The following is a 72,089-nucleotide window of genomic DNA, read 5'->3' as shown; positions in this document are numbered from 1 at the left end:
GAAAAAAAAAATATTTTTTGTCATAAAAAAATGTGAAGTTTAAATAGTAAAAAATTGTATATAAACCCAAACAAAACATGTTCTTTTATTTTTTTTTTTATCGGGAAACAAAACACGTTCTTTGGGTGTATATGTTATGGTTTTAATATTAAAACCGATTCAAAAAATTGAACCCGTTCGACTTGAGAATTTTCAAGTTTAGGTTTTGGTGTTTCATATTTGTAAAAAAATTGGATCGATCCAAACTCAATACAAAAGAAATCAGGTTAGATTCAAGTTGACCTGATAATCCAAAATATAAGCATCAAGTCTAATTTTGGGTTTCAGATTGACCTGAAATTATATTACTTTATTTATTTCAATTTATAATATTTACATTATATTAAAATAGTTTTTTTATATTAATTTTTTATTTTATTAGTAATAATGTATTGTGTCTTGAATTTGAAGTGTTTTTTAGGTATGGAAAAGCCTATAGTAATATAAAATGAAATGATATTGTATAGAAAAAAATTTATTTTATTAAGTGTATATAATGCTATACTCCCTCCTTCCGCCTTTAAGGTTACATTTACTTTTTACGGTCATTATACTTAACATTAAAAATATTCATATATTTGTATAGTTTTTTTTTTATTATTATATTTTGATATAATAATTAATATTCAAATATCAACACACAAAAAGTAAATAAGACCTTTAAAATCGGACGGGAGGTAATATATTATATATTTTGTGTAAGCATTATATTTTTTATAATATTAATAAAAAAAACAGGTCAAAAAATTATTGGATGACTATTTTATTGACAGTAAAAAGTTATATCACAATTTAATTATCTTTTATTGAAAAATAACTATCTAGCACAATAGTTTTTAATCACATAATTTCTTCTGTGGTTTTTGCATAAGATTTGTACTATTTAAAATTTTTTTTCTTTTCAATAATATTAAATTAATCAATTATTTTTTATTTTTTATTTTATACTATAAATTTATTTTAAATTAAAAATATCGTATCAACATCTATTTATATCATATTAAAAAAACTAATTAAATTCAATTTTTTACTATTAAAAAATTCAAACTCAAAGCCACAAACAAACACACCCTTAGTCTCATAAAGTATATGTCTTTGGAAATAAACCATTTTTAAAACCGGATTGGATTAAAATGTGGGGCTGCCATTATTTTATTTTATTTTGTTTATAGACAATTATATTAAAATTTTCAAACAATTTTTCTATGCAATACAAGGCTGAGGAAATAATTCCTATAAAAATATAAATTTAGCATAATTTCTTAATTAAAATTGAAAAAATATAAGCTTTAGGTACTAACTTCTTTTGTAAGAAAAAACACGATTATATACAAATAGTATTCATTTCTATTTAATATAGCAAGTGATTCAAAATATCGTAAGTAAACGAAAGTAGATAATGATATCATTTTATTTGGACACAAAAAAAAAAAAAAAAAAAAAAAAAAAAAAAAAAAAATTAAATTAAATATAAAAATGAGATAAGTAAAAAATAAGGTAGAGTATTATAAAAAATTTATTAAAAATTGATAAATAAATAGTAAAATAAATAGAAAAATAGAGAAAAATTAATCATCATTTGTTAAAATAAAATTAATAAAATTGTTGTCCATAAAGTAAAAAAAGAATATGAAAAAAAATGATATAATTATAACAAATAGTGAAAATATTAATTTTTTTTTTTAATATTACCAAACATTAATTTTCATATCTAATATAAAAGAAAAAAAAAAAAAAAGAAAAAAGCCTTAAACTAAAAACATTATGGTATGTTTTATAGATTTTGATTTTGATTTTAACTTTGAACAATAAAATTTTGAATTGAAATAGTTTTTAATGTAATATAAATATATGTTGATGTAATATTTTAAGTGTAAAATTAAATTTTAATATAATATAATAAATAAAAAATCAATGTCTCACTTGATATACTCTCCCCGTCATTTGTCATTTGCGTTCGTCTTAAAACAATAGTCTCATTTTTATTTTTGGTAACTAACTCACCATTTTTTTACAAAATTATATCTACTTTTTTCACAATAATTACATAAAATAAAGACACTTTAGTCTTTTAAAAACACTTTTACATCCACTATCAATATAATACTCCCTCCGTCCAGCTCTAAAGGTCTCATTTACGTTTTGCTTCAATGTACTTATCATTAAAAATATTTTTATATTTATATAATTTTTTGCACAAATATCATAATAATAGTATTATAAGACACTAGTAGAAGTATTTTTATCATTTCCCATTAATTTGTACTACGTATTCATATAATAATTAATATTCAAATACCAACACGCAAAAAGTAAATGAGACCTTAGAGCCGGACGGATATAGTACTATTACTTCTTAATTCCCATGCTCATCCCAAATATTCGTATTGTTTTGTGACGAAAAAAATATTTCTTTTTAAAATAATAAAATCATAAGTGTAAAATTATAATTCCTTCGTCTGCCTCTAAGGATTATATTTATATTTTGCGTCATTGTCCTTAACATTAAAAATATTCTTATATTTATATAATATTTTGTACAAATATTCTTCTATTAATATTATAAAACCCTAATAAAAGTATTTTTGTAATTTTTTCTTAATTTTTACAATATTTTGATATAATTATTAATATTCAAATATCAACCTACGAAAAGTAAATGGTACAAATAAAGACGCCCGGATTCTGTGCAACAATTCCTATATATGAATCCCCCATGGGTAACTTATTCCAAGGCCTATCTCCAAACAAATGGCTACTCCCATTTCCCGACTATTCATTCTCACGCTAATCCTCTGTTCGTCCTGTATTAATTACGTGGCCCCGGCGCCGCATCGCCACCGCCCGTTCGACGCGATCTACGCCTTTGGCGACTCCTACACCGACACCGGCAACACCCAATCGAACACCGGCCCGAGCGGCTTCATGTTCGTGTCGAACAATCCGTACGGCTCCACGTTCTTCCACCGACCCACCAACCGCTACTCCGACGGCCGCCTTGTCATTGATTTCGTCGCCGACGCCCTCTCCTTGCCCTTCCTCCCGCCGTACCTAAGCCGCCCGTCACCGGAGTCGAGCGTGAATTTTGCGGTGGCGGGCGCGACGGCGATCATCCACAGCTTTTTCGCGAAGAACAACATGACGCTTAACATTACGCCGCAGTCGATCCGGACGGAGCTCGGGTGGTTCGACCAGGTGGCGGAAGAAAGAGGGTGTCGAGACGCGGCGGCGACGGCGGCAGCGTGCCGGAAAATGTTTGAGGAGGCGCTGATTTGGGTGGGTGAGATTGGGGCTAATGATTATGCCTACAGCTTTGCCTCGGCGGTGCCGCCGGAGACTGTGCAGAAACTCGCCGTTAATAGCGTCGCTACTTTTCTTCAGGTATGCATTTATGAATGGGTTTTCGGTTTGGCGTTGGTGTCATCAATAATAAATATTTTACTAAAAATATACTCTCTTCAAGTTGAAAATTTTATATAAGTTTAATTGGACAGAAAATTTAAAAATAATACTCCCTCCGTTGTCCGCATGTGTACTTAACATCAAAAGTATTATTATATTTTGTATAATTTTCTGTATAAATTTTTTTATATTAATATTACAAGACACTGATGAAGATATTTTTACAATTTTTTTTAAATTTGTATTAAGTTTTGATATAATTATTAATATTCAAATATTAACACACTAAAAATAAATGAAACCCGCCGGAAGGAGGTAGTATTTGTTAAAGTGAATGGTTAAAAAATAATAATAATATTTCAATTTTAAAATTAGTAGATAAAAAGTAAATTAAGGCTTCGTTCTTCTTACTTTTTTTTCTTCTTACTTTTTTTCAAAAATATTAATACATTATATACATTTACTATTTTTATATTTTTTTACACGATTTTCTATCTCTCATATAATATTTTTTTTAAACTACATTATATCCGTTTACTATTTTTATATTTTTTACACCATTTTCTATCTCTCATATAATATTTTTTTTAAACATTCTCACGTAACAAATAGAACTGGTGTTATGATAAATTTATTAAATACTAATATTTTCAGCATTTTTTAATGTATGTATTTTTTATTTTGATATGTATATATTAAATTTTACATAGTATTAGACATGATATTTGTATGAAAAATATATATATTTAATATAATATTTTGAATAAAAAATTAAATTTTAAAAATTAATAAGTAATTTTATTTTTGTATAATAAACTCAACAATTCACCGGGTGTTGTTGGATTATATATTTAATATTACATTAGGAGAATGATAATTATAGGAGTTAAATAGTTACAAATATTCAATTATATATAGTTCAAAAAATATTTAAAAATTTGATGTTCAGTAATTATAATTAGTGTGTTTACTTGTGAGATTTGATTTTAGATTTTACTAACTTTTTTTTTCTCTAAAAAATCATCAAATCAAACACTTATTTCTATTTATTAGACACTAAAATTAAATTTTACATTCAAAACATCACATCAATACATATTTATATCCGATCATACAACTATTTCAATTTTTACTCTTCAAAACCAAATCTCAAAATCCAAATCATACAAGTAAAAGTTCAATAAAGCAATAAATTTTATTCAACATTATATATATATCTATATGAGTATGTGGCACATATATTATTATTATTTATTTATTTATATTATGAGAATTCGCAGCTGCTATTCCTTGACTACGTTCTGGATAAACCTCCGGCCAAACCTAATAGCCTGCAAACTAAGTTTGATAAAACAAGGACTCAAGATTCCCTAGACTAAACAATAATCTTGGCTAGATTCATACCCTTATTTTTATGTGGCAAATATTTATTTAATTATAATTTTTAATTAATTTTAACGCGAAATATAGGCTTTGTTTATCCAATATACTTTAACTCATTTGGCACTATTTATTTTTTAAAAAATATTACATCAAATACATTTTTTTTCTCACAAAACATCAAATCAAATACTAATTTTTTATTTTTTCTAAACTTTCAAAATTCCAAAACCCTCTATCTAAACAAAGATCATATTGCTTTTAAACAGGCATTATTAGAGAAGGGCGCAAAATACATCGTCGTGCAAGGCCTCCCGCCCACCGGATGCCTAACCCTATCATTATATTTAGCCCCATCTAACGATCGGGATGCAATGGGATGTGTCGCGAGCGCTAACAAACAAAGCTACACGCACAACCTCGCTCTAAAGGCCAAACTAGATGTTTTTAGAAAGCAATTTCCGCAATCCACCATAGTCTACGCGGACTACTACAATGCTTATTTGGCGGTTTTGAAGAACCCTGGCAAATATGGAATAAAAGAAATTTTCAAAGTTTGTTGCGGATACAACGGAGATCTTTATAACTTCAACTATATGTACGCTTGTGGGTCGCCTTCTGCTAGCGCATGCGCGAACCCTTCTCAATATATTAATTGGGACGGGGTTCACCTCACCGAAGCTATGTATAAGGCCGTTGCGGATGCATTTTGGAATGGAAGTTATGCTCAACCATCGATTACTCATCTCTTGAGCAAGAAACTTCAGTCGGGATAGGGCGCCATATGGCTTCGCTCCATCGATTCATTTTTTTCGACCATTATTGATTAATTGTGGGATGATTAGTCTTAACATTTATTATATACAAATAAAAATAAAATTGTGTTCGTTTACAAGTTTTGGATCAAATTTTTACTCTTTAATAAAATTTTTGCTCCTCTAAAAATATTATATCAAATATCTATCTTTTTTTATTTTTTATATTATATTAATATTTTCATGTAAAAGAACAAACAAGCTTGCAAAGGAATAAAAAATAGAGAATAGCCGTCTGTGTTTGTTATGTTTTTATTGCTCACATAGATGAAGAAAAAACACTAAAATGTCATACAAAAGACCCAAGTTTAATGGAGTTGGTTAAACACTTACCTAATTAACAAGGATTACCTACCAAGAAAAACATGTTTAAATATGAAAAATTATCAAGATATTTAAGTACAAAATATATTAAAACAATATATATGACAACAATTGTTGAGTCCGCCGAAGAAAAAGATGATGACGATGATAAATTATAATCAATGAATTAAATCACATTTGTAGACACCAAAGAAAATATTAACACTGAAATTTCAAAAAAGTATAATAATTATTTCATAAGAACACGCTGTTAATTACGAAAGAGCACAACAATAATATTTAGATAATACAAACTACGTCAAAAATGATGGTCCAAAAATGATGATTGGTGACTAAAGTTTTCTACAAATAAAAAATATAAAATATCTTAAATAATTTTTTGAATAAAATAATAAATAATTTATTTTTATAGTATTGGTAAAAATAGATAATAATTTGTTTCAAAAAAATAATAAAATGAATGATTAATCAATTATTTATTTATCTATTTTATTTAAAAAGTTTATTAAAGATATTTTACGTTTTTTATTTGTATAGAACTTGCGTAATTTAGGTAACCAAACATCAATTTTGGATAACGAAGGTATTTTGTCATGCAAAAAATAAAACATAGGATATTTTGTCAATGTTTATTAAAACACAAGATAGTGTTATATAATTTAAAAATATATATATAAGCCCAAATAAAATTAACAACTTCTAACTAACTAACTAACTTCCACACTACACTCTATTCAAATATCAATATGACAAACTAATACTCCGGTCCCAAACATGGTGAAACATTTGATTTTGGCACGGATTTTTAGGTGGGTAGTATTAAGTAGGATAATTTAGAAATTAGGTGATGTAACGGAGAGAGAAATATATATTTTATTTTTTTATTTGGATGATGTGAGGGGATAAAGGGTGGGGTAGAGATTAAGTATAATTAATTATTTCCTATTTTGGAAATGTTGCAGGGTGTTTGGGATGTACCAAAAATGAAATGTTGCAGGGTGTTTAGGACGGAAGGAATACTTGTTTACTATTTTTGTCTGTTCTAAAACAGTAGTCTCATTTCCATAAATAGTCATATGTAAAGCTATCCTTACTTTTTCATTATTATTACACAATTGTCACTACTTTTTACACTAATACAGTCACAAGGACAAAAAAGTCTTTTACCTGTACTTTTTATCTACTACCAATATACTATTAATATTTCTTAAACACACGCACTGTAGTTTTGAGACGGATGAAATATTATTTTATTTAATCAATTTCAAGACTGAACCCACAGTATGCATCCATCATCCATACACAAAACAAAACCGTCTGTTAGTTTGCTAGGGGTTTTATATAACCGTGTGAGCCGACATTCCTCAGTCCGCGTTGAATTGGAATTATCTGTCGTCGCCCATTAATTATACTCCCTCCCTCCAGCTACAAAGTATACATGTTTCTATTTTGGGACGTCGAATTACAAAGTAAACATTTCATTAAATACCTTATTTTTTTCCACAAATACCCCTACTTTACATCACATCATTACTTTTACACCAAAAAGTAAGGGCAAAAATGTCATTATACTACTTTTAACTACCCACTATAATTAAAATACTATTATTTCTTAGTAATTGTATACTTTTTTATGGACGGAGGGAGTATATCCAAATTAAAGTAGCAGCCAGCAACTGCGGATTCCCACGTCATTAACCAAAAAAAATAAAAAATAAAAAATTACCCAACAGCTAATTACATATATATATATATATATATTCAAACATATATACACAAACTTAATTTTATTCAAGTACCTTAGTACATTAATCAATATGATGTATCATCGACCAAATAATTACACAGCAAACTCAAAAAAGCTGCATATACAATTCACCCAATTTACCCAATCCGCAGCTAATAGGCGAACTATATTCAAACGAATCAATTTTCTCGGAACCATTCGTGATTTAGCGCATCTCCTGCTGTTATTCTCTCCGTCGGATTGTAACTAAAAAACTTGTATAAAAGATCCAATCCAAGCTCCGTCAGAATCGGCCCCCCAATCGGACTCCCGGCAGCAATCTTCAACTTCAAAAAACTTCTACGTGGTTTGTCAAATTTGATATATATGCCCGGTATACTGAAATTTTCCGTCCCAAGAATATTAAAGATTTCGTTCAGCTGCTTAGCTTCCGATGCACCTTTAAATATGACTTGATTCAAAAAAAGTTCGGCCATTATGCATCCCACAGACCACATGTCTATTGCGCACGTATAATTTTCTAGCCCGAGAATCATCTCCGGTGCTGTGTAGTATAAAGTCCCGACACCCAGTGAGTGCATTCCATTCTTATAATTATAGACTCGCGAAAGCCCAAAGTCGCATATTTTCAGCAAGCCTTCTTTCGACACCAGAATATTTGAAGGTTTGAGGTCCCGATGCATCATCCCATTGTCGTGAAGAAATTTCACGCCTACCAACAACTGCTGCATCAAATCTTTTACTTCGCAAGTAGATATTGGCCTTGTCATAGATGCCGTGTGCGTTTTAAGATTATTTTCTACGAACTCCATTACCATATAAAGTCCATCCTTCCCATCTCTGGCGATTCCCTTTAGTTCGACGAAAGAAGGATGACCACGAAGAAACTCAAGAATACGAATTTCTCCAATAGATGTCTTCGACAACCCTCCCAATTCGTGCTTCATCGCTACTGTTTCTCCAGTCTCAGTATCGATTGCTTTGTAGACGACGCCAAAACCCCCACGATTGATCACGCATAGTCGACGGTATCGATCGACGCTGCTATATTCAATTTCCATAAGCTGACGGTGAGACATTTCCATGGCCAAGAAATCGTTCCTGAGCCAAGAAAATTTTGTGTATTAACTATTGTGTTAGCAACTATATATAATGTTGATAATTTTAAAGTCAAATTCTAATATTAATATTATTGGAGGGAAAACTATAGGGTTAGTATATTTATGAATTCAAGTTTTATAATACAAATAATTTTAAAGATTGAAATAGATAAAATTATTATATTCAATTCTATTTTATACTCCATGTCCACAAATTAACGTCCTATTTTTCTATTTGGAATGTCCAATAATTATTATCCTTTTTCTATTTTTATATACAGATTTTATTTTTTTATCCTTACTTTATATACTCGTTTTTTTTTTATACATAAAATAAATGACAAATTTGTCGTTTTATAACAAAAATCCTAATTGTCTAAAAATACGTATAAATATCAATTAGGATATTAGAAAATTGACTGAGGGAGTATTTAATACTGGTAGCTATTTGTTTTTCTCTTCTACTTTACTTAATAAATCTATTTTCACTGCAAAAAAATATCAATTTTATAACAAGATTTTTTCGTTCTTAAATTTATCTTTTTCCGTTACTAATGATATTAGAGACGAAATTAGAGATGAAATTACGTTAGCTACGTGAACTTTAGGAACAGAATTCTGTTACAAATATATTATTTTTTTTTACTGTTTCTACGAAATTTAACTAAGGTAAATGGTTCATCAATATAAAATCATATTTTATATCCACGATTTCTATGCATTCGTACAGAAGCTTTCTGTGAAGAAATTCGACTTCATTTTTCTTATGATGACTTTTTTTTTTTTTTTTCTAAAGGTTGGAAAGAACAGTTCAAAGTAATTCTTGGGAGCGATCAGGTCAAATTAGCGAAGCCCACTCCAAACAGGTAAGGCTAGAGTTGCCCATTCGGTCGGTTCGAACAGCCGATTTTTCGTTTTTGAACGGCGGTTACGGTTTGAATCAAAATCGTTACAAATCGAATCCAAACTTTCGTTCTGATGGTTCGATTTCGGTTTATGATTCTGTCAAACCGTGAACTGCCGGCGGTTCGACCATTATTATACTATACCTCCGTCTCGTAAAAAGAGTAATATTTGTTTTTTACACGTAGATTTTTAATATTAGTATTATACTACCTCTTCATTTACTTTTTACGTGTTTGATCTTTGAATATTAATTATTATATAAGAAAATTATACAAATATAAGATTATTTTTAATGTTAAATACAATAAAACGTAAATGTGACCCTTAGATGCGGATGAATGAAGTATTGATTTATAGTGGAAAAGACAAAAATGTTCCTATTAAATTGTGTGATATAAAGTAATGACATTTGTATAATATATTGAAAATTGTGAGCGTATTATTTACCATAGGTAGATAATATTATTATTAAATTAAGAAATAATATTTTTTTTTTGGGGGGGGGAGGGGGGGGGGGGGGGCGGATAAAAAAAAAGAAGAAAAAGAAAAAAATAAAGAAAAAGAGAAAAGAGGAGTACCTGTTGGCGGGCTCTGGCGGTTGTGGAGCGTGGATGTGATTAGGCAAAAGTGTGTGCATTTTATGAGAATAATACATTTATAGTTATGGGTGTATACATTTAGAATTTGTTTCGATTAATTTGGATTTATATGAATTTGGATTAGATTTGATTGAATTATTTGTTGATTTTAATTTGGATTTTATTAGATTTTATAAATTTGTGAATCAAATATTATTTTATTAATTTATATAATTTCTAATGAGTACACTTGTAAATACATATAAAAAAATTCAAATGTTTAACAAAAATATTAAAAATATATTAGTTCTCTGTAAAATGTATTTATTATTATTCTCATTGTTATTTTTATTTTAATAATAATAATTTGAAATTTATATTTTTTTGTTATATTATTATTTTCATCGGATTTGTCATATTATTATTCAACATAATTAATTTATATTTGGTAACCATCTATTTAATTATTATTATTATTATTATTATTATTTATATAATTGTTTACGCACAAAAAAAAATATTTCTAAATAAAATTACATTAAAATTAAAGTTTTTTAATTGAAATTAAAAAATAAAAGATTTTTAAAAAAATAAATATAAATTAATAGTATAAACTAAAATCGGTGATTTCTTAGTTTTTTATTTAAACTAATAGTTCTTTTTTTGTGTCTGAAAAAAATACTACTCCCTCCGTCCACAAACTAATGTCCAACTTTCTTATTTGAGATGTCCAATAACTATTGTCCAATTTTCTTTTTTAAACAAAAATTTTTACATTTTTACTTTCCATTCATTTATTACTTTTAATCCCTACTGTACAATTAAGAGCAAATTTATTTATTCATAACAAAAAAAAAAAAAAACAATCACCTAAAAAACCGTACAAATATACTTAGTATCTACTGATTCGATGATATCTTTAACATCTTCGACACCCCTTCACAATATAATGAGGTGATACAAAAAAACAATAAAGAAAAAAGAAAGCAAAAATATGGTGGAGAGTTGATGTTTTAGATAAAAATTTGTGGGTGTATTTCTTTAGCGTTTTAGTTTGAGATATAAAAAATTATATTGTTATAAAAAAAAATAATGTTTAGTATTGAATGTTAATTGTTTTGAGATAATATAATTTATATTATATAGATAGAAATTGCATTAGTAAAAAAATTGTTTGAGTGAACAAAAATTATATTTTTTTATATATAAAATAAATAGTAAAAATAAAGTAATAGACATGAATTTGGGGAGAAGGGTGAAATTCACATTATTATATTTTAAATTTTTATTTTTTACATTAAATTATATATATATATGCATATATATATATATTTATATATTTTGTCTTGTTTCATCCATCTTTGTCGGATGATATGTGTATATAGTTGGGCGGCGGGTACACTGAAATTCAGCACTGTGTTGAACACCACATTTTGTAATAACGAACAACACAGTGTATTACGTCAGTCAGCACCTATTTTATATTAATATAATACAAATACATCATATAATAATAAACAACTCACTGTATTACTTATGATATCACACCTCTTATATTAATATATTAAATATACAACACATGCTATAGTCATATACAACAGTTGATTTTAGCACATGAGATACTCTTACACAACAGACCAGGGCCGTCTCGGACTTTTTTTAGGTAGGCCCTACAAATAAATGATTAAAATGTATTTTTAATAATATTACTGATTGACGTTGATTGAACAAGAAGTTGAATGACCGTCAGGACAATGTCAATTTGAGAAAAAAAGATGAAAGACGGTTTGTCTAAAAGTTCGAAAAGCAAGAAGGATCAAAAGAGGGTGAAAGATATAACAGAAAAAGTGAGACAAGTTTGATCGAATTGTTGGGGGCAATACTATAGGGTGTAAGGCAAAGAAATGTACACCATTAGAAATAAATAAATTTTTTCTTATATATGATTAGAAATTAAATTTTAATTTTAAAATTAAATAGGATAATTATGAAAAAAGAAAAAAATATAAATTAAAAGTTAAAATTTAATTTTAAAATTTAATAATAATAATAGATAATATTTAAAATATAGGTCATCTATTGATTAGGAGCCTGAGCAGTTGCTTACCCTGCTCTTGTTATGAGTAGTCCCTGCAACAGACATGTAATTCTGAATAAACAGCACACACTTCTATTACACACAACATGTGTTGTGTGCATTGACGGAACCAACAGTAAAATTTTGAGGGGCAAAAATATCGATTTTTTTTTATCGATTCAATGTTGGCTTTTTTTCTTTTAATTCATAGCACACCAGGGCAAAAAAAAAAAAAATTGAAAAAATTAAAATGTTTTGAAAAAAAATTCAACAAAACTATAAAAAAATTCAATAATTTTTTATTATAAGAAACTAAAATTTAAAGGCTAAAAATATAAAACAACAATGACAAAATTTTTATACTATTTTATTACATTATAAAATAAAAAAAATATATAGAAGAGGCAAATTACTTATTAAAATATACTCCCTCCGTCCACAAAAAAAGTATACAATTACTTTTGGCGTGGTGTTTAAGAAATAATAGTATTTTAATTATAGTGGGTAGTTAAAAGTAGTGTAATGACATTTTTGCCCTTGCTTTTTGGTGTAAAAGTAACGATGTGATGTAAAGCAGGGGTATTTGTGGAAAAAAGTAAGGTATTTAATGAAATGTTTACTTTGTAATTGGACGTCCCAAAATAAAAACATGTATACTTTCTAGCTGGATGGAGGGAGTATAATTTTACTATTTTTTATACTAAAACACACATATATTTTGGAGGTTGGGGGTCAATTCCGCCCCCGATGGTGTGTAATAAGAATATGTGTGTAATAAGAACATGTGATATTTGAATGTATTATAAATGCTGATTTAAAAATTCAGTACGATGTTGAAATTTTCAAGTCAGCAGTGTAACCATTCTGGTATAGTTGGTGTATCTATCTTTTAATTAATTTGTCCTTCTCTACTAACTAACCTCTAACAGTTAAAGATTCATAAGTACCAAACTAACAAACTAATAGTTTATTTAACTAAATATATATATATATATAAATTATAATTAATTTGTTTGTTACCTTAGCTGTACCTGAAAATTAAAGAATACTTAATTTGATTGCAAACAGCAATTAGAACCATTAACACTGTATATTAGTATATATATTATGAATTTTAATTAATTTGTACTTGTGTTTGTGTCCCTGAATTTTTAGTTAGTTCCATATCTAAGTTTCTTTTTTTTTTTTTTTTTTTTTTTTTTTTTTATGACTCGAGAATCCGCAGCTGCTACCCGAAAATGCGCACTGGGTAAACCCCCGACCGAACCTAAGACTCTGCAAACCAGGCCCGACGGGAGTGTTTTGAGTGTTTCATTTTCAGGGGAGGTGTTCTATATATGATGCCAATATAAGTTTTCCAAGGACTGAGAATGAGTCTGTATGGCAGGTAGGAGCAAGAGAATCGGTGTCGATTGAGATTTATATATATATATTTCTAATTGGGTAAATTTAGCGGACAGACTTAAAATGAAAAAATAAATAAAATTGACGGACGGAGAAAGTATATACAATGTTAAATAAAAGCATACAAAAAAACTGTATTACTTTTTATATACTCCCTCCGTCCCGCTGCAAGGTTGTCATTGACTATTTGCATGTTAATTTTTGAATATTAATTATTATATCAAAATGTAGTACAAATCGAGAAGAAAAGACAATAATATGTTTATTAGTCTCTTATAATACCAATACAATGACATTTTTAGAGTAAATTATTCAAATATAAGGATATTTTTAATGTCAAGTACAATGACGCAAAAAGTAAATGACAACCTTATAGCGGGACGGAGGGAGTATAACGTTATTAAACCCAAATTAAAGTAGTAGTAGTTCCTATACAACACTTAACATCTCGAAATTGCTCCAAACTGTTAGATGATCAGAATGATCGGCTCAGCTAATCATCTAATATGGTATCAGAGTTATAAGTTTCGAGTTCAAATTTCATCGTCCCTATCCTAAATATATTCACATGCCAGTCTCGATCGCATATATCCCCTTACACATAAGAGGGACGTGTTGATTGACTTTCGTACATAGAAAAATAAATTGATAATGCGCATATCTACTAGTTTTAACTTTTAGGTAAAACGGTAATTCTGATAATCTAACACAAACCATTATATTAACTATGTACTATGTTAAACTCTGGTTAATTGAAAAGTAGTGGTTCCTATGAATGAGATTAAATTTTTGTGATGTGCAATAGAAAGTATCAAAAACTAATTTTAAACATAGATTTATGATTATTTCTTTTTTGAGTATTAGCAACTTTTTCCGGCGCCGATTTGTTTCTCCGGAAGTCTTGTGCAGTCTAATAATATCGATACAAAATTCATTCACTTTATTTTTAAAATAAATTTTTTCAATTTCAAAAAATATATAATATAACTCAATTTTTATTCTTTTATATTTTTTAATTATCTAACAAATAAAATTACTATAATTAAACTATTACACCAATAGAATCATTAACTATCGAATCAATACAATTGAAAGTTCGAAACCCTTCAAATTTATAAACCTAAACAAAAAAAATAATAATAATAATCCAAATGCAATTCTACAATTCAAATCCAATCTAAAACTAAACTAACTTCTTCAAACTTATTCAAAAAGAAACACAAGTTATGTTTTATTTAATATTATGTTAATAAGTAATTTTATATTTTAAATTTCAATCAAACAATTATTAAAATTTAATATTTTACTACTCGTTTGTCTCAATCCAATAGGCTTTTTGTAGTTTTGTATTATATTAAAAAATAATACTACTTCCACTAGGCTTTAACATCTTATTTACTTTTTACGAGTTGATATTTAAATATTAATGTGAACATGGTACAAATTAAGGAAAAATAGCAAAATACTTCTATTATTATTACTGTCTTATAATACTATTATAATGATATTTTTGTAAACAATTATACAAAATATAAAGATATTTTTAATATTAAGTACAATGACGTAGAGAGTAATATTTTATTATTTAGTAAAAAATAATTTTAAAATTTTTGTCCTTTTGTACTAAATTAAATGCAAGTGTAATAGTACGATTTGTTATTTATATAAAAATTATTAATGCACAATTATTTTTACAAAAATAAATATTTTGAATGAAATTAAAACATGATGAAAAGAATATTTAAGTTGGAATGATGAGAGTATTTAAAATCCACAATCTAAAATTAACCAATACACCTAGAAAAACCCAATAGAACACATCCATGATGGGGTGTTTTAACCGTGAGATTTGATTTTCGATTTTATTATTTTAATTTTTTTTAAAAAAATATCAAATTAATTACTTTTTTATTTATTTATTATATTACACTGAAATTAATTTTTATATTTAAAATATTACATCGATACATATTTATATTATATTTAATAATTAATTCAATTCAAAATTTTACTATTCAAAATCAAAACTCTAAACCAAACTCTTAGTTGTGTTTTTTTGTAAGATTTTTACTATTGTGAATTTTTTTTTCTTTAAAAATATCAAATCAAATAATTACATTTTAAATTTTTATATTATACTACTCCCCCGTCCCGCTGCAAAGTTGTCATTGAATTTTTGCATGTTAATATTTGAATATTAATTATTATATTAAAACGTAATACAAATCGAGAAAAAAATACAAGAATATGTTTATTAGTCTCTTATAATGTCAATACAATGATATTTTTAGAGTAAATTATTCAAAAATGCAAAAACCAAATAACAACTCTGCAGCGGGGACTGAGGGAGTATAAATTTATTTTACATTTGAAACATCGCATCAACCCCTATTTATATCACATCAAACACATATTTATATCATATCAAAAAACTATTCAAATTCAATATTTTACTATTAAAAAATAAAAACCCAAAATTGCAAATCCACAAACAAACACACCCTTACACACCGGACGTTAGCTCAAACAGATAAAGCAAATCAGCCCATAGTCCGAAAATTTCAACTGAGATGGGCTCTGCACAAAATTCCCGCGCCCTCGCCTTTGCCGCGTTAATGGAAGCCTTCAAAAAGCTTCTCTTCCCCCCGGGTTCGTGCTCCGACTCTCATCAATCCCAAGGGAGCGGCGGGCGGCTAGCGGCGATCGTTTCTTGATCGGATCAGGAATAATGCTGGGGAAAGTGAGGGCATCGTCGATGAGCTCGCTGGAACAGCTGGAGATGGAAAGGCCGCCCTCCAAGGTCGTCAAGCACGATTCCCTCTCCATCTACGGTACTCTTCCAATTCGCTTCTGCTACTTTCTTTTGCTCATTTTCTGTAAAATTTGCCGGCGTCGCGTAGTTAATTGCGACTATCGTTGCCGTTTTTGAGCTGATTTGGTATAGGATTTGGTGAATTTTAGTTCCTTCTGTTGTTACTAATTGATGTCTTACTGTTCGTGTCCTATGAATTGGTAGTAGGATGCCAATTTAGGGTTTATACGATTGGGGAAAATTTATGAGCAGATCAGAGGCCTTTCTATGGAATAATGGGAAATGAAGGATTATTCTGTTTTTCCTAGAAAGTTCAAGATGAAAAAATTCGAGGAAATGCGTCTTCCTTCTCAGGAAAAGTTCATATTGTTGCTTCCTTTAGATTTTAAACTGTTATTGATCCAAAACTGTATCTTAAGCTTATCTCAAGTCTAATTAGGGATAATCTCAGAAAGTCCTAACCTTGAGAAGATATCCTGAGATACACACACTCATATGTTAGGTTAAATTTCTATTTCATCAGTGTTGTTTTGGATTTGGAATCATCATCCTTCATCCTAAGATGAATAGAGGGTCATACAAATAGGTTTTTACACGTTTATGAATTATGATATACTGAATCAATCAAGTAATCGGACACTATTATCCTTCTATTTTATATCATGTCCATTTCCTTGTTTGTCCTTTCCTCGTGCTCCAATTGAGCTAAGTTAGTTGTTGATTAGCATCCAGATACAAAATTCTCTGCATTACAAATCACAGTTAAATTGCAGAATTCTCTATTAGGCGCGACCATCTGATGGAAATGTGTAGATAGACAATGTTATTCTGGAAAGTCTTTTAGAATTTGAGGTGAATGGATTTTAAATCCTTTTAGATTTGAAGTCCATTTCATAATATTTCAATCTTTAAATCCTCTCCATATGGCCATTATTCTAAATCTCTCTATGTGAACCATTTTCGCAAGTGTCTGCATAGTTTATTCTGATATTTTGATTGGTATGGGCGCTTTTGCAAAGTTCATCTTGGTTCTATCGGAAGTACTATTCAAATACTTCCTAAAAAATTACTTAATCCAAATCATGGATTTGAATTCAGATGTATTTTAAATCCATTCATTCTAAAAACCAGTCATGGCCTTATTGAAGGATAAGAGAGGGTAGGGTACATTGCACTGGTTAATGTTCTGAAGTAGAGTTTCCTAAGACAGACATCTGAACTAAGAATTGGGAATTGGAAAGTTAGCATGTTCGATATTTGAGTCTTCATTAGATTGCAGATTTATTGAGAATTATTGAGCTGTGTCACCTTTAATATTTCAGAAGCAAATGTATTATAGGATGTTAAAAAAATGAGAGAATATTATGAACAACATCTCAATGTTCATTACTTATTCTAATTTTATTGCACATGTTTTGGTGAAAAAGGAAAAGAATTGAATACAAATATTGTCAAATTTAAATAACTCACTATAAGAAGCTTAGCATAATAATAGTCCCTTTAGATTATCTTCCTAGATTAGGGTAATTATAATTACTAATGCCATAATTATGTTTATTTATAAGAAAGTCTAATCCTACAAAGTAAAAACGTCCTTTTTGTGTATGTATATGTAGGTATTTCACAAAGCAGACTGGCATATCTAAACAAAGAAGTTTAAACTCGTTACTGATCTAACATTTTAGATTATTAATGTTTACTCTCCTTTGTTGTTGCTATGCTTGTGTGTGTGCATGCTGGATTTTAATGTATTTTTTAGATGAAATAGTTGTTGGATATAACGTTTTTAGAGAAAAATAATAAAATTGTATATTTTTTTATAAAAAAAAATTAACTCTTAAAATTCTATGAATTTGTTGACACAAACATCAAGTCATGTTATATTTTTTCATGACAAGCATTATATTTTCTATTTTCTGTTTTTATTTCTAGTATAGAAAACTTGTGTGTGAAGAGAACAAATAGCTTTAGATTGTTTTGGATTTCAATTTTTATAGTTGGAGAAGTGGAAGACAGTGAATGGATTTGATGGTTTATGTAGGTTATGTTCATTTAGATTGTGTTTGGTCATGATTTCAAATCTATTCAACTTGCACAGAAATTAACTATTTTCTCTTAAAAAGAATACCATATCAAAATATTTTTTGAGTCACTCAAATCAACACTTCAATTTCAAATCAAAACCAAATAAACGAAAGTGTTTAAGAATTATTGGAGTTTATGTTAGTTATTGTGAATTATGAAATTGCTATTGAAACATTTATTTTGTTGTTTTTTTAATATATTGTGAGAAAAAGTAATATATTTTTATTGAAAATTATGTTTATTATGAATGATAAAAATTGAAAGTAAACGCTATTGTTTTAGGAATAATGACTTTTTTATTATTAGTAATTGAGATTGTGAAAATATTTTGGGGATTTGTAATATTGTTTGGGGAAGTATTTACATTATTTTTGTAATATTTTGTGAGAAAAAGAATAATGTATTCTCATTGTTGTAGAATCCACCCTTCTCAAACTTAAACAAGGTTCTCGTTGTAATCCAAGTTGTAACCAAGAAGATCCCGCCGCGATGGACACATGCTCCATCACCGGCTCTCCTGAGACTGTTAAGCTGAGTAATGCCAGCTGCAGCTCAGCCGAATCATGTACAACTCCTAGTCCTAGTTTTCAATCTACGGAATCTTCTGAAGAGTCGCATAGTCAGAACAAGTCCATCTTGTATTTCTTTTCAAAATACAAGAACTCAAAGGAAGCGCCGAAGATCTCAAGTGGCAGTGAAGCAATGGCTGTCGAGGTTTTAGATTATTACCCTTCTTCATGCAGCATTTCGACTGCATCCAGAGGTTGAATCCTGAATTACTTGGAAACTGTTTCGGGTATCGGGTTCATCTTCTAGGTTCAAGAAATCTATTTGAAGGAGGCTAATAGTGTTTCACTTCAACAGCCCACACTTCAGATTGCTGGGATATGTTGTAAACCACTAGTCTTGTTCGATGTGTTATTCTATATTGTTAGTTTTTCGATATTTTTCACGATTGCTGTGCTGGGGTGTTGTGTACTGCCCATACACTTTGTAATTGATCTGATTGTGCAACAGGAATAGGATTCAGAACAATGAGACATTGATCCAACAAGAACTTAGATAAGCACTAGAGAATACAATGAAGATGTAAGAAATCCAGATTCTCTGCTGAATAATTGGATATAATATATTTTGTTTGTCCTTCAAATGACTTTCTTATAGTGTTAAGTGTCAACACATGTTTGTGATTCAGTAAATTTAGACAATTGCTAAAGAGATTTCCTGTTCAATATGTAAGTAATCAATAACTCTACAATACATACAAACTTACATCAAGATTCAATAGCTTATTATCATGCTAATGTTTTAAGTGATCTGATGGCAGCAATTAATCAGCACCGTATTGATTAGTCGTAGTCAATATATGATAATAGTACACAAGTCATAACTGATCTCACCACACGCTTGCATCCTAACATAAAACAAATACCGACAACACAAGGTAATAATTCAACAATCTATCTATATTACCGCTGATTTCATCGCATGCCACATGTTAACATAGTACAATGCATGTTATGAATTGACAGCAGCACTATAATAATTCACAACATATTGTTTTAATTCCAACTGGTATTGTATGTACTATTACCATGTGTTGATTGACGGTAATAAGCACCCCAACCGTCCCTGTCATCTGACATATTTTATACACGTCAAATATATGTTGTATTACCATTCTATAAAATTCAACACATGATCTACTCTAATATCTGTAAGTAATAGCTACAATAACAAGAGGAGTGTAAATAGAAGGTTTATTTGCATAGATAATATATACATGTGATGTAATTACTCCGATCAAATAATAGAATCAAATCATCCAAACACTGAAACTTAAAGAAATGTATCACTTGGAGAAATTACATAGAATCAAACAATCAGCCGAGGCCAAAAATTGCATCATCCCAATGAATCAATGATGATCTTATAGAATTAGACCATCAGAAAAAGCTTTTATGGTTTAGAAGATACATCTAAGATTGCCTTTCAAAACTTGGTCACTTACCAAACATCCGTCTGAATATACCTTGTTTTCGCCCTCTTCTGAGTTCTTGATCTGATACATAGTTTAAGTTCGATGACATATGTCATGTTAACCATGGAAGATGTGTAATGTTGCATTGAAGTATTTGTATTCACTTAAGAATTATGAAATCTGACCTGTGAGTCTGCCTGCTCGATACAGAGCTTCTTCTGCAATGGGTCTCCACTGCTCAGCGCACGAGTAGTTAATCCCAAGTCCAACGCTGAGTCCACGCAGTAAATGAACTGTCCGAAGAACAGAGAACAGTTCTTCTGGGAATGCCTATAAATAATAACCAGAGCATTAATATAATATTCAGGCAATAATGCATAAAAAGCACAACCCAAATCATTCAGAAGCAAACCAGATGCTGTAAACATTTGTTTGTGTTCATATATATTATATGTGTGTGTACCTTGATTGCAATTTTCTCAAGTGAAGATTCCTCAGAGAAAGGTTGCAACATTTTCACACCAGGAGGTAGCTTTGTGTCGAACATTGTTTGAGCTAATTTAAGCATCTCTTTCTGTTCGTCCTTGCAGCTGATTAATGTGTCTATACCGAGCTCCCTAAATCAAAATAAGGCATCACAGATGTACCAAACATCTATAGTTCATGGATACACAAGAAATCAACTCTAATATTCATGCTTTGTTGATCAGTGGTGATTGTGATTAGATTGTGTTGGAGAATAGTAATACTAAGGTATCTTAAACAACCGAATTATGCTTTTAAGCCATTCATCCATGATTTTGAAGCTTTTAAGCGGACCAAAAGCAAAGACCTAGCTTCTATCTCTTCCTGATGAAAGATTAAACAAATTTTTGAACAAAAATCATGCATACTGTTTGGAATACATGCAATTAAAATAGAAATGCACATGAAATATTTATAATATAACAAGAATATGATTAGACCATAATCCATAATTATGTATTTGGCGAAGGCAAAAGCTACAGAACCAAAAACCCAAATTTCAAGCGTTACAGACTACAAAGTGGAAGGGCTTTATTAATGTTTGTTTGCCATTGAGGATGTCATTAGTGTATACAAAAGACTGATCTCAATTGAATCTTAGGATGAACTTTCGGCCATTTTCTATTATTCCATCGTAACATGAGATAACTGCACAAGTTTTTTGTTCCAACTATACTCCTTGAGAAAAGGGAATATTGACTACATTAATTGGCAATTCACCCACATCAAATGCAGTTCCATAACTAAGTGCTCTATTATGTTGGTGTTTTATAGCTCAATGTAAGATATTACAAGAGAACAGACGAGCAATATAAACCTGTAGCTCTCAGATGCCTTTATAGGATCATTATCTGCCATAGCAAGCACCAGATTAGCATATCCTAGCCTCAGGTTCTCAGGAAGATCCTTCACTTGTCCGTAATCAAGCAATGCCACCTAATTTAGTACAACGAGATCGTATCCTATTGAGGAACTAGCTGTAACAACTATGCTAACGACTTGGGAAGGAAATGGCACAAGACATTAGGCTGCATCTATTGGAAAAGGAATTACCTCAGAACCTTTACAGATCAAAATGTTCCCAGGATGAGGATCTGCATGAAAGAAACCGCTCTCCAGTATCATCTGCCCATATGCAAGTGTCAAACTTTTAAGGATATTCCTGTGATTAAAAAATACAGAATGAGGTAATAAATCCTTGAGAGGTGCGAACACAACTGTCCATGACAAAGTAAATAGAAATTAAAAATTTAAAAAATAAAAAGTTGAAGGATGGAACACATGAAAGAAGTCTCATTAATATTTGAACAAAAAGATGAATATTGTGAAGGAGATGACAAAAGAGCACACAAGTGTTTAAAGTTAATTAGGCGACCTTACAAACACTGTTCTGTTTTACTTCCTTAATAGTTGTACAGTGTGGATTTACGGCCCTTAGATAAGCGTCATTTCTCGATGACAAATAAGTAGATATCTGAAACATATAAAGAGGCTTTGACTTGCAATTTATTTTTCATATGAGAGAATGGGAGCCAATTTAGATTGATAAAGCAGCATACAGCAATCAATTAATAAACATTCTTTCCGTTCATTAAGATAATTTATGAAAGGAATTGGAGTTTCAAGTAAACTCAGAAATTAAATCAATAGCATATTCAATCACAAAGAGATAACTGGAAAAATAAAGAATAAACAGAACTTAAAAGGAATTTATTTATAAACCAATGTTTATGCCATGATCCATGGCATAAACATGTTTCAGAAATGAACCCAAGTACTTTGTCTCTACAGCATTCCATGATCCATCATCTCCAGTTATGTTTCAGAAGTGATATAAGACACTATGATTCATTCAATTGATGCATCCAAAACAGAATTTTAGCAACCACAATACCAAAAAGCCTTGTGAGGCACAGTGAAGTTTTAATAGTGAAGATACATGAATCCAACAAACTAGAAAATGTACAAAGGAGAAGAAAGTGATTAGATAAGAGTCTATTGGCAATGAATTGCTATCAGACATTCTTGCTAATGGCAATCAAGTTTATAAAGCACAAAGAGAGCAAATCAAGAAGATATCATACACTATGGGTTGGTTGTAGGGGCTTACTGCTTTGCAGCTGCTGCTACCTTACCACCAGGATTTATGCCTCTCTTTGCTATCTCATCTCCAAGTTTCAGAATTGGGATTCCATCCATATACTCCATTACTAAAACCCGCCTATCATTTTGCAAAATATCCAGAATTAGCATTCTCAACTATATGAAAATCAAGATTTATCTTTAGAATGTAGACATTAATGAAAGGAGATGGCAACTATTTTACCTTGTGAACATATTTCGCATCACTTTTGGTACTAAAACTGGGGATTTCTTGTTATTTTCAGATAGGAAACGGTGGATTTTCTCCATTGCATCAGCCTCTCTTAGAAAGTTAAACTCATATCCGATCTTTTAAGGAAAAACAAAGAAAACATCAATCAACATTGCAATGGAAACCACAAAAGAAACAAGGAAAAAAAATTTAAAAAGGTACAAGGGACAGAAAAGAAAATAGAAAAGATGGTAAGCTCAGAAAGCATTACTTCAACTGAGTAGAAAATAAAATGAAAAAAGATGCAAATATTTTAACAACACTTATCTATTTCTTGTCATTAACAAGCATCACCCAATTGGGAAATCAGAGAAATTAATTCAGAAAGAGACAAGGATAAGACAATCAGGATGATAAGATACCCGTTAGTACAAGGTCAATTATGTCTAACCTTCAGCCGAAACAATCAATGTGTTGTCTGTAGCATCCCATTTACATGGGGGCAACGGTCAGTGAAAAGAAGAACTCGAACCTGATCCTTGAAAAGTGGATTGAGACTAAGTGTTGGAAAGCCAAACCTTTTTCTTTTAGCGACCAAGCTTCACTTGTTCAGTCAATTTTGACAAATCTACCGTTCCACTTCTAGTCTTTATCTAGGATTCCTTGACAAATCCTATGTCTTGAATGCAAATTCTACAGTTGCATTAAGGGATATTCCATTGGATAGAAAAATGTAACTAACTAGTTGCAACTCTCTATGCAAGAAAGGAAGCTTCCGAGATATTGGTTTTAACTTTCTCACTTAAATGAAGCATTTCTTTCAAATGGGCATGGAGGTTCCGGGAGCTATGTGGAGGAAAGTTGTCGGTGACTCGGTGGAAAGTATAAATCCCTCATTTGGCCATTCAAACTAATTGACAAAAGTCCATATAGTCATAGGGCAATAATTCGTAAGTGTGAGATCACTCTCAAACAAAAACATTTCAGGTGTAGGATTGCTCTAAAGTGAAACATTTCAGGTGCTAGAGTGGTGTTGGTAAAACTCTAAGGTTTTGAGATGATCCTTGATCATTGGCTTCACAACCTTTAAAAATATGCACTTGCCTGCATGTTTTCATTGGCCAACCAAATATCAAGGTCTATACAAGATTTCGGCTTCTAGAACAATGGAATTTGGAAATTGGAAATCAAGTTGCGCCTGAATCCTTTTATTGGGAATAGAAGGTTTGGGAAGACTTCCAAATCGTGCTAAAATCAAGCATTTTTTTAGAAAATAGCGCAGACAGAATAATTTAGAATTCCGATGGTTTGTGTAGTCGGTGGTCCTTCCATTGGTTCTTAGATTCCCAACATTCTCAAGTTTGCTTTCCTGACCTGATTATCTGTGCAAAGAAAGCTCCTCATCATATCAATACCTTCTTATAGAAGCTAGCTAGAAGTGACCTTCTAGCAAGGATGTTCTATCATCTCTAGGTTGCTCGATTTCCAATAGTTTATGCCCTCTTCGCAGGCTTCTTAAAAAATCAACCTCCTGTTTGTTCTTGCACGTTTCTTAGTTAGTCTCAGATTGGAATGGGACCACTTTCTACATCTTTGGAACATTTCTTGGGTTCAGCTATCTTCCGATGAGGAATTTTTTCTTGAATGGCACGCCCTTGCCAACAAGTCCACCAACATCAAAATATGGCATAGAACTCTCAAGATCATCCTTCAGTAGATCTATAAAGGTTTCGATAGGGTCATTTAACAATGAGCACTTTTCATCGGATTGGATCCTATTTAAGACCTATCTTTTGGTCAGAGATTGGTATTGGGCACATGTTTCCAACACTGATGTTTTTCCTCTTCTTTCGTAAATAATCTCCAAGACATGTCCTGTAAGCAGGCCAAGAAGCCTAGGGTTTATCCATCATTTCTTGGATAGCCCCTCTCCGAGGGTGGTAGAAAATTAACTCAAATGGTTTGGCTTATGGACAGCCAGGGCCATCGGGTGTCAGAGCAGTTATCTGGGACCATTTTAGTCATATACGATTCATCCTATCATAACATATTGGATCAGCAGACTCAAATGATGCTGAACTCATAGTCATTGTTCAAGTCCTTGAACACATTATTCTAGTACATATTGGCCCTCTACCTCAAATTACTGTAGAATTCAATTCGAAACATGTGCTTGATTGAAGATGAATGCTGACATCAACAAGCTACACCTTAACATCTCCTAATGCCCCTAAATCACCTTCCATCACATCTCTCACAATGCAAACAGTCTTGCAGTTGCAGATTTCGTTGCAAAATATAGACAAGGTTTAGGCCTATGATTCAGCTTTACATCTATTATCTGGACCCTATGATCCTTCTGTAATCATTCTCTCTTCTACTATTTAAAAAATTCTTTCTTTCCACCAATAAATAAATAAATAAGGACAAATATAGAGGATAATGTGTTAGCTTCCTTCTGTGAATTCATGTCAAGTAGTTGGAAAGTATCTTATTAACATCCAAATTGAGAATATCCAACACACATCATGAGGAAATAAGAAAAAACAAAAATGGCAGAATTTATGACATGATGTGAAAATATAAGACAACTGACACAAAAAATCAGATAAAAATGAAACAATTCATTAATATTTTGTTTCCACTTGTTGGATTACATCACAAGGAATCATATCAGAGATCCCAGTGAAGAGGAATAGCAAACGATATTTTAATTTTGATTATTAGAACAGAAAAGGATTTGTTTTTTTTTTTTTTTGGATTACAGAACAATTCATAATATTTTGTTTCCACTTGTTGGATTACATCACAGGATCATATCACAGATCCTAGTGAAGAGGAAAAGTAAAGGATATTTTAACTTTGATTATTAGAACAGAAAGCTTTATGTGGGGTAAACATAAACATAAAAAAAAAAAAAAAAAAAAAAAAAAAAAAAGTTCGTAAGTGGAAATTTTTCAAGTAGCTATAATTGCAGATTTGAATATGAATACAAAAAGCTATAAAGCAACTAAGCAACAAACAGAACCTGTTTCTCCATTTCCTTGGTCACAGAGTATAGATCAAATTTCACATCCGTCTTTTGCATATATAAAGCAAATGCTTGCAAGTTGTGAATGTCAGTCATCATCAAATCCTGAACACCTGGATGCTGAATCTGCAATGACAATTATATTAGCCCTTAAAAATTTTGATACACATCAGGACTAGAAAATTGGCAGTCAATTACTCTTACCTTTACAACCACATCATGTTTATCACCTCTAAGTCGTGCTCGATGAACCTGATTACACACAGGCAGTCGCAGCAAAATTTTGATAATCCATCAAAGTCAAAAAGGATGCACACAACCAAAAGATCAAACATGTTCCAAGATATTGTAGTAGATCGAGATTCAGAAAGAACAAGTTATATAACCATAACTAGATAGAAGAAACTTACAATTCACATATTACACATTCCAAATCCTTATAACATCTGATTTACAAACATTAGGAACAGTAACAAAATGCAAAAGAAACTAAAGTAAAATAAAATTAAAGATAAACATAAAAGCTCATACACCTTTTTGTTCAAGTACAACAAAGCACCAAAATCATGAAAAAACAAAATGGAACTTCAGTTTTGAATTATTTCTATAGAAATAAATACAGATGGAAAAATAAGCATCCGGTGATTCTCTAATGGAGAGAAAATTTTACTTTCCCCTCAATCTCCTCAACCTCTCTGTATGAAAATCAAGTTTCTTCTATCCTAAAGATCCATAAATCAAATACCATCAAAAGCAATACCTAAGGAAGGAAATGCTTAAAAGAATTATTTGCAACCCCCTTCTCTAATAAGCTACATATTACATTACTCAATACATGCTACGTACGTAAAACTGGAGGAAAACTGGAGTAAAATCTTCTTAATAAAGGGACAAACCGATTTCTTTTTACCAGAAAGACAAAATCGTGTACCTATTACAATTTCAAGTTCTAATTTGCTCAAACAAAAGCATGAATACCTCTTAATCAGAGTACACAGGGCCGATTTCTTTTTACCAGAAAGACAAAATCGTGCACCTATTATAATTCCAAGTTCTAATTTGCTCAAACAAAATCATCAATACCTTTCAGTCAGTGTACACATGTGATAATACCTGTGCAATCGACGCAGAACCAAGAGGATTAGTATCAAATCTTTCGAATAGTTTGTCCACACTTTGACCCAGCTCCTTCTCCAGCACAACCTTGATCACATGGTACGGTGTAGCAGGAGCTTGGTCACACAATGTGACCAGCCTTCTGACCCATGCCGCTGGAGCTAAGTCCGGCTTCCCAATGATTTGAGCAACCTTTAGGAATAAAAAATTAATCGGAAGAATTGCCAATTCCGATTCACTCACAGAATATTCTCCACCATAAAAGAATAAAATAAAATAAAAAACAATACATAACATAACATGTAACAAAACAAAACCACAATCACTGGATACAATATCCGAGATATTATAAATTTCCAGCCACATTCTCCTATTAAATAACCCGCACAATCAAAAGGCAATGGCTTTAATTCTTCAACACACCCCTCGTGTGCATGTATAATTCTTTTTCATAAATCTCTACGAAACAACCACCTCCTTTAAAAGCTTAAATTGATAAGGCTGTATCATTCTGTATTCAATTATTTCGACCGCAAACAAGAGTTTCTTTTTATAAAGGCTTCTATAAGATAACTAAAAATGACCAAGTTCAGTTGCATCACTTCATATAAATTTAAATCAGACTTAAATTATTCTATATAACTTAAAAGGGAAATTTTGTTTTCATTTCAAAATGAAAACACCACTATTCAACTCATACAATTTCCAATAAAAATACACTATTTTCTATCACAAAACATCACGTCAAATATTATTTAAACTAACACTCAAGTTCAAATCAAAACCAAACAACCAATTGATTTCTGTAATCTAACTGTGATTAATAAAGTAGTTTTCAAGATTATACCGTTGAATGGAATAAAAATACATATATAATATTCATACATATGTGTTCTCTTATCAAACTTTCCAAAATTTCTACTATTTACCATTTTTTTTTCAAAAAATATCAAATCAAACTTTTACTTTTTATTTTTAATATTATACTAAAAAATAATTTTATATTCAAAATGTATTAGTATAAGTGTATAACATCCTACCACTATTCAATTCAAAACTTTTTATATTCAAATCCCAAACTAAATTACAAACCTCCAAACAAACACACTAAACCATTTTAATAGACATAAGAATGTGTTGATAAAATCAAATCATTTGACCGTGATAAATTTCTCCAATTTAGCACGTAACTAAATTTGCAAACTTAAAATAGCAATAAAAGGAAATAATTGAGGCAATCAACCAAACCCTGGAGCACGCAAAGAATCAACCTAAATTGTGCACAGAAAAGGGAATAAATTATCGAGAAAAAAAAAAAAAAAAAAAAAAAAAAGCCCTAAAATCAAAAAATTGAAAGCAGTAATGAAGTGAGTCGAGCAAAAAAACCTTGAGGAAGAAGCCCCCGAGGTCAGAACACATGGAGTATATCTTTTCTGCGGCAAGCTCGTGCTGCTTCTCCCACATTGCCTCCCTCTTCCCCGCATCTCGCTCGAAATTCACCCGGACTTGGAACACCTGACCCCATCCCATTCCCCTTAGAAGATCGAAAGCCCTAGAAAATAAAAGGAAATGGTATGGAAAGAAATTATTACTTTGTAGCCTGTGTAGATATCGGCGGCGCGAGTCCAGAATTGAAAGGAACGGTGCCAAGGACTCAAGTGAGCAGAGAGCTTGTCTTGGATGTCTCTCAAGTCGAGACTAGGCAGCATGGCGGTGGCGATTGGGATTGGAATTCCGATTCCGACTAGAAAAGAAAATTCCAAATTAAGCTTGATTTGGCTATGGAAGAAAATCAGTGTCGTGCATGGTTGTGAATTAAGAGAGGTATATTATATATATATATATATATCTCTGTTTATGTGTGTAGAGTGTAGTGTAGTGTTCGGTGGATGAGAATGGTCTGCGCATGGCTGCGACACAATCGATGTAATGAAAAGACAAAGTGCAATAAAGTAAAATCAGGGGAAGGGCGGGGCAGGGTTGGTTTGGCATCCCCATGGACTAAGGCGTTAAAATTAAACCCGACCCAAAAAATTCGATCCCTATTAACCTGAAAATTTTTAAGTTGGGGTTTGGGTAGTTTGGGTTTGCAAAAAATTTGATTGAACAAAAAAAATTTTGTGTTTGTGCTCGGGTCGTTATTTCGGATTGACCTGATAATTCAAAATATAAAAATCAGGTCTAGATTTCAAATTCCGTGTTTCGGGTGTACTTGAAATTATTTATTATTATTATTATTTTACTATATACTATTTATATTATTTTAAATATAAAATAATATAAAAAATAAAAATAAAAATGAATTTTTTTAACGATTAATTTAATTTTTTTTTAAGTTTTCAGGTCTGTTTTGTTTCGGTTCGTGTTGAATTTGTTCGGATTTCGAGTGATCTGAAATTAATTTAGGTCAATTTGAACTCGACCTGAAAGAATTTATGTCGTGTTCTAGTTTAGAGTTTCAGGTCAAATTTCAAGTTCGGATTAACAGTATTTTTGTTAATTCCATGGCTCAATCCGACATAAACACAATCCCAAAACACGAATTACCAACCTTACGGTGGACTCTCGCTATGCTGTGTATCAGTGTCGTTAAATTTGGTTAAATTTTGTTTACTTCTTGCTATTCAAGGTAATAAATAAAGGGGCGAGTTGCCACGGTTACTATGGTAATTTTCTGCAAAGGTAATTGTCCCTATGTTTGTGGATTTTTTATTTTTTATTTTTTTTTCTTTTATGTCCACTATGCATTATTTATTTTGTCTTATGTCTTGGTTTTGGAGTTGGAGATGATTTGAAGGTGTTTGAATTTTAAAATTTTAATGAATGATGTTTGATTTTAAAATAAAGAAAGAGATATTTTTTTAAAAAAAAGTTTGAGATTATGTAAATGAAGGACTTTTTAATAATAGAATATTTCTATTATTTTAAAATTTTATTTTCACTTTGATTTTAATTTTTATTGTTATATCTTTCTGTTCAGCAAAATTTTTTTTTATTTATTTATTTATTTATTTTAAATTTTGGTATTCACATGCCCTTTTGTTTTTTAAAGAAATTCATGAGCTAGTAATACACGAACAATTGCATCTACGGGTAATACCCATTTGTAATTCTATTGGTATATTTTTGTGGTATCTTATTATATATATTTTTATTTTTATTGCAAGATACGCCACTCAAACATAGAAAGAGAAAAATGGAAGATCACATAAAATTGTGTTATGCAATTTTTATAGCTGTAGTATTCTTACTTTTGTCGAGTTACTAATTATAGTCCGAAGAAAAAAATATAAATCTAGAATTGGAAATCCTCCTCCAAAGATTGATCAATATTTTTTTTTTATGACGTGGAATCCGCAGCCGTTAAAAGATTGATCAATATATATATATATATATTTTTTATGACGTGGGAATTCGCAGCCGCTACCCGAAAGTGCGCATTGGATAAATTCCCGGCCGAATCTAATACTCTGTAAACCAAACCCGACAGAAAAGTCACAGTAGAGGAACCATGTGTGACAGGTGACCTGAGGCATGGTGGGTTTGATCAATATTTGATATTGGATAAACTTGTCTATGAGAATGATATGCTAGTCATATCAGAAATTAGAATGAACCGTCACATTATGTGCACATAATGTGAAAATTTGAACAATAATTAGTAGTTTCTAGCATTCCTAAAAATTCAATGATTCGAGATGGAAATGATTTAAGGTATATATATATATACATATGTATATATTTATAAATTTTCAGAAAAATGGACTATCAAATCAAATACACTAAAAATTAAGCAATTGAAATCAATTGTAAATTCCATGGCCGTTGTTTAGTTTTTCCATTTTCGGATTCAATTCTCATTTCACTCGAAATTAATTACGACCACGATGACTCCGGCGGTAAACTGAATCTCCAACCATCTTCTCCGGTCATCCGACAATAGCTCCGGGAACTGATCAAACCAAGGAATATCGATCTTCTTTCTCTCCATCTTTTCTCCCGCAACGTCTCAGACCTTTGGTGCAAAATGGCCCCCGGTATCCACACCTCAAGGTTGGAAGTCGGATCCTCACTCTAAGTCTCGACACCTACCGGAATCTGCCATCGAAAAGGCTTTTAAACCTCACCAGTACTCACCCAAAAACCCCCGGAAAACCATCGGAATCACCCAAAAACCTCCCCCTCTCTTTTCTTTTTCCTCTCTATCTTTCTTGTGATTAACTTTCCCAAACCCCAATCTATATCTAGATGAACTTCCTACAACTACTCGAATGATGTGTTTAGTATAGAAAAATGAGGTTAGAAAGATGACAATGGTCTCATTTATCTTGTTTGCTTGAGTTAAAGAAATAAAATTTGAGAAATAAATCATTTTTATTTTTCTGTTTTTATATGTCTATTTTATATTGAGAGAAATAATATTGCAGTATATTTTCTTTTTAATTTTTTTTATTATTTAATTTTTATAATTTTTAAAAATTATATTATATCAATTTTACAAAAGTTAAATTTAATTTATTGTTAAATTATTTTATTTTTACAATTTTTAAAGAAATTGTACTAAAATATAATCTTAAAAAACATAGTATATAATTTATAATTTTTATAAAAAAAAAAGATCACTTTTTTTATTGGGTTAATTTATTCTAGGATAATTCCATAACTCATTGAAGATGATTATCCTATACCTACATAAGGAGCATGCACAACTAAAAAATATTGGAAATTTTGGGGAAAAATAATAAAATTATTTCATTTGATCATCAAAATAAAAAGACTGTATATATATATATATATATATAAACAATACAAAACAGACTCGATAGACTTACGATCTCTAATAATAAGATCAAATCTAAATATAAATCTGCTAAATCTACAACTAAATATTTAAAATAATTCAACAAAAAGCAATAAGAAATTTTGAAGAAGGATGCAACGAACAACTTGATATTTAAAACAAGGTGTAAGCAAAACAATTTATCCCCAAATTTTTAACAAACATAAAGCAAATGATGTTTGGGAAGTTCTGCAAAATAAATTTCCAGGAAGCAAAAAAATCATCTCCATCAAACTTCAATCTCTTTAGAGGGCTTTTGACAACTTGATGAAAAAAAAATCATGCAAGAAAAATCAGAAATATAACCTGCAGCAACACCAGCTTTCCTACCATATATATATATATATATACACCATTTGTTATTGTATTTTATTTCCATCAAAATTTACTACTCAAAGGGTTATTCAATACTTTGAGCAGCACAATTTGTGATTTTTACATTGGGTGTGTTTGTTGGGGGTTTGAATTTTGAGTTGGGATTTGAATAGTAAAAATTTTAGATTTGAATAGTTGTATGATGTAATATAAATAGGTGTTGATGTGATGTTTTGAATGTAAAATTGATTTTTAATAGTATAATATAAAAAATGAAGAATAAGTGTTTGATTTGATGATTTTGGAGGAAAAAAATGAGATGAATAATGAATTTAAGATCCAATTCCCCAAACAAACACACCCATTATATACTTTCCCCCCAATAATTTTGTTCAATTATTGATACAAACACTTCCCTCTTTGATGTTGTTCATGTTTTATCCTCTTCTTTTTTCTTTTTTTTTTTTTCATCCTTCAATAGGCTTTGTCTTTTCGATTAGTAAATTTACTTCTTCCCTTCTTGTATTTGCGATAATTTTAATACAAATCAAGCACCGAACTAGATTGAAGTATTGCTAGATATATATTTTCTCTGTCCATCAAAACTGTGCTTATTTTACCATTTTAGTATGTTCCTATACCATTTTCAAGTAAAAAAGTACTATTTATTTTTAAATTTTTACTCATTTTCACATTAATTTACACTTATGTCATTATTTTTTTACACTCAATCTATATTATATCTTTTTTCAATTCAACAAACCTTCCAATTATACCTTTTTTTCTCAACAAAAGTACAAAACTAACATTAAAATATTATTTTTCTTAATCTCCATGCCCCAAATTTTTTTAGCATACTTTTGGTGGACAAAGGGAGTAAACCATTTAACATTATATCTTTGTTGTTATTTCTAAATAATCTTAAGATATTTAGTTAGTGTATTATTAATTGTCAGTGGAACTCAGGTGTCTAAATTTAGTTAGTTTCAATGTTTACATTTAAAATAGATTTCTTATGCTAGAATCTTCAACCTTGACCCCTTAACACAAAATAAAATAAATTCATAGTAGCTGCAGATTTGTTGTCTTCAGATGCTTGTAGCTGTAAGAGTTTAAATTTCAGAGCGTTCGAGAGATGGCTATTGGTGCTTATGTGTCGTTAGTTTCTCTTACTCATCTCCTCGACAACATTCACTACTGTTCTCAACTTCGTCGCCTTCGTGTGGACATAAATTGGATTGTATCTCTTCAGGAAGGTGTCAATTTCTTGTTAGAATTTCTTGAAGTGTGCCACAAAAGTAAAAGCCAGAAGGCTGGAGATCTTTGGAGGAAAATATCCGAAGTTAGTTTGGAGGTCGAAGAAATTTTTGACTCACATGTTGTGAGTCAACTTCAGAAGGAATCTCAGGGAGAAAGTAGTGATATAGGCACTGGATCATTCGACGAAGATTTGGACACCATGATCCAAAAGATTGACTATATTGAGAGAGAGCTGTCGATGGTTGAAGAGGCAGTGGTAGAAAAAGAAACCAGAGCTTCTGTTCCTGCTGGTGTTTCTTCAACTGCAGCATCCTTCATTAGAAAAAGAATACTCGACGAACGTGTGACCAAGATTAAGGGTAAGCTAGCTAGATATGATAAAAATCTCCAAATCATCCCGATTGTCGGCATAGGGGTATTGGCAAGACTTTCCTCTTGCTAAAAGAGCGTATGAAGATAAATATGTCATCGAACGATTTGATGTTCACATTTTGCTTAGTGTTGATGAGATCCTCCTTGGTCTTATAAATGATGGAAAAGTTGAAAGACATGATGGAAGATCAGATGGACCTGGGAAAGTGTTGCGCAAGACGCTATACGACAGATTTCTAGACACAGATACAAGTTAGACTTTATTTTGTCAAACTGTATTTGGAGAAGAAAATTGTTCATATCAAGAATTGGAGCAAATTGGAAGAGGAATTATTGTTAGAAATTTCGGTGGACTTCTTTTACAAATAACTGTTATAGGAGGACTACTTGCAAAGCCTCGCATGAAGAAAGAATATATTGGGAATTAGCAGCTGAAAATGTGACTTCTTTTGGTAATGCAAGTGATGACGAACATTGTTTGAATATATTACCTATAAACCTCCGAAGTTTATATCTCCTTCGACTCTGCATTTTCTATGTATGGGACCTTCAAACTCAGATATTTGATTCAAATATCGTAGTTTTAGAATCTGAAACACTACAAAAAAATATCAATTTTGTAACAAGATTTTTTCGTTGTTAAATCTACTTTTTCCGTTACTAATGATATTAGAGACGGAATTTGAGATGGAATTACATTAGCTACGTGAACTTTAGGAACGGAATTCCGTTACAAATATACTATTTTTTTTTAGTGATATGAGAGATGCCACAACTTTGAGTTATTAAAGCCGAACAAGTGTCATTGCCTAACCCTCCTAATGCTCATGACGAAGAGAAAGATTTCGTTATTCTGAAGAATCTATAAAGCCTTACACTGCAAGGATTTTTGAACTCACCGAGGAGATTCTCGGTGGATTCCCTAATTTGAAGAAACTTGTAATTAATTACTATCTTCATTCACCGTCAATCTACTCATTTGCATTTGGCCGTCATTATTTTTAACATTAAAAAAATGTTCTTATATTTGTATAAATCTTTTTTTACAAATATCATTACATGAGTATTACAAGACACTAGTATTTTTATAGTTTTCCTTGATTTGATATAATAATTAATATTAAAATGTTCACATGCAAAAAGTAAATAAATAGATTGGCTGTGGACTAAGATAGTATAATAAGTGTACGAGGGGGTGAAATACTTCATTGTCTAATCTTTCCAGATTACAGAAACTTGAATCATTACCGGTCCATAATACATTGCAGAACATTGGCTTTTCGAATTCACTTAAAAGAGTTGGCTCTATTGAGATGCAGAATAGCTTGGAATGTGTAACGTGTTCAGAAGCTGACACGCCCGGCGCCTAGGCCACGCCCAGCCGTCCCCTATGCGCAATACGTCCGGGATATACCATAGAGTATGGGAGAATCATACGAAACACGTACCTGCACCAAGATATGGGTCATTAGTCAACCATACAGGACAGGGGCTCGCACACATGGGACTATGGCCGAGAACCAGGGGCAGGAATGTCAGCCCGTGACAAATGGCTCTATTGGTTCGATACTCAATCTTTAATTTCTTGCCTTGATGTTTACTGCAGAAGACTCTGAGTTGAATCCAACTGAAGGAGAATTTCTTCGACTAAAATATTTTATGATTGTTGGTAGTGATTTAGTACATTGGAGAGCTTTTAGTGTCTAACTTACCTTTGTTGGAAGACATCCCTTCAGGTGTTGGAGATATACCAACACTGTCATAAAACTCTTTTGCGAAATTGCAGTAAGTCTATTGTGGATTCGGCATACCAGATATTAGAGGAACAATGACACCGTCGAGATTTATGTCTTGATGATTCTGAAGATGAAGACAAGGTGTCTGAAGGAAGAGTTGAAGATGGAGACAACGATTTCCGGAAATTATTCGGTAATATGCATAATTAAGCTAATCAAACCAACTAATTGAATAAGGAAATACAGTTAATTGAATCATGTAACAAACAGCTAATTGTCGAACACTTTTTAACGAATTTCACTTAATATTATCCTATGCCAATTTACTTTTTAATGAAAACACTACTGTAATTAATTGATAAACTGTTGAAATGTAATAGAGATGACAATGAGTTAGGTGCCTACACACAATACCCGATTATAATACATATCATTAGATTTGAATCCAACTCGATTATATCTAGACACAACTATACCCGATCTAATTCTAGATATACCCGATAAAAGCCAATATAATCTTAATAACCTTTTAATTTTTAAAATTTCCATCTCAACTTGGATCCAAACCCAAACTCAATCCGACATGCATGAACCTAGCGGTGGAGCGCGACCTTCTTCCTCTATGGATCGAGACTGACTCGAGGTGTAACATAGTGTTGATTTCATCGTCGTCCGGCCACTGGACCCTACAGGCGTGCCTTAGCCGATTGCGATTGCAGCTTCGTGATATCACTTGGCGGATCTCCCATATCTACCGATAGGGAAACCGGGTGGCGGATATCGAATAAAGAAACCCGACCCTATTTGAATGAGTCAAAATAATAGATCTACCCGGATTCATTATGATCTTTGGAAATTAGTCTCAAACAGCGAGACATCCCTTGCTAGAAGGTTAGATCCTGAGTTCGATTCCGAGTGTGTGCATATATGTTTGAATTGGATAAAATTCTCGACGGTCCATGAGTGACTGTGAGTAAGTATTGAAAAATATATATATATATCAAACACTTCATTATTGTTTTAACTTATTTTTTATTTCAAGTAACATATTTAATTAGTATATTTAAAAATTACATTAAAAAATTATATTTTCTATTAAAAATAAAAATAAAATCCGAAAACACCACACTTAAAACAAAAAATAAATTTATTAGATGAGAATCTCCTACTTAGACCAATTCATTTTCACACAGACCTAACCAATAAAATATTTCAATCTTTAAAAACCAAAGATGCTTTTGCAGCTAGTGGCATTAAAAGATTTTATTGTATTATTTCTTCAAAAAATTGTAATTGTCATAAAATAATTCAGTTTGGATCTGTTCATCCAACGAAAACTGAACCAGAAACTGTTTCTCCAACACTGGTACAAAAATATATCCATATTAGCTGCGGATTTCAGTTTCTACAGCTGCCTGTAAGAGCTCAGATTAAAGTTAAGGTACAAAGAAATGGCTGTAGCTGCTTATGCATCATTGGTTTCTCTTACTCATGTCCTCGACAACGTTCATTACCGTGCTCAGCTTCGTCGCCTTCATGTCGACATAAAAAGGATTAAATCTCTCCAAGAAGGTGTCAATTTCTTGTTGAAAATCCTTGAAGTGAACCACAGAAGTAAAAGCCAGAAGGCTGGAGATCTTTGGAGGAAAATATCTGAAGTTAGTTTGGAGGTCGAAGAAATTTTTGACTTACATGTTGTGAGTCAACTTCAAAAGGGAGAAAGTAGTGATATGGGCGCGGGATCATTCGATAAAGATTTGGACACTATGATCGAAAGGTTGACTATATCAAGAGGAAGTTATCGATGGTTGAAGAGGTCGTGGACGAGGTTGTGGTTGAAAAACAAACTAGAGTTTCTGTTCCTGCTGATGGTTCTTCGACAGCTGCATCCTCCATTGGAAAGAATGTGATTGTTGGACTTGAAGAACACATGTTCAATATTAAGGGTGAGCTAGCTAGATATGAAGGCAATCTCCAAATCATCCCAATTGTCGGCATGGGAGGTATTGGCAAAACTACTCTTGCTAAAAAACTTTATGAAGATAAATATTCCATGGAACGCTTTGATGTGCGCCTTTGGATTACAATTTCTCAGGAGTATAGCGTCGATGAGATCCTTCTTGGTCTTATCAATGACGGAAAAGTAGAAAGACATGGTGGAAATTCAGATGGGCCTGGGGAAATATTGCGCAAGGAACTCTATGGCAGAAGATACTTAATTGTAATGGATGACATATGGACTCTTCAAGCTTGGTATGATTTAAGGAGGTTCTTTCCGGATAATGGTAATGGAAGTCGGATTCTTGTGACCACTAGGCTATCACAAGTAGCCGGTTCATTAGCCTCTCACGACCCGTATCCAATGACATTTCTTGATACAAATACAAGTTGGAGTTTATTTTGCCAAACTATATTTGGAAAAGAAAAATTTTCACATCCAGAATTGGAGCAAATCGGAAGGGTGATTGTCGAAAATTGTAGAGGGCTTCCTTTGCAAATTACTGTTATAGGAGGACTACTTGCAAAGTCTGGCATGAATAAAGAATATTGGGAATCAGTTGCGGAAAATGTAAGTTCCATTGGAAATGCAAGCAATGGCGAGCATTGTTTGAATATATTACTCTTGAGTTATAATAATCTGCCTATATATTGAGAATGATTCGGATCTAGTTCATGGCCTATTCGAAGTAGAAGGCGCTCTGAAAGATTGCAGTCCGTTTGATAATGATCGAGTTCCATTGCTTCTTCGACCCGAACCGAAGAATCCCTTAGATATGATGCAAAATGGATCTTGTTCCATCTTTGATCAGAGATTTCTCTATGAAAAATACGAATCGGAGTTTGAAGAAGGGGAGGGGGAAAGAGCCCTCGACCCGCAACAGATAGAGGAGGATTTCTTCAATCACATAGTTTGGGCTCCTAGAATATGGCGCCCTTGGGGCTTTCTATTTGATTGTATCGAAAGTCCCAATGAATTGGGATTTCCCTATTGGTCCAGGTCATTTCGGGGCAAGCGGATCATTTATGATGAAGAGGATGAGCTTCAAGAGAATGATTCGGAAGAACATGAGAGCCTCAAGCCGTGTTTTCTCTACATGAGAGCTTTTCGCGAAGATGCTGAAATTGAAGTCTCCAATCTAATCCGATCATGGGTCGACGAAGGTTTCATAATAATGAAAGAAGATAAAAGTTTGGAAGAACATGCAGAGGAATACTTGAAGGATCTTATTGATAGAAATCTACTTTTCGGGCGTGAACAAGATGAAGGTACAAGGGAAGTACAAACATGCGGAATTCATGATCTTTTGCGAGACCTATGCATTAGTGTATCTAAAAAAGACAATTTTTTGTGTTCTCCAAGAGTTCAAAACATCAATCTACAATATGAGAGAAGAGTTTGTTTCCAATGTGGAGGTCTAGTTAGAGATGAAGATCGAATAAATCTTTCTCCATTTGTTCTTAATCCTCATATTTGTCACGATTGTAAAGCGGCTTATTCATATACAAAGGGACTAAGATTTTTGAAGGTCATCGATGATGATTCACTTGTGCAACACACTAAATTACGATGTGTCTCCATTTCCATATATAAGCCTCCATAGTTTATATCTCCTTCGACGCTACATTTGCTATGGAACCTTCAGAGTCTGATATTTAAGGAGTCAAAGATGAAGATTTTACCATCTGAAATATGGGAGCTGCCGCAACTTAGAATTATTCACTTCAAGGATTTTGCATTTCCAAAGCCTCCAAATGCTCGTGTCGAAGAGAAAGATTTCTTCATTCTCAAGAATCTGCAAATCCTTAGCTGTGTAAGGAATTTTGAGCTCACTGATGAGATTCTCAGTCGAATCCCAAATTTGAAGGAACTACAAATAAAGTATGATAAGCGTATGGTAGTGTCGAATACTTTTTTGAGTAATCTTGCCGGATTACAGAAACTCGAAAGACTAGTAGTCGACAATACATTGCAGAACATTGGCTTTCCGAATTCCCTCAAATTATTGTTTCTGAAGAGATGCAGAATTCCTTGGAGTGGTATGTCAATGGTTGGTTCATTACCCAATCTTGAAATTCTTATATTGTGGGATACTTCAGAAGGCTCTGAGTGGAATTCAACCGAAGGCGAATTTCTTCGATTAAAATTTTTTATGATTGTTGGTAGTGATTTAGTACATTGGAGAGCTGATCGAAACCATTATCCTGTTCTTGAGATGCTTTTACTGTCTAACTTACCTTCATTGGAAGAAATCCCTTCAGGTGTTGGAGATATACCGACATTGCGCGAAATTCAATTAAATTGTTGCAGTAAGTCAGCTGCGGATTCGGCATACCAAATATTAGAGGAACAACAAAGCATGGGAAATGATATCCTCAAGATTGAAGTCTCTGAAGATATAGTTGAGGACACAGATGAAGATGAAGATGACGAGTCTGAAGGCGACAATGAAAATAAAGATGAAGACAAAGACAAAGATGAAGATGAAGACGAAGATGATGACTTTGAAGGTGAAGATGAAGATTAATATGAAGATAATGAGTAGGCTAGATGTTGGTTGGTATATATATCTAAGGTACTTTTGAGGACTTATTATTATATTCCCTCTGTCCCATAATAAGGTATCAATTTGAATTTTGGCGTCATTGTACTTAACATTAAAAATATCTATTATATTTGCATAATTTTTGTACAAATGTCATTATATTATATTAGCATTATAAGACACTAATATAAATATTTTTGTCGTTTTCTGTTGATTTGTAATATATTTTGATATAATAATTATTATTCAAATATCAACACGCAAAGAGTAAATGGATACCTTGTTATGGGACAGAGGGAGTAATTGTTTTGTGTCTTTTAACTTGTTAAATTGGTATCACCGGGAAAATAATAATTGTAAGTGTTGAAGGAAGATTTCCAAAAAATTATTCAGTAAAGGGTTGTGTTTTTTTATGGGATTGAGATTTTAAGTTAGGATTTACCTGTGATAGGATTTATTGATGAATTTGTAATCCTATGTTTGGTTGGTAAAACAATGTGCATTTATATTTTCCAAATCCACTTTGATTTGTAGATTAATTGAATGATTTGAATTTTTTATATTTTAAATGACATAATTATCCTTTCACAGATTTTTATTTATTGCAATAAATTAAATTTTACATCCATGTTTTTTAAAACTTTATTTATTTTTTCACCAAATTGTGTGTGTTCTAATAAAAAAATTTAATACGATTTTCAATTAATATTAAACAGTATAATATATGTAGATTTATAGAGAATATATAATATATAATTTCTATACTAAAAAATACAATAATTTAATATATTATATTATTTTTTACATTATCGATACTCTTTATCATATCTAATTAAAAAAACACTTTAAACTAAAATAAAAAATTAATACCAGTCAAATAAATTTAAATTATTAATTTATTTAAAATACTATTAATAATATAAATAAATATAAATAAAAATAATGATTATAAATAATTATATATATTTGTAAAGGTATATTCAAATAAAATATTATATTTTTATAGAACCAATAAAATAATTTAAAATATAAATATATATACATATATTATTAAAAAAATGATTTTTTTTGTTGGATAGGAATGTATAATAGTAAAATGTGAAATGAATGAGAATGAGATTTAAAAATAATAGGGGTTGTTTATTACTGAAAAATCCTTCATGGATTTTAAAATTACATTCACTTTAAATTTCATTATTTATTTTTAATCAAACATAAATTTATTGGGGATTTTAGAAACACACTATTTTTTTTTATGAGCTGAAACCCGCAGCTGCTATTCGAAAATGCGCACTGGATAAACCCCGACCGAACCTAATACCTTGTAAATTAGGCCCGACAGAGAAGTCACACTATTTTGATTTTACAAAATATGGTATTTAAATTGTTGTTCAAACAAAAAAAAAAAATATTACTTACTAAGCAGATCAGCAATATTTTTCTACAAATTTCCATTTCATTGAAACTCTCTCTTAATAAAATTCTCTATTCGTTTCTCTACTATTCTATTTTCTATACTAAATTCACCTTAAGGTTATCCAATCTCACTAATTATTCGGAATTATAGAGCGAAAAGAATTATTAATTAAAGCCAATATCAATTTTACACCACCTGAAGATAAAGGACTCGATTATGTAGAGAAAAAATAATCTTAAGATAGAAAGAGATTGCTCAAAAAATAAATATACACAATGAGCACAAGAAAATATATGAACAAAGAATCAATGACCAATGATCAGTTAAAAACCTAAATGGGATGATTCATACTTAAGCTATGTAGAGCAATCCAATAGAAAATAGGGCTAGCAACCAAACATGCGCCGTTGAGTTTTTTTGAAAATATTTTCACCACATTTTTTTCCTCAAAAAATATTATATTGTGTATATTATTAGTATAATTAATCACATAGTTTCGAATTTGTATTAATGTGCTATAAATAGAAGCTATCAATCAGATGGGAAAAAACATAAAAAATTATAACTATATGCACATGAGAAGCATTGGTTATATATTCAATTTAGTGTTTGTGAAGAAAATAATGTTAGGTACTCGAGATCTAGATTGAACAAGTTTAAATAATGTGGTAAAGTAGAAAATATATCAAGTAAGAGTTTGTTGTACTTCGATGTTCCTACCAGATGGAACTTAACATATTTGATGTTGGAAGCATCAATTGCATTTGCATTCGATGAAGTTTTTCTAGATTTGATGTCTCAGATCCAATGTATAGAATTCATCTTAAATCTAATGATAGAATACCTAGTAAGAATGATTGGATGAAGACAGAAACGATGCTAAAGTTTTTGATGATTTTCTATGAGATAACTTGTAAAATTTCTAGGTCTTTATAAATTACTTCTAACTTTTTTCTTTATGGGATTTATAAAGTACATATTTTATTGAAGATTTTTATATAATATAACAATGATGAATTAAATGAAATGACCAAAAATATTTTAAAAAATGACAAATATTGGGGAAAATCAAATAAGACGAATAAGATAATATTTCTGGTTATTGTTGTTGATTCTCGATACAAGTTGAAATTGATGAAACTTATATTGTCTAGTGTAAATGATGTTGGGTTGGCTAACTCAATTATAAAAATAGTTGAAGATGAATGAATTATATGTTACATATATTGATTACAAACAACCAATTATTATGACTAAAAGAAAAATAATGAGCAAGAAAAAATAAAAGTTGTCAAATTTGGGACTTGATGATAATTTTGCATTAAATGATGCGTTGAAAAATATGGGATCTATATACTCCCTCTATCCCATAATAAAATATCTATTTTTCCATTTTAGTCCGTCTAGTATTTATTTTTTTTTAGTAATGGTACTATCTACGTAACATTACAAATACCCTTACAACTTATAATATATTAGACACATACTAACAACGTTATTCTAGTCATTTACTTTATTCATACTACATCCAAATATAATACTAATATATCTAAAATTACGTAAAAAAAAACAAATGAATATAGAATGGAGGGAGTATAAAAAATTTTACCACAAAGATAATGGTAATGATCTTCATAAAATTTTTAAGAAAAATAATGAAAATAGAGAACTAAAATTTGATATTTTAAATTGGTGAGAAAATAATGAATATTAATTTTCTTCTGTGCTCCTATAACACTCAATTCTTTGTAGAATTTTCTTCTGTGCTCCCATAAGCTCAATTCAATTTTCTTTTGAGTATATAAACACAATCTATTTGTTTAAATTTATTATTCTTAATTAATTAATTTACTTATTTGTAGAATTTTCTCATTCGAATTTCAAGTTTTAAATTTCTTCGTTTTATTTTTCTTGGAATGTTTTGATTTGATTCTTGGAATGTTTTGATTTTATTCGAATTTTCTAATTCAAAATTTGAATTTCAGTTAATTAAGTTCGAACTAACTTAAAAAATAAATAATAAATAATAAATGAATTGGTTCGAATTTAACAAAAGACTAAATTGCAAAAAATCCACTCGTAGTTTCATGAAATTGCACAAAATCCTTCTTACTTCTAAAACTGCGTCAAACTCCCTCGTGGTTTCATAAACTTTGTGTCTAACCCTCAGCGGTCCTTATTTCATAAACTTTGCGTCTAACCCCCTCAGCGGAAACCCCTAAAATTACAAATATATTTATTTTTGTGTTAAGAGTTTATTTTTACTATTTTTTTAGGCTAAATATATAAAAAATAAATATATTTGTAATCCTTATTTCATAAACTTTGCGTCTAATCCCCTTAGCGGAAACCCCTAAAATTACAAATATATTTATTTTTGTGTTAAGAGTTTATTTTTTTTTACTATTTTTTTAGGCTAAATATATAAAAAATAAATATATTTGTAATTTTGTAATTTTAAGGGTTTAACAATTTATATTCGCTGAGGGAGTTTGACGCAATTTTAAAAGTATTGAGAATTTGGTGCAATTTCACAAAACCACCGGTGAATTTTGTGCAATTTAAACAAAATCCAAACAAGAAAATCTGGTCACCCCTGGTACTACCAACCAGCCTTTTCTCATCTTATTTCTTCTCCATTTGTTGTTCACTGTCTTCTTTTCATAATTTGGACATTTAAAATTTATTAAATTTAAAAAGTTTAATTTCAGCTGAACAAACACAAGCCCCCAAACATACACTGAAACTAACAAGTTTTACCTTAAAATACTAATAAAATCTCTAAAACACATAATAATTCATTCAATTAACTTTCATCAACCCTTAAATAGTAATCAAATGACCAAAAGAAACACAGAAGAGAAAGTAAAAGAACTCAAATCTAAATTATCAAAGGCAACAAAAAGAACATTTTTCAGGAGGGAATAAAATTAGGAATCAGACAAAAAAAGGTTTATGAGAAGCCGATGAATTCTCTCAAGTCGATATAAGAACACCTGAGCCTGGAAAAATCCGAGCGAAGTAACCCTAGCGGCAAAAGAACATTGTTTACATGGGAGTCGGAGAGTCGACATACTTCTTTCAAAGATCAATAACACGAGACAGCTTCTGAATCCGGTTCAACAAGAAATCCCCTTGCTTGATGGTTGATTGGTAAAGGGCGTTCTTGGCATCGGGACGGTTGGTTTCTAAAATTCCGGCAACTTTGTCTATCTTGCAATGTAACTTCCCCGCTGCTATGAAACGAGATAGCTCCCTATGTGCAACAGGAACATGGTATCAAGACTATCAAAGATATGGAAAGGCATGATAATAAGAACTTACAGGTCAATAAAATCCACAGAGACTCCAAATGCTTTGGCCATAGCTTCGATTGTCACGCTCTTGTAAGATTCCAAGAACTGTGAGTAAACGACAGTTCTGATCTCCCTCATGTAGTACCGGAAGTGTGGATGCAAGTAGCGATCCAACTTGATACGCTTGGTCAAGCCAGCTAGAAATAAATAAATGAATAAATAAAGTTCATAACCTTGTACATAGAATATTGAATCAATCAAACATCTATTATGAAGGAATAAAACCAAGTAATAACAAAGAAGATGCTTACCGAATGCTGTAAAAAATGATTTATACTGGCAGTCGTACAGTGAGTTCAAGAAGTCTGACAAATATGCAATTTTTCCAATGACTGTCAATATCTCTGGGGCGTCGACTACCTGCCATTTATAGTTGGTTAAGCATTGTTGCTGCTTAGACAGGGAAAACTACGGAAAAGATACAAGCAGAAAGTAGTTGAAACAATGACACTTCACACGAAGAAAGTGAGTATACCTTTTGTTTAAGGGAAACTCTATCCAAGGATATGATGCTTGTAAGGACAGTGTAAAATATGAAGGTGTTGTACGGGAAAAGTTCATAAGTTGTGAATGTAGAAATGGAATCAAGGAAAAGACTGGCTGCTTTCTTGAAGTTGCGAGTGGACATGCAATATAAACCCTCATAGACCTTCAATCGGTTCTTCCTCTCCCAATCGCCACCCTCTTCAAACAAGCTGTAATGTTCAAATCAAAGTCAATAAAATAGAACAAAGCTGGAACACAATTTATTCACATGTATGAAATATGTGAGGCTTACTTCTTGGCTTTGTCGATGCTTTTAGAGATAAGATCAAAGTCCATGTGAAAGAAACCAATTTGTAAAGTGTGGAATAGCAGATCCATCTTTTGTCCAACTGCCACAGTCTTGCTTTCTGTTAGCTTGAGTTGTTCGAGTGCCTTCTCCTGTATCCAAGAAAGGAAAATTAGTGAATGAATATAGGACAGGTTAAATAAAAAAAAAAAAAAAAAAGAAAACCTTTGTTATATCTGTACCTTGTCACCAATTCGAATATAAAATAGGGATTTAGCCAAGTGAGCTTCCCTAACTTCACTTTCACCCAGGTTTTCTTCAGCATCAGCAATCCTGTACGAAGTTCCAGAAGGAAAGAAGAAGAAAGCAAAAACTCAATTAGGATGGCATGGTAAAAGGTCTTGAAGATGCTTATCCATCTATTGTACTTGCCATGTATTGAGGATGGTATTTATATTTTTGAAATGCTCGACAAACTATTGCTAGAACAAATGAAAAAATAAATAACTGACAAGATGCTTAGATTACACAACAGGCTGCAGAAGTAACAGGAGTCGGTGAAAACCTCAACAGGCAAGCACAAAAAAAATAAAAAGAGCATCTTGATTATTACGATCTTAATTCACTTTGTTAGATGTAAATTGTAATAAACTAATATTCATTAATTACATAAAATTTTACATTTGCTACAACTGTAAGAAACATTGAAGAAACAAGAAATGTCCTAAACAGTTGGGAACTAGCCAAGTTCAATGCCTGCGAAAAAAAAAATCCAAACAGATGAAGGGTGTGTTTGTGTTCCAGAGTGTTTTGGATTAAGATATTTTTTGAATAAAAAAATGTTTAGCATGTGATGGTTTAAATTATATTTTGAAATGAAAATAATTTTTGAATGTGATATTTTAAGGGAAAAGTAAATGCTGGTCCTGGATGTGATGTTTTAGGCGGAAAAAATCATATTAATGTAAATTTCTAGTGTGAAGACAAGATCGAAGTCGCAAACAAACACATCCTACCCTTTCATGTAAGTATGTATGCCTATTGAATATAGAGTGTAGTGAATTGAAGACATTCCACCTGAAAGGCTTATATGAGATCAATGGCATCTCCATGGCACATAGAAGAAATATCAAATCACCTTCACAGTCTAGAATTTACGGCTAGCACATACTGTGGCTTTCCCACAAATCCCCAAACAACACTACCATCTCCGGTCGATTATCTTGCCCTTTAGGGCAAACCCACTTCAACCCTTGCAAACCTCGCCACCCTTGAATTTGACATTTGCTAAAATTCTCACTAAAAAGGGTTGCAATTATTTCATTAAACAAGTTTCCCTTTCATACACAACTTTTACAAGACTAGCAAAGTTCTCTAGAGTCTAGTCGCATTAAATTTGATTATTATTATTAAAATGAGATTGCACACCATTCCAAGATTACATATTTCTTCAAGTGTTAGTCGGTCAGCTGTCAAAATTTTCCAGACTCTGACATCTCAGATTCAATGACACCATATCAATAGTGATTAACATTAAACAATCAAAGTCAACCTCCAATAGGTAAACAGTCTCTCGGTAAGCACTTACAATCTCCCATTCAAATGCACAATGTTAACAAACTAGGTTTCAAGTTGACAAATACAGAGACAATGATATACACTACTTTCAAAGACTTGTTAACATTAATCACAAGTTTGTATCGATGTTGCATGTTTATAGAGCCCTTTCAGTGCATTCACACGTTTTTGCAAGATAAGTTGTTCATTGAAACCAAACCTACAGAACCCCAAGATCACTAGGGTGTGTTTTATTTGGGGCATTTCTACTATTCCTCCAAAATTTTCCCCCAAAATATCAAATTTATTTTTCATTTTTATAATATACTAAATATCAATTTTTATATTTTACCAAACTAACTATTCCAATTCAAAATTAATCTCAAACCCCCAAGCAAACACAGTAGGAATACCTAAGATTTCCACAAACAAATTAAGTAAACTAAAAGATTAACAATTAACCACTGAAGTTGAGCCTGAAATCTCATAATTTACCAAATGGCAAAACTTACTTCTCATCCAGTTTCTTCAATTCATCCTCGATTATGGCACGCATTGAATCAAGAGCATTTTGGTCCAAACTCAGAACTTTGTCAGCAACTAGGTTTTCGTACAGCGGAGCCATATCTAGAATTGGAAAAAAAAAAAAAAAAAAACGAAAAAGAAAAACCAACCAATTGAGAGAATCAGAATATTCAACCACCATTCATCCGATAAGGCACACAGAAATGTCTGCACAACTCAGAGGGTTAGCAAATTAGATACCATGGGTAGTGATAAAGCTGAAGACCTCATCCCGAATGCGGACTTTTTCGATGTCGTCCACATCGGGTTGCGCGAGAAGGAATAGCTGGTGCGCCAACACCAGCTGCGGCTGCTGTGTTCCTTCTTCACCTTCCATTGATGATTCCTCGCTTCCTTCCTTACGCTCCACTCGAAAACTTTAAGCGATCGAAATCCAATTCGAAAGAGGTTTCTTGCGGAGGGAGGTACAAATTTAGACTTCCATTCGGTTTTGAACCGTCGGTTCAAACCGCGGTTCTCCGGTTTCCGACCGCGGTTCGGTTCAAACCAAATGGTGCACAAACCGATGGTTCGATTTCGATTTGTCTCAAACCGTAAACCTCCGGTTTAAACCGCCGTTTTATGATTTTGAACCGGGGATTTGGTTTTTTTTGTTTCTCTTATTAATCTCTCACTAGGTCGCGGCTGAGGCGGCTGTGTAAATGAATAAAAATTAAAATGGTGTGTGTATTTTATAATAATAATAATATATTTTTAATTAAATTTTTGTATATATTATTAAATTTTTATAAAAATAAAAATAATATTAATAATTAATAAATATAAATAAAATTGAAAATTAATAATACTATAATATTATTTTTTATTTATATTTTAAATTTTATAATTTCTTATTATATAATTATATTTATTTTAAATTGTCATATTATCTATTAGACGATTACATCAATATTTCTATTATTCATTTTTATTTACTTTTAAATTTAAAATTTAATTTAATTATTTACTAAATTTAGTTTTTTAGTTATTTTTATAATATAAAAATCTATTTCATTATTTATATATATGATTTTTATATAATAAATATATCTATATAAAATTAAAGTCTGAATTAAATTATTTTTAAATAAAATTCAATTTTTTTTAAAAAAAAAACATCAAAACTAAATATATATATATATATATATAAACCGACTGTTCAAATATTTCCAAGGTTTTTCTATTATGTCGGACTTTTTATTTTTTGTTATTATATTTTCAATTTTATGTTGAAAGTTTTGAGGCTGAGAAATGAATATTGGAGCAATTTGGGCCACACAAAATTTGGGCTAGAAATTGGATTAGGCCCAAATTTATATGATATTACCCATTTGAGTATTTAACCAGAGTTTGTTTACTTAAGGTGTATTTGTTCGAGGAATTGGATTTTGAGTTGCGATTTAAATAGTAAAAATTTTGAATATAATAGTAGTATGATGTGATATAAATAGGTATTGATGTGATATTTTGAATGTAAAATTAATTTTTAATATAATATAAAAAAAATATATTTTGATTTGATGTTTTTTTGGTGAAAAAATTGGATGAATAATAAAATTTTGGATAAATCCTTTAAACGAACACATCCTAATAACTTTTTAACTATCATGATTTTTCATAAATATTACTCCATCACAAATCAAAAGAGTCATTTGCATAATATTACAAAATGATAATATTTTATTAGTTAGCGAAAATCAAATGAGTTATATGTAGAATATTAAAAAATAATAGTATTTTATTAGTTAGTGAAAGTATATAAAATTTATGATATTTTTGTTATTTGACTTTATGTATAAAATAATTGTATGTGTAATGTTATGTTTGTAATTTAAATAAAAAGATGATTTGTTAAAAAAAATACATATAAGAAAAATAAAGTGTAAAAATCAAATATAGTTCCATTCAAATCCTAGTTTTTTCGTTTTTGGTCTCATTCAAAAAAAATTGTCAAAATTAGTCTCATTTAAAATTTAGTTATCATTCTTATCCTTAAATTTTCAACGGAACATATTAACGTGACTATAACAAAAGTTGAGATAACATCTGATTCGGATGCAACACAACCGTGTTACATAAAATAAGACCGTGTTCAAGCAATTAAAAAGTTAAACACAGGTATATATTCAAACACGGGCGTGTTTGATATAAACATGCCCGCGTGTCAATTTTCAATTCCATATTTCCATAAGCTGGCATGGGATCACATGTCCGACATCCGCTCATGTCCTTTATGTCCATCCAATGAAGAGAGTACACGTGAGTTTATTATGTTTCTTTTTATTCTTTTTAAAAATTGAAATCTGAAGTGGAAGAAAAATTGCAAAAAGGTTCCTAGATAGTCCTTGTCATTTCCATCTTCCCTAGAGCCCGCCGCATTCATTGGATTTTTTTTTTCTCGGCTTCAACCTTCGTCGGCCAGCTTTCAGAGCTGCCGCCGCCGACCAAAAAGCAATTTTGTCTCGTCATCGTCTTCCTCAGAGTCATTGTCAGCCTCCGCATTCGCACCTCAGGTATCTGTCGAATTAAGGCTAGTTTTGGGGTTTTCTTTAGAAAAAAAAAAACAATAAAAAACTTGGGAGGGTTTTGCTGGTTTGTCTTGTAATTTGAATTTTTATTTGTAAACTTTGTATTATTAAATTTCGGACTTGAGTTTAGTAATTAGAATTGTGAAGAGGAAGCTGTCATTGAGAACGACAAGTACGTCGACAGAGTTAACATCACACACAACGACAAGACCAACTTAACCATCACCATTTTCTTACACGGCTAGCAGTCGGTGAACTATAAGAGGAAGGTGCACAAGTCATGGAAGGCCGAGGAGCTCAGGTTTAATGCCAAATTCTTGATGCCACCAAAAAAAAAAAAAAAACATGTTAGGAAAATGGAATGAATGTAATGAGATCAACTACAAAAAATTGCAAGTTTTTTGTAAGGATTTTTTGTTACATCTTAGACGACTAAAAAATAGCATAACTTTATTATTTTACTCAACTATATAAACAATCTTATAATCAAATTCAAATTGAGTGTTGGATTAGAACAGTAATAATGATAATTAGTTTTGTCAAGAAATTTTCACAATTTGTGAAGAAAAGAACAATTCAAACTGAGAATGTTCGACTAGAGGTGCCAAAAGAATTGAAAGAATATATGTTTGTTCTACTCCAATCAACAATTAAGTAAATAGAATATATTTTATCATTACTTAAAAAAATTAATTGAAACTCTTATGTTGAATCTGCTTCAATTTATAGTAATGATTTTCAAAATAAACTGTTGTAGGCCTTTTCAGCCGTAGAATTTGCTCATGCTCCACCTGCTTATCATATATGTCTTGTCTGCTCAAACTTCTTCAGTTGCTTCACCCGTACAAACACAGCCAACATTTAGCCCTAAGTCGACTGATACTGACGAAGACGATGATGGGACAAAATTGCTTCTTGGTCAATGGCGGCAGCTCTAGAAGATGGCCGACGAAGGTTGAAGCCAAGGATAAAAGACGATGAATGCGGGCTCTGCTGCTTCAGGGGGAAGATGAAAATGATGTAGGGAAGGGCTAGAGGACCGTGTTGCAATTTTTCTTCAACTTCATATTTCAATTTTAAAAAAGAATAACAAAAAAATATAATAAACCCACGTGTACTATTTTCATTGGATGGACAAAAAGGACAGGGGCGGATATCGGACAGGTGATCCCATGCCACCTAAGATCATCCGCAATGGAGATATCCACTTTTGGATATCTCCACTATTTTTTATTATCTACATCACTTTCTCTCTCTCTGTCACGTCAGCGGAGATACTCTCTTCTATTTTATATTGGCAACAAAAATACCCATTCTAATGTTTTAATAAATTTTTATTTTCATATTATATATATATTATTTTATAATTATAGTTTTAATTAATTATGTATGTATAATTAATTATAAACTAAATACATTTATTGTTTAATATAATTTTATACTCTCTCCGTCCCATAAGTATAGTCTTAATTGAGTTGGACACAATATTTAAGAAATATTGATATTATATTGGTAGTTGGTAAAAAGTATAAATAAAAGTCTTTTTTGCCCTTGTGAGTGTATTAGTGTAAAAAGTAGTGACAATTGTGTAATAAAAATAAAAAAGTAGGGATAATTTTATGGTGATATGATTATTTATGGAAATAAGACTATTGTTTTGAGACAGACAAAAATGGTAAACAAGACTATTGTATTGGGACGGAGGGAGCATTATTTAATTGCTTCAAAATTTATCATTATATTTTATTTAATAAATTAAATTAAATAAATAGAAGATTTGTAAAAAATATATGTATAAGAAAAATAAAGTGTAAAAATCAAATATAGTTCCATTCAAATCCTATTTTTTTGTTTTTGGTCTCATTAAAAAAGAATTGTCAAAATTAGTCTCATTTAAAATTTAGTTATCATTTTTATCCTTAAATTTTCAACGAAACATATTGAAGTGACTGTAACAAAAGTTGAGATAACATCTTATTCAGATGCAACACAACCGTGTTATATAAAACAAGACCGTGTTCAAGCAATTAAAAAGTTAAACACAGGTATATATCCAAACACGGCCGTGTTTGATATAAACACGCCCGCGTGTCAATTTTCAATTCCATATTTCCATAAGCTGTCATGGGATCACCTGTCCAACATCCGTTCATGTCCTTTATGTCCATCCAATAAAGAGAGTACACGTGAGTTTATTATGTTTCTTTTTATTCTTTTTGAAAATTGAAATCTGAAATGAAAGAAAAATTGCAAAAAGGTCCCTAGATGGTCCTTGTCATTTCCATCTTCCTTAGAGCCCGCCGCATTCATTGGATTTTTTTTTTCTCGGCTTCAACTTTCGTCGGCCAGCTTTCAGAGCTGCCGCCGCCAATGAAAAAACAATTTTGTCTCGTCATCGTCTTCCTCAGAGTCATTGTCAGCCTCCACACTCGCACCTCAGGTATATGTCGAATTAAGGCTAATTTTGGGGTTTTCTTTAGAAAAAAAAAAAAAAAACACTAAAAATTTTGGGAGGCTTTTGTTGGTTTGTCTTGTAATTTGAATTTTTATTTGTAAACTTTGTATTATTAAATTTCGGACTTGAGTTTAGTAATTAGAATTGTGAAGAGGAAGCTGTCATTGAGAACGACAAGTACGTCGACAGAGTTAACATCACACACAACGACAAGACCAACTTAACCATCACCATTTTCCTACACGGCTAGCAGTCCGTGAACTACAGTGTGTTTGTTTGGGGGTTTGTATTTTGAGTTGGGATTTGAATAGTAAAAATTTTGAATTTGAATAGTTGTATGATGTGATATAAATAGGTGTTGATGTGATGTTTTGAATGTAAAATTGATTTTTAGTATAATATAAAAAATGAAAAATAGGTGTTTGATTTGATATTTTTAGGGAAAAAAAATAGGATGAATAGTATAAATCCAATCCAATCCCCCAAACAAACACACCCTTAGAGGAAGTTGCCCAAGTCATGGAAGGCCGAGGAGCTCAGGTTTAATGCCAAATTCTTGATGCCACAAAAAAAAAAAAAAAATACATGTTAGGAAAATGGAATGAATGTAATGAGATCAACTATAAAAAATTGCAAGTTTTTTGTAAGGATTTTTTGTTACATCTTAGATGACTAAAAAATAGCATAACTTTATTATTTTACTCAACTATATAAACAATCTTATAATCAAATTCAAATTGAGTGTTGGATTAGGATAGTAATGATAATTAGTTTTGTCAAGAAATTTCCACAATTGGTGAAGAAAAGAACAATTCAAACTGAGAATGTTCGACTGGAGGTGCCAAAAGAATTGAAAGAATATATGTTTGTTCTACTCCAATCAACAATTAAGTAAATAGAATATATTTTATCATTACTTAAAAAAATTAATTGAAACTCTTACATTAAATCTGCTTCAATTTATAGTAATGATTTTCAAAATAAACTGTTGTAGGCTTTTTCAGCCGTAGAATTTGCTCCTGCTCAACCTGTTTATCATATATGTCTTGTCTGCTCAATCTTCTTCGGTTGCTTCACCCGTACAAACACAACCAATATTTAGCCCTAAGTCGACTGATACTGGCGAAGACGATGATGGGACAAAATTGCTTTTTGGTCAATGGCGGCAGCTCTAGAAGGTGGCCGACGAAGGTTGAAGCCAAGGATAAAAGACGATGAATGCGGGCTCTGCTGCTTCAGGGGAAGATGAAAATGATGTAGGGGAGGGCTAGAGGGACCGTGTTGCAAGTTTTCTTCAACTTCATATTTCAATTTTTAAAAAAGAATAAAAAAAAACATAATAAACTCACGTGTACTCTTTTCATTGGATGGACAGAAAGGACACGGGCAGATATCGGACAGGTGATCCCATGCCACCTAAGATCATCCGCAATGGAGAAATCCACTTTTGGGTATCTCCACTATTTTTTATTATCCACGTCACTTTCTCTCTCTCTGTCACGTCAGCGGAGATACTCTCTTCTATTTTATATTGACAACAAAAATACTCATTCTAATGTTTTAATAAATTTTTATTAATTAATTATAAACTAAATATATTTATTGTTTAATATAATTTTATACTCTCTCCGTCCCATAAGTATAGTCTTAATTGGGTTGGACACAAGATTTAAGAAATATTGGTATTATATTGGTAGTCGGTAAAAAGTATGAATAAAAGATTTTTTTACCCTTGTGAGTGTATTAGTGTAAAAAGTAGTGGCAATTGTGTAATAAAAATGAAAAAGTAGAAATAATTTTATGGTGATATGATTATTTATGAAAATAAGACTATTGTTTTGGGACGGACAAAAATGATAAACAAGACTATTGTATTGGGACGGAGGGAGCATTATTTAATTGCTTTAAAATTTATCATTATATTTTAGTTAATAAATTAAATTAAATTTATTAATATTGATTTGTTCAATAGAATTATATAATATTTGTATTTATATATTTTAAAATTTAAATTGATAAAATATATTCAATATTGGTATCATTTTGTAAAATACAAAATATTATGCATTATCAAAATATTACAAAATTTAAATATAACAATAAATTCAATATAAATTATAAAAACAAAACATATATAATATATATCATATATATATATATACATATGTGCCATGTGTTGAAACACATGACAAATGAATAACATCTTCAAAATATCTCCCAATTTTTATTTTTTATTTTTTTTTTAAAAAAATGATGTGGCGCATCTCTGGAGATGCGCCCATGCGGATGGTCTAAACTGAACAATCCACAAGTCTCATCTTCATTAATTTTCTTTCCTACTATATAGCATTAATCATCTCTCGTACTATTTGCTTGTTTGTATAGTTTTGATAGTCAATTTTCAAAAGCCTATAGTCCTCACGTGTACTTTTCATTCATTTTATCACATTGCATTGGGTAAATTTTCGGTCGAATATAATACTCTATAAAATAGGTCTGAAAAGACAAGTCATACTAAAAAAATATGTGTAACAGGTGAACCTGGAGGCGTCTGCGATTGAATCCATGACTTTATGATCACAAATTTACTTCCCACACCACCATACAGTCCCTTACGGACACACTCCATCTTTTTTTCATTATGCATAACATATATCTGTATATATATAAATCTCTTTTAGTGACAAAACTAGCATCTAAATTCCGGTGGATAAAATGTTATAATTTATTTAATATTTAACTAATAAATTTAAATAAGAAATAATGATAGAATTATATATGAATTTAAATAGTTTTGGAGGGACAAATCATATATAAATATATAAAAATTAATATTTTTAACACTAAAAAAATTATAAAAAATTAGACTTGAGGGGTCAATTAACTCTCAAGCTCCTAGTGTAGTTCTATCCCTGATCTCTTCCCCAATTAATTTAAAGCCAAGGGACTATGGCAGCGGCCGAAGACGCTCCCAGCAGTAGTTGTAGTAGCAGGCTACTCTTAAAGAAATTTGTAACTTTAAGTGGCGTTGCGGTCGACGGACACGTCGTGTCTACGCGCCACCTTCGGTGGTTCATTTACATACGCCAATTTTGAGCTCTACACGTTCCACGACATAGTTGTAGCAAGGCTGATCTCGACATCGATTTGGTCGGGACTCGATCAACTATCAGTTGAACTACGGTCGGAGCTACCTCGCCGAACTCCTGCCTCTGTTCGTCCGCGACGTCGTCTACTTGGTTTCCAACCTGGTCCTCATCGATGACATCACCAAGCTCGCCGGAATCCCTCCCTCCAACCACTGTGTATCCCCCACCTTCTCCGACTGCCCCGCATGCCACTGTTACTTCAATATCAACGTCATGGTCATAATGCAATATGTTTGGGCATGAAGAAATAGAACACGGGCGTGTTTATATCAAACACGGCCATGTTTAAATATATGTATCTGTTTGACTTTTTAATTGCTTGAATATGACCATGTTTTATATAAGACGGCCGTGTTGCATTCGAATTAGATGTCATCTCGGCTTTTGTTACAGTCACATCAGCATATTTGTGTGAAAATTAAACGGTGAGACAGAGACAAAAAAATGATAACTAAATTTTTAAATGAAACTAATTTTGATAATTTTTTTGATTGAGACCAAAAATAAAAAAAATAAGATTTGAATAGAATTGCTTTTTATTTTTGCTCAAAAATAAAATTTTGGGCGGTAAAGAAACACAATCATACCTAGGGGTGGGCATAGTTCGGTTATTTATAAATATGCAGATATTTAATATCTGAACTAAATCGAACAAATATCCGAAATTAACCGAAACTGCAAACCGTATTCAAATCGAAAATTTCGTTTAACCGAAAACCGAAAATATTTGCAAATAACTCGAACTAAATCAAAATTTAGAACAAATACATTAAAAAATAATTAAAACTCTAATTAAATATAAAATATTAGCAAATATTTCAAATATCAAAACACAAACCAAACTGAATATAATTATTAATATAAAATTTAGAATATAATAATATAAATATATTCAATTTGGTTAACCGAAAAAAAAAAAATGAAAAATCGAAATAGCACCGAACAGAATAAATATCAAATATGCAGTATTTATATTTGAACCGAATTTGCTCTATTAACCAAAAATTTGATTCAATTCAGTTCTACGGTTCGATTTAATTTTTTGACCACCCCTACCAATACCCGTTGTGTCACTAAGGCCATCTCCAACGGGGCTGTAATTTTGACATTGGAGTTTTCTTACTCCAATCCTAGGCTATTTTTACAATAAAAATGGTGTTTGTTACTGTGCAACACTATTTTATTAGTGTTTTTTTTTTAAAATAAAATTGTATATTAATTAATTAATTTATTTTTTAATTTTTTTAAAAATATTAATTGTAGATATAAAAAGTGGTTTATAATAATATATAAGATGAAATATTTGAAGAATATTAGTTTTGAAGTAAAAAAATATAATTGTAGATTGAAATAAAAATTACTATATTTTTAGAATTATAGTGGGATAAACGAAATTGTCAGTTCAAAATGGCCTAAAAAACATGAAAATGACAAAAGAAAAAAATAAATAAATAAATAATCACCCGACCCGTCCGACAAATACGCCCAATGTCTTCGGCCACTGCTTAATCTTCCGGTAAGAAGCAGAGCACGTCGTGTCGTCTCTCCCTGTGCGTGCTTCTCTTCTGTCGCTGCTTCAACCGCCTTCCTCTGCTACAGCAAAGCCACTTCGTCTTCTTCACCTGTCTACTATGGCCGAAGATGCCTGAAAAAAATGAAACTTTGTAAGTTAACAAGAGTCTTTCTTCAGTCGCCTTCGACTTCAGACATTCAGAATTTCCGATCAGCTCTGCGGTCCTTTTATTATTGACTTATTAATTTATTTATTGTGAACCACAATTGTTATGCCCTCGCAGGATGTCGTTCCCGGCGAAATCCATCTACTGATCCATGGGCTCCAACTCCAAGCTCTCCCCAAAAGTAGTCGAAGCCGCCTTAAAATCTTTCAAAAATTGGAGGGCGGCGTTGTCTTACTTCCACTGGGCCTCTAATCAGGAGGGTTACTGGCACAGTTGCTATACGTATAATGCCATGGCTGATCTTCTATCAGATGCTCGACAAAATGCCCCACTGAGAAAGCTTGCCGAGAGTGTGCCCAATTCCCGGTGCTCGTGGACGCCGGGGGCGTTGGGATATTTTCTAAGGTGTTTGGGGAGGTTGAATCTCGTTAATGAAGCAAATTCTTTGTTTGATGAGATGAAATCGTCTGGTCATTGTGTTTTGAATAACTACAGCTATAATTGTCTGCTGGAGGTTATTGCCAAGAGTGGTGCTGTTGATCTGTTGGAGCGTAGGTTGGATGAAATGAAGAGTTTTGGATGTCCTGTTAGTAAGTATGTTTTGACGCCAGTTCTACACTGCTACTGCAATGCTGGAGAGCTTGATAAGGCTATGGTAGTTTTTAACCAGATGCGTGCCGAGGGGTGGGTCGATCAGCATGTTTTGGGTATTTTAGTGTTGCATTATTGCAAAGCAGGGGCAGTGGATACTGCTTTTGAGTTGGTTGAGTGGGGTGAGAAGAGTCTCAAGATTAACTTGAATGAGAAGACATTTTGTGTTCTGATTCGTGGGTTTGTGCGCCATGGAAGAGTGGATAAAGCTCTTGAACTATATGATAAAATGAGGAAAATTGGGTATATGCCTGATCTTTCTGTTTTTGGAGTTTTAATTAGTGGTTTATGTGGGAACAATGAGGTGGGAAAAGCTATAATGTTGTGTGCTGACATGAAAGAGTTGCGGATTTCTCCTAATTCGTTTATTATTTCTTCTGTTTTGCCATGTATCCGTGAAGAGAGAGAAATGGTTCAGTTTCTAGAAGTTTGCTTTATGAATTTGGGTGCGGGGAAACGTATGCTACTTGAAGATCTTGTTAATGACGGCTTTGCTGATAAAGCTTATCATATGCTGAAGGCAGCAATGGGATCTGGAATTAGTGAAAATAGTAAACTAGGCGATATAGGTTCGATGAAAGATAAGCTGGATATAGCCTGTTTTCAAACTGTCATTGATGGTTTGTGCAATGCTGGCGAATTAGATATGGCTCTAGACCTGTTCAGTGATATGGATCGGAGTGGTTGTAAACGCAGTGTGTTACTTTTCAATAATTTGATTCTTTCCTTGAGCAATGCTGACAGATTGAATGATTGCTTTCAATTACTGAATCGGATGAAGGAAACCGGATTTGAGCCAACACATTTTACCTTCAATTGCATATTTGGGTGTTTATGTAAACGAGAGGATGCTGCTGGAGCTCTTGATTTGTTAAGGGAGATGCGTGCTCGTGGGCATGAGCCATGGATAAAACACTATACATTGCTTGTCAAGAAACTATGTGAAAGTGGAAAAGTTAGTGATGCTTGTAAATTTCTTGCTGATATGATCGAAGTAGGATTTCTCCCTGATATGATTGCATACTCTGCAGCTATTGATGGTTTTATCAATAACAATGAATTGGATCAAAGTTTGATTCTATTCAACGAAATTTGTGAAAAGGGCTATTGCCCTGATGTCGTTGCCTATAACACTGTTATTAAGGGGTTATGCAGGGCCCATAGGATAACAAAAGTGATCGACATTCTTAAAGAGATGCTTGGCAAGGAACTTGCCCCTTCAGTAGTTACATACAACTTGCTGATTAATTTGTTGTGCAAATCGGGTGATACCAATAATGCCATCCATTGTTTTTCAAGGATGAAGGAGAACGATCATGAGCCTAATGTCATTACATACACAACTTTGGTAGATGGGTTATGCAATGATGGAAAACCGGATGATGCTCTTAAAATTTGGTCTGAAATGGAGGATAAAAGATGTCAGCCAAATAGTATTGCTTATATGGCTCTTATTCATGGGCTTTGCAAGTGCCAGAAGCCAGATGTTGCTTTGTTTTATTTGCAAAAGATGGAAGAGAAGGAGATGGTACCTGATAAATATGTTTACGAAGCATTAATAGATTCTTTTAATTCTAACTCAAACAAAACCATGGCTGATGAATTATCAGAAAAGATGGCCAGGCTGAGTACTGCATCCTGATTAGGTAAATTTTTGAGGTTCTTATTACATAGACTTGGTTATGTGTTTAATCAGTTTAAGGTAACTATATTGGATCAAACTAGTCTTTTTTAACCGAGTTTTGTAATGTATGGAATTTTGATTGTTTGAGTTTGTGTCTAGATCAGTTTAGCTGTTTTTTCTTGTTCTTATTTTAAGTTATATGCGTAAGTGTTCATTATGACCTTTTAGATAAAATATATTATTGACATTTTGGTGTTTTATACAACTAGTTTGATAATATTTTGTTTACTACACCTGTAGAATTATGGCAATCAAGGTTTTAAAAGTTTTGTGTGAAATTAGCCTATATATGCCCTAAGAGTGTTCATAATAACAAAATGTAAGACTAATCACGATTGTCCATGTTGACAATCTAATCTAGATCTAGATGCACATGTTCAATTTTATGGGAAGTGTTACTTGTTAAGTAAATTGTTCTTTATAATTACAACACCATAGTCATCAACTTAATATTGTATTGTGCTATTTTTATTTATTATGGTTGAAATATGTAGGTATTTTCTTGTACACGTGAGCTAAAAGTGCACAGTGAATTAATGCAATGAAATGAAGGTGTGAATAATTTCAGCATTGATGATTGAACAGCTTAAGTGAATGCAGTGAAGCAATTTGACAAATCTCTTTGTGACACTCAGCGAAGAGGAATCCAAGCATTAACAGTTATATGATTATGAGCCAGCTTTCACTTATCATCAATAAGGATCTAGACTAGAAATACAGTCGAGTCCTGCAGAGATTCAGGTAGTGTTCTTTCGTGTCTTTGTTTTTGTTTATGCTTTTGGTTTTGATGTTTTTGAGGTGAAAATAGTTGATTGATGTGATGTTTTATATTAAGAATGAGTATTGAATATGATATTTTTTTAGAGAAAATTTGATCGAATAGTAAAAAAATGGGTTAAAAAACACAAATGAACAATCCATGATTAGCCATCAAATTAACGAGTTATCTTGTTCCTTGATTTTACCATATAGCTATCTTTAACAATTAGGAATGTCACATTTGGCACATTGAAATTGATACTTAAAATTTACAAATTTCATTTATTAACAAAGGTATGATATAACTTCTGATATAAATTTGGCGGGTTTTACTTAATTTTGGTAATTTTGATGTTCTTTACAGGACCCAATGTGCCTTTATGTTTCCTAATATATTTTTCTTGGAAGAGGAGAACATTGTGCTTTGTTGTGGGAACGGCATAATACTGGATCGATAAGTGTGGCGCTCGGAATGCCTGGCTAATTGAGAGATAAGCTCTAATCAAGAAAGAAAAGAGCGCATGTAAGTAGGAGCAAAAGGAGGCAACATAGAGGAACAAGAAAAAAAAGAGGAAGAGAAGGGCGACAAAGAGGAAGAGAAGGGCGACGCCAGGAACCTGACTTCTTTGATGATTCTTGATATTCGATGGTGAAATCAATTTCTATTCCTTTAATTCTATATATGAATTTGATAATTCTTTCAATTATTTTGTAAATTTGTTTGGACAACTAAACCTTTTTCTAATTTGAGGATGACAAATAGATTCAAGTTGTGAATTAGTGAGATGGGATTGTGTTTTTGACTTAATTCTTATTAGTTAATTTGATATTCATTTGTTTCTTTTGTTCATCATGCTCAAACTGGAGAAAGTATTAATTATCATTCAAATACACACTACACTGGCAGAACTATATAATTCATAAATGGAACGAAAGGGTTAGAAATTGTTATTACCAATGAAATTCAGGAAGTTGTTGGGAACCTGAGCCTATCTTCCTCCAATCTCGATCATGTGAGTCTCTCTCCTCCCTTCTTTTGCAGCCGATTCCTCATGCTGCTTTCTGCATTTCCCTTTTCCTCAATTAGAGATTAACCATTAACTAGCTTTCATGGCTTTTGGAGGTCCAATTTTTTTTATCAGCCGGTGATCTTATTGTTCGCACATTAAGTTTGTATTCACTTCTGTTTTGTCTTCTTGAAAAATGCTTTGAAACATTTTGGCTACCACGGTTATGTAGATCTGCTAAATATATGCTATTAATGACTCTTGCTATGCTACACTTTGTATGACAATATATAATAGCAAATACCAATTCGATCGTTGTATTTTGTCTGATGAAGTGGTTAAGGTTTTTCAAACTTTCCGATTATTCTCAAAAGTGTTATGAAATCTTTGTTAGCTCTAGATTTCTCGTATATGTGTATATCCACATTTTCTTGACATTGTTTTGTTTTTCTAGATTACAGTAAAGTATAGGATTAGACATTTCATATTATATATATTCTCCTAATTTTGTCGCAATAATGTATGAATACAAGGGGTTCTTCCTTTTCTTTTAAGCACACACTTTTAGATGAGATGAATGAATGTACGATTTTGCAGTGGTGCTAGAGCCAAAAGACCTTGGTTTGGGAAATCTATGGTACCTTATCAAACAATTAGTTCCATGTTTAATACAATTGCCTCTGTAGGTATAAAGTTTAATATATTTCACTTGTGCTCTCTGTACTTGATTGCAAACTGGAGATGTATATTGTTTTTATGCATCTGGTGAAATACAGATAAGATGTAATTTTCCTAAATGTGGGAGGAATTTCTTTTGCTGTTTGTGAATTTCCAGGTTTATGGAATTGCAGTTCCTGTTAATGCATAAGATGCTGAAACAACACCAAGGTTAAGAGTAAATTGTGCTTCAAGAGAACAAATGGGGGAGATTTCTGTTAATTCAGATATGGGAAAAATATCTTACCGTAGTTTGTTATTTCTGGTCGAAGTGAATTTATCTTATCCATTGTTGTTATGTTTATAGATATGATGGATTTAGAAAGATATGTTATTTTGAAATAAACGACATATGTCTACTTCATAAATGTAAAAGTCAGAGTTAAGTTTCTGTTCATATATCTGTTGGTTGTAGTCATGCAATATACTGAATACCATATGAGATGGTGTTCGATATATGAGTTTCTTGGTATAGATGTTACTTGTTTTGAAATTTCGAAAGCTTTAAGATGAAAGTTAGGGTCTAATATGATTGTGATGTTTCTACTGGAAATTAGGAGTGGAAGTTAAATTTCCTAAGTGAAATGGTGAAGGAAATACTAAAATAATCCGATATCGAAGATAAATAAAAGTACATCTGGACACAACGTATATTTTGGAATCACCAAATGCCCTCGATAGTTCGTAACTAGTTATGCTAGTTCGAACTTGATAATGGGAGACATTTTAGATTATCCTTGAGCATGCCTAAGACGACAATTGTCCAAATAACAAATTATTGTTACATTATTAATAGAATGTAAGTGTGGAATATAATTTTTTAAGATAAAATCGTTACAGATGGTAATCCATAATAAAAAAATTATAAATTGCCACATTATAAAAAAAAAAAAAGAAACGCAAGCAAACACTAACACTTTATTAATGTTAACGGTTTTCAACACGGATACAATTATTCTTAAAAAGTAGATAAAATAAAATTTCACTCATGATTAATAGTTATCACAACCACGCATGGCCACATCAATCCCGCCACCAACATCGACAAATTTACCATTTACCATGATAGTCCTTGTCTTTTCCTTTGCTGGTGCCACTACCACTCGACCCCGACCTTTTTTTATTTGGCGCCATGGTGGTTGGCTCCACTCCAAAGGGATTATCCACGCCAACATTGGTTCCCGGTGGAACAAAAGGCATTTGCCCGACCATATTGTTTACATCATTTCCAAATTGAGTCACGGCTTCTTTCAACGATTGTAGTTGCTCATATCCGAGTCCCTCCAGACTTGGGCTTCCAAAGGGTATCAAATTCTCCCTCATCAACTTCACCAATTCTTCACCCCGTGCTTTCTCGGCAACGATATTCTCCTCAACTCGAGTCAGATCATCTATCTCACTTTGTTGCATTTGGGCCAAGTCTTGATCCTCTATCCACTGATTACCTACATTGATATTCTCCGGGGCTAGAAACTTGTCAGTGATTGAGTTGATATTGGGATGTCCAAACGAATGAGCTTTGTCTCCTGGGGAGAACACTACGATGCCGGCCTCTGCACCTGTTAGAGTGCAAAGTTCACTTGCTTTTTTGAAAAGCCCGGGTCGGCGCTTTGAGAATGTTGCTTGAAGATCACTTTTTTTCTCTATCTTTTCCATTGGGATCTTGCGACGACCGGCCTTTCGTTGCGAAGATTCGGATTGATCTTTAGAAGTGCTCATGATGTCAAGGATGGATAAGAAGTTAAGCTTGTAAGATTTTAAACAGGAAAAGAACAAACTAATTATGCATTAGTGATATTGCTGTGTTTTTTCATGCATGAATGTGCTAATATTTATACTAGTCTAGACATTGTTGATTTTTTTATTTTTTTTTAGGAAAATGAAATTGATGGCCTTACTCCACTTTTGGTTTACGTAAAATTTATCATATATATAAAATTCTTCTTCTTATTATTAATAGTTAATTAATGTTGGATATAAAATTTTTCCAAATATTTGACTCAAAATCTTGAAATTTAGTATTAAATACTATTGTGATATTGCTATTTTTTCTTTAAAGTCAAATCACATAATACTTATTTTCCATTCAAAATATAAATAAAATTATTAGTTCTATTTTCAAAAACTTAACACATAAAAAAACTTTAAAAAAAAAAAAAACCTTAACACATAAGACCTGGGATGATCAAGTTAGTCGCTAGTTCGAATCCCACTTACACCTTCCTACCCGTGCTGATTTGCAAGCTAAAAATGAAATAAAATAGATAAATAGAAATATGACACAAATGAACACACCATTAGAGCGTGTTTGTTTTGTAAAATAGTTCGAAAAAATATATATATATATATAATTTTTTTACTTAAAATAGAGAAAATTGTTAAAGTAATATTAAAATAATAAATATGTATAATAAATATGTTTGTTTACTTATGGGATCTGATTTTCGGTTTTACTATTCTAATTTTTTTTCCATAAAAAATATCAAATTAAACACCTATTTTTTATTTAATATATTATACTATAATTAAAATTACATTCAAAACATCGTATCAATACATATTTATATCGCACAAATAACTATTTCAATTCAAAATTTTACTATTTAAAATCAAAATACAAAAACTAAAATCTTACAAGTAAACACACAATCTTAGGTTAATTGGGCTTGGGTTTTAACTTATTTTTCAAAATAAGTTTAAAACGTCAAAATATATTGAGTAATACCAAATAAAAAACAAAGATACGAACAACTTTTGAATCATAAAATGAAATTAGTACTTTCGGAGAGATAAAGTACAAGCTATAAATTACAAAAAGACTTATTTTCAAGAAAATTATCTCCTTTAAATTGTTTTTGAAGCATGGAAGGATCTTTTCAAATATTAAAATGTTTAAATATATATATATTATTTCTAAAATACATAAACATACACAAGGGATCATATAAAAGCTTGTTTTTTTCTTCATCAAACCTAAGAAAAAATACAATAAGGAAGTTGATAATACAAGTAGAAAAAAAATAAAATACAATAGTCTAGTGTGATGTAGCGACACCAAATAATAATACAATAGTATTTATAGTGGAGAAAAATTCATAAACATTTGTTATTAAGCTCGGATTCTCTCCTTATCATTTTCTGATTTATAAAAATAAATGTAATTAGAAATACGAGAATATCAACGTAGATATTAAAAATAAAAAACTGCAAACAAACACATGAAAACGGAAAATATCAATTAATTTACGTACATATGCATTTATTCAAAATCTAGAGTGCGTTTAATGAACGTGACAAGGAATGTAAAACGTAGGCGTAAAACCATTCATTAAATTTTTTTAAACAACATGGGCACGGTTTTTTTTTTTCTTTATTTATTTATTAATATTATTTTTTAAAACTACTTTTTCCCACAAAAATGATAGCCATAACTCATTTTTCATTCAAAGTATCATATCCAGCAACTATATTTACTTAACTATTTAACACCCTAACCACCTCTGACCCTCTCTGTGGGAGTTAGACATACTAGCTTGTTAGAAATTTTGACCGTTTAATCCTTAATTTAGTCATTCGATAAATATAATAAGTTGATCCAATCCTTATCATAGCCATTGGATTCGGCCCAAACCCATTAACCCAAACCAAATCATTTATGCTAAACCCCAAGCCCATTCCTTAGCCCATTAACTGGTTTCTTAAGATTGTTAGGAATTGTAACCATGTTTGATGTAAAGTAGAAAGTGGAGGTTTTGGGTGTGTGACTTGTGAGGTATAGAGTTAGAGGGGTTTGGTGTGAGTTAGTTTCATTGAGTAAAACAACAAAACCGATAGAGAGTGAGAAACAAATAAATTAGAGCCGACAAAAATTGATCTGACACGATAATTTGATACGAAATAATTGGGTTTGAGTCAATTATTTCAACCTGATTATGTATACAAGTTGATACAAACTCGACACGATAATAAACGGGTCGAGTTAGGGTTGAGACTCTCAATTCGAACCCGACACGACAACTGATATATTAATATTGATTAATATATTTATTATATGTGTACAATAATTATAATTTAATAATTTGTTCGTATATTAATTTAAACTAAGTTCAATTTTAAATAATTAAACCTAATTCATTGTACACATTACACTCAGAACCAATAAAAACTAACATTACACGATAACACGACAAAAAATAATTTAATTTGAATAAAAAATTTCGACTTGATTATGTATACGGGTCAACACGAGTCAACACAAACCTGGCACGATGATAAACGCATCAGGTTAGGATTGAGTAATTTAACCCGTTCAAAGTATTCAATCCGACACGAATCGACCCATTGCCGGCTCTAGAAGAAACCATCCGGTGAGGTTTTCCAATGGGATTCCGGTGAAAATAGAAACCCTTTTGATGGCCGCAACGTGGGTGTCATGGTTTAGAATGAAGTGCCGACCTCCACCTTGTGGCGTTGTTACCTCGGATCATTTTGCACCTGGGTCTGAGCCGATAGTTCGTGTATTGTCGTAGGTCGGTGGATTGTTAACTCGAAATGGAATCTGTTTCGGCATTCTAGAATTAGACACTAACAGGGAAGTAATTTTCAATTTGCAATTTAGGGCCTGTTTGTTTGCATTTTTAATTTCCAGAACTTAGTTAGTAATTTTATTATCAAAATGTTTTATACTGTTTTGGGTTTATTTGTTCCGAGAAAAGGTATTTGGTGCGGAGGAAACCACACCAAAACCGTATCATTTATGCTTAAGTGGTGCAGGGTGGCAATACTTTAGCATCGGTTCACCGAAACCACACCATAAATAAGAGAAATAACTTTTGTATCATCGAAAAGGAAGCCATTTTTAATTAAAAAAAAAAAATAGTAAGCGCCCAAGGAGACACCAAACATAATTAATAATAAATATATTTTTATCTTTGTCACTCAAGTGGCTCCAAAAAATAATTAAAAATAAATAATAAATACATTGAATAATATATATATTTTAAAACCCTAAAAGATGGCCAATAAAAATTTTATAAATGAAAGCAAATGCATTTAAAATTTTGAAGTTAGCTAATAATCGAAAAAAAGCCAGCCAAATCAAATGAGGTTAAGTATAACTACAAATCAATCAGCTCTGACAATCATCAACGGTCAAATTTGTACAACTAACATCAAGACAAAAGAAAAAAAAATCGTGATCACAAACAATTAATATAATTAATTTAAATTAAAAATAATAAATTACATCAAAAGAAATTTATATTAAAAAATATGGAATTTCAAATTAGCAATCATTAATACATTAAAATAGCTACAACGGTTCTATCGATTGACAATATCATCGATACTAATTTTCGTAAACGCATCTCATTCTAGAAAAGTAACTAAACAATCATTCAATAATTGATCTTCCGTAATTTGTTCTGGATGATAGTCATTGCTGAAAAGGATCTTTCCACGGTTGCAGTTGCTACAGAAAGTAGCAACACTAATTTCAATAGCAAGTAGATCCTTGAATGTGTTTCATTCTTCTTTGTTTCAACAAGTTTCATAAAAAGTTCATTTAGATCCTTCAAATCCCAAAATCTCTCATCACATCGAATATCAGCAATGAAATTACCCAATGAATATTAAAAAATCATCAATTCTGCTTCTGAAAATTCTGTAGGATAAAATTCTGCAAGCCGTCGCAATATCTTTTCATCAAAAGCAGAAAACCGATTAGAAGGAAGAAAACAAGACATACACATCAGTAATTCTTTGCTTACTTCATTGAATCGATTTTCAAGTTCTTGCAATTGTAGATCGATTATACTCAAGAATACTTCAACTCAAAAATGATGAAGATTTGTCACATGTGGAGACCTATTTCCACGATAATACCTCCTCCCCATAATAACATATTTGTCCTTCATATAAAAAATCTCCACTTCATGCTTAACCATAAATGATGCAACTATTTCTATGAAATCGTCCCATCCATTCTCTCTCAAATCTTGAAGGTTTTTCTTAGTTACATCAACCATGGACATTGCATTTACAATGTCTTGTTCTTTTTTCTGCAAGGCAAATTTTAGTTCATTTGTAATTTCAAATATTGACAACATCAAATGTGCCACGAAACTGAATCAAACGACAACATCAAGTGTGTAAGTGACTCAGCTTTATTCTTGTCTTGCATATCAGAAACTTCTCCAATGGCATCAAGTGATTCAAGAATCGAAGGAAATAAATGAATCACATTTAAAATTGTTTTAAAATGTGATCCCCAACGAGTATCTCCAGGCCTACTTAATCCAAGCTCTTGATTTAAACCTGTTCCAAATTCGATTTCCTCCAAAGACAATGCTTGCACAACAATTTCAGCTTGTTTTTCTCGAAGAATTTCTTTTCTTTGGGGTGAACCTCCAACAAAATTCAACAAAGGTACAAGAACATCATTAAATAATCAACTAACATCTCTATTCTTTTGAGCAATAGCAATAAGAGTTAATTGAAATTGATGAGCAAAACAATGGACATAATAAGCACTTGAAGATTCTTTAAGAATTAAAGTCTGCAAACCATTAATTGACCCTCGCAAATACCTCACAACGTTGAGTTGTGTCTGCAAGAACACCTATCGACTGACCATCTGGAAGAACCACTAGAACCCAAGGATGTGATTGATACAATGAAGTTGTTCCAGTGCCACAACCCCAAGCATTAGTGTTCCAGGTAAAAATCTATCGGTTGTGTTCTTTTGTGGGTTTTATCACACATTTTTACTATTAAGATTCTTCTTATTATTAAAAAATATCAAATCAAACATTTACTTTTCTTTATTTTTTTTATATTATAATCAAAATTTATTTTATATTCAAAACATCACATTACTATCTATTTATATTTCAACTTTTTACTATTTAAAAATCCAAACCCACAAACAAACACACGTTACAAGTTAATCACAACAATTAATTTACCTTGTTTCGGAAAAAAGGTATATATGAACAATATAATAGCAGAGGTTATGGGCTCAGCCTCTTCTCAGTTCGCTCAAGCTCTCCGCTTAATTCTCCATTCCCATAAAATGAGGTATTTGGTGGAAATTGAAATGCATTCAGATTTAATCTTAAAAATCCATAAGTTTCTAAAATTCGAAACTAGCATGTTAGCTTCCTAGAAAACAAAGATGTATAAAGTGTTCTTTTGTGCTAATAGCCCTCTCATATGCTACATTACCTCAAAAGTGATGATCTGTTGTCCCATTGCACATTCAGAATGATAAGAGAATTTCGTTGTAGAAGTACGGTGTTGCATCTAAATGCAAAGCTCAAAAGACCCATATCATAACCATCGCACAAACTAAAGCACAAAGCAATTGGTTGACAAAATATAACTAGTTGTAAAAAGGAATCTAAAATCAAGTTAAGATTGAAAAAGAATGTCAATAAAGGAGCATAGTGATGTATACCATCGAAGCACTCAAAATTGGTATATAAGACACAACATCGTATTTAACTCATCGTATTTAACTAGTTGCAACGCTTGAGTTATATAAATTGGTATATACATCTCATAATGATAATCAAGAAAATAATGAACAATGTTCTTGAGATGAATTCTTCAATCATCTTTCGATATTCCTTCACAAATTAAATAGCATAAGATCATTTATACTTTGTGATTCTAGAAATATGATCCATTAATCAATGATTTAACTTTGCAAGCAATTGTCTCATAAATTTGAAGTAGAAAATACCTTTATACATTTTTGCTTAAAGTAAAACATGAATTGATAGTTGATTAAACATTAATCTGATGGATATATATATATATATATATAAACAATGCATTAGTTATATATATATATATGTTGGCTTCACCGATACTCGGGGGCGGACCAAGGTGGGGGCAAGGGTGGGCTGCAGCCCCCCTCCCCACCCACACTAGTTTTTTTTTTTTTACTTATTTAAATTTATGTATTTTTTTATTTAAATATATGTAATATAGAAAAAATGAATAAATAAAAAAATACTAAAAAGTTGTATATCTTGTCTGAATAAAAAGGAATACAAAAAGAAATATTTATAATATAGTGTATAACTATTATTATTGTTATAGTTCCTTATTTGTATTTATTTTCTTCAAAATACAATAATCACAATGATAATTTTTTTCGATAACAAATAAATATTTATAAATAAAATATATTATTTTATAAATTTTAAAATTAGCCCCCCTTCTCGAATATAATTCTAGGTCCGCCACTGCCGATACTGATTGGGCTGCGTGCATTAATGATCAAAAAAGTGTGTCCGGTAATATATATAATCTTGGTTCTAGAGCAGTAACGTGGAGCTCTAAGAAACAAAACACACTAGCTTTATTATTATGTAAAGCAAAATATTCAGCCGCAACTTCAACAGCAAAGCAAGCTTTGTGGATTTGGAAATTTCTCACCGATTTGAATCATGAGCAAAAGGAGGGGAAACAAATTTTCTGTGACAACAAGGGAGCCAATGCAATTGCCAAAAATCCAGCTTTCCATGGGAGGACAAAACATATTGAGGTGCAACATCACTTCATTCGACAACTTGTAACAAACAAAACAATTGCAGTGATGTTTTGTGGAACCAACGAGCAAGTAGCGGATATCTTCACCAAATCACTTCCTCAAGCCAAACATGATTATTTCAGGATGCGTATGGGAGTCACAAGCTTTGAAGCAAGGGGAGTGTTAATTAAGTGCTTCAAATTATTATTGCTATTAAATAAATAATATGTGCATATATTTTAGGAGTGGTATTAAGTTATATTAGGAGTTGCAACCCATTGGTTTAAAATTTGAATTTTTAATATTTAATAATTATTGTATCAGATTTATTGTATCACATTTAATAGCAAAAATGAAAATTCTCCTTTGTTCTTTGTTAGTATTTCTTGGCTGCTCATTTCTCTTCTTGTTTCGCTAACAATCCTTACCAAAAAATTTCTCTGGTTATTTCCTTTCTCATTAAACAATGGAGTTTGTTCCTGCTCCTCCATTTGATGGCTTCTCCCCAAACCCGCCGTTGGTTTCTTATCGACTCCTCACTCATACGGTCAG

General features: G+C 31.4%; 8 protein-coding genes across 13 annotated transcripts; 4 read left to right on the top strand and 4 right to left on the bottom strand.

Moving 5' to 3' along the window:
• Window positions 1–2,754: 2,754 nt before the first annotated feature.
• On the top strand, window positions 2,755–5,716 carry LOC127241125 (GDSL esterase/lipase At3g48460-like). The gene is made up of 2 exons (XM_051260028.1): window positions 2,755–3,420; window positions 5,091–5,716. The coding sequence occupies exons 1-2, from the start codon at window positions 2,791–2,793 to the stop codon at window positions 5,595–5,597; spliced, it is 1,137 nt and encodes a 378-aa protein (XP_051115985.1). The 5' UTR covers window positions 2,755–2,790; the 3' UTR covers window positions 5,598–5,716.
• Window positions 5,717–7,886: 2,170 nt separating this feature from the next.
• On the bottom strand, window positions 7,887–8,792 carry LOC127240984 (cyclin-dependent kinase G-1-like). Its single transcript, XM_051259858.1, has one exon. It carries the CDS (start codon window positions 8,790–8,792, stop codon window positions 7,887–7,889), a length of 906 nt encoding a protein of 301 aa, XP_051115815.1.
• A 7,540-nt stretch (window positions 8,793–16,332) lies between these two features.
• Window positions 16,333–19,925, top strand: LOC127241059 (uncharacterized). The gene is made up of 2 exons (XM_051259949.1): window positions 16,333–16,603; window positions 19,088–19,925. The coding sequence occupies exons 1-2, from the start codon at window positions 16,501–16,503 to the stop codon at window positions 19,435–19,437; spliced, it is 453 nt and encodes a 150-aa protein (XP_051115906.1). The 5' UTR covers window positions 16,333–16,500; the 3' UTR covers window positions 19,438–19,925.
• A 400-nt stretch (window positions 19,926–20,325) lies between these two features.
• LOC127241058 (uncharacterized) lies at window positions 20,326–29,537 on the bottom strand. Its single transcript, XM_051259948.1, has 12 exons — window positions 29,229–29,537; window positions 29,023–29,151; window positions 27,634–27,828; window positions 26,725–26,772; window positions 26,518–26,646; window positions 23,502–23,626; window positions 23,286–23,396; window positions 22,229–22,337; window positions 21,993–22,111; window positions 21,114–21,267; window positions 20,836–20,980; window positions 20,326–20,731 (listed from the first exon to the last, which is right to left on the bottom strand). The coding sequence occupies exons 1-12, from the start codon at window positions 29,343–29,345 to the stop codon at window positions 20,673–20,675; spliced, it is 1,440 nt and encodes a 479-aa protein (XP_051115905.1). The 5' UTR covers window positions 29,346–29,537; the 3' UTR covers window positions 20,326–20,672.
• An 8,073-nt stretch (window positions 29,538–37,610) lies between these two features.
• Window positions 37,611–40,685, top strand: LOC127240983 (putative late blight resistance protein homolog R1B-16). The gene is made up of 4 exons (XM_051259857.1): window positions 37,611–37,817; window positions 37,937–38,728; window positions 38,814–39,437; window positions 39,804–40,685. Exons 1-4 carry the CDS (start codon window positions 37,611–37,613, stop codon window positions 40,683–40,685), a joined length of 2,505 nt encoding a protein of 834 aa, XP_051115814.1.
• A 4,301-nt stretch (window positions 40,686–44,986) lies between these two features.
• LOC127241115 (26S proteasome non-ATPase regulatory subunit 6 homolog) lies at window positions 44,987–48,787 on the bottom strand. The gene is made up of 8 exons (XM_051260017.1): window positions 48,571–48,787; window positions 48,318–48,432; window positions 46,491–46,581; window positions 46,255–46,400; window positions 45,952–46,171; window positions 45,728–45,836; window positions 45,445–45,613; window positions 44,987–45,376 (listed from the first exon to the last, which is right to left on the bottom strand). Exons 1-8 carry the CDS (start codon window positions 48,704–48,706, stop codon window positions 45,202–45,204), a joined length of 1,161 nt encoding a protein of 386 aa, XP_051115974.1. The 5' UTR covers window positions 48,707–48,787; the 3' UTR covers window positions 44,987–45,201.
• Window positions 48,788–57,975: 9,188 nt separating this feature from the next.
• Window positions 57,976–63,395, top strand: LOC127241097 (putative pentatricopeptide repeat-containing protein At5g08310, mitochondrial). Of its 6 annotated transcripts, XM_051259990.1 has the most exons (6): window positions 57,976–58,165; window positions 58,298–60,477; window positions 61,010–61,256; window positions 61,639–61,923; window positions 62,182–62,287; window positions 63,117–63,395. In XM_051259990.1, the coding sequence occupies exon 2, from the start codon at window positions 58,332–58,334 to the stop codon at window positions 60,471–60,473; it is 2,142 nt and encodes a 713-aa protein (XP_051115947.1). In that variant the 5' UTR covers window positions 57,976–58,165; window positions 58,298–58,331; the 3' UTR covers window positions 60,474–60,477; window positions 61,010–61,256; window positions 61,639–61,923; window positions 62,182–62,287; window positions 63,117–63,395. The 6 variants fall into 6 exon arrangements, with proteins under 6 accessions (XP_051115947.1, XP_051115946.1, XP_051115950.1 ...); XM_051259989.1 differs by lacking the exon at window positions 62,182–62,287; XM_051259993.1 differs by lacking the exons at window positions 62,182–62,287; window positions 63,117–63,395 and having other exon boundaries at window positions 61,010–61,067; window positions 61,151–61,256; window positions 61,639–62,147.
• A 653-nt stretch (window positions 63,396–64,048) lies between these two features.
• Window positions 64,049–64,717, bottom strand: LOC127240982 (agamous-like MADS-box protein AGL29). The gene has a single exon (XM_051259856.1). It carries the CDS (start codon window positions 64,715–64,717, stop codon window positions 64,049–64,051), a length of 669 nt encoding a protein of 222 aa, XP_051115813.1.
• Window positions 64,718–72,089: the final 7,372 nt, after the last annotated feature.

The sequence above is a fragment of the Andrographis paniculata genome, unplaced genomic scaffold (assembly GCF_009805555.1).
Source record: "Andrographis paniculata isolate CXL003 unplaced genomic scaffold, ASM980555v1 Contig80END, whole genome shotgun sequence".
Taxonomy (NCBI): domain Eukaryota; kingdom Viridiplantae; phylum Streptophyta; class Magnoliopsida; order Lamiales; family Acanthaceae; genus Andrographis; species Andrographis paniculata.
This window is presented reverse-complemented; position numbering and strand designations above follow the sequence as displayed.

Excerpts from the sequence above, each read along its gene's own strand:
- LOC127241125 (XM_051260028.1), top strand. The coding sequence starts at position 2,791 with ATGGCTACTCCCATTTCCCGACTATTCATTCTCACGCTAATCCTCTGT. Across the intron at positions 3,421-5,090 it reads GCGTCGCTACTTTTCTTCAG|GCATTATTAGAGAAGGGCGC; the intron begins GTATGCATTTAT and ends GCTTTTAAACAG.
- LOC127240984 (XM_051259858.1), bottom strand. The coding sequence starts at position 8,792 with ATGGAAATGTCTCACCGTCAGCTTATGGAAATTGAATATAGCAGCGTC.
- LOC127241059 (XM_051259949.1), top strand. The coding sequence starts at position 16,501 with ATGCTGGGGAAAGTGAGGGCATCGTCGATGAGCTCGCTGGAACAGCTG. Across the intron at positions 16,604-19,087 it reads CGATTCCCTCTCCATCTACG|AATCCACCCTTCTCAAACTT; the intron begins GTACTCTTCCAA and ends TCATTGTTGTAG.
- LOC127241058 (XM_051259948.1), bottom strand. The coding sequence starts at position 29,345 with ATGCTGCCTAGTCTCGACTTGAGAGACATCCAAGACAAGCTCTCTGCT. Across the intron at positions 26,773-27,633 it reads GTTCTGCGTCGATTGCACAG|GTTCATCGAGCACGACTTAG; the intron begins GTATTATCACAT and ends GTGTGTAATCAG. Across the intron at positions 20,732-20,835 it reads TCGAGCAGGCAGACTCACAG|ATCAAGAACTCAGAAGAGGG; the intron begins GTCAGATTTCAT and ends ACTATGTATCAG.
- LOC127240983 (XM_051259857.1), top strand. The coding sequence starts at position 37,611 with ATGGCTGTAGCTGCTTATGCATCATTGGTTTCTCTTACTCATGTCCTC. Across the intron at positions 38,729-38,813 it reads GGGAATCAGTTGCGGAAAAT|AATGATTCGGATCTAGTTCA; the intron begins GTAAGTTCCATT and ends CTATATATTGAG. Across the intron at positions 39,438-39,803 it reads AAGATGAAGGTACAAGGGAA|AGTCTGATATTTAAGGAGTC; the intron begins GTACAAACATGC and ends TGGAACCTTCAG.
- LOC127241115 (XM_051260017.1), bottom strand. The coding sequence starts at position 48,706 with ATGGAAGGTGAAGAAGGAACACAGCAGCCGCAGCTGGTGTTGGCGCAC. Across the intron at positions 46,582-48,317 it reads TTGAAGAAACTGGATGAGAA|GATTGCTGATGCTGAAGAAA; the intron begins GTAAGTTTTGCC and ends AACTTCGTACAG. Across the intron at positions 45,614-45,727 it reads ATCATTTTTTACAGCATTCG|CTGGCTTGACCAAGCGTATC; the intron begins GTAAGCATCTTC and ends ATTTATTTCTAG.
- LOC127241097 (XM_051259989.1), top strand. The coding sequence starts at position 58,332 with ATGGGCTCCAACTCCAAGCTCTCCCCAAAAGTAGTCGAAGCCGCCTTA.
- LOC127240982 (XM_051259856.1), bottom strand. The coding sequence starts at position 64,717 with ATGAGCACTTCTAAAGATCAATCCGAATCTTCGCAACGAAAGGCCGGT.